The sequence below is a fragment of the Rhea pennata genome, chromosome 4 (genome assembly GCF_028389875.1).
Source record: "Rhea pennata isolate bPtePen1 chromosome 4, bPtePen1.pri, whole genome shotgun sequence".
NCBI classification, from domain to species: domain Eukaryota; kingdom Metazoa; phylum Chordata; class Aves; order Rheiformes; family Rheidae; genus Rhea; species Rhea pennata.
The window spans coordinates 6,413,451-6,474,398 of record NC_084666.1 but is presented as its reverse complement, the minus strand read 5'-3'; the positions used below and the strand labels follow the sequence as shown (position 1 = coordinate 6,474,398).

At 46.9% G+C, this 60,948-nt stretch overlaps 3 protein-coding genes across 5 annotated transcripts; 2 read left to right on the top strand and 1 right to left on the bottom strand.

Annotated features, from left to right (window-relative positions):
• Positions 1-231: 231 nt before the first annotated feature.
• SMYD1 (SET and MYND domain containing 1) lies at positions 232-24,406 on the top strand. Of its 2 annotated transcripts, XM_062575110.1 has the most exons (10): positions 233-560; positions 10,111-10,287; positions 10,562-10,775; positions 12,485-12,615; positions 14,509-14,547; positions 17,195-17,387; positions 20,569-20,661; positions 21,486-21,649; positions 23,168-23,336; positions 23,997-24,406. In XM_062575110.1, exons 1-10 carry the CDS (start codon positions 424-426, stop codon positions 24,153-24,155), a joined length of 1,476 nt encoding a protein of 491 aa, XP_062431094.1. In that variant the 5' UTR covers positions 233-423; the 3' UTR covers positions 24,156-24,406. The 2 variants fall into 2 exon arrangements, with proteins under 2 accessions (XP_062431096.1, XP_062431094.1); XM_062575112.1 differs by lacking the exon at positions 14,509-14,547 and having other exon boundaries at positions 232-560.
• A 2,867-nt stretch (positions 24,407-27,273) lies between these two features.
• On the bottom strand, positions 27,274-30,148 carry FABP1 (fatty acid binding protein 1). The gene is made up of 3 exons (XM_062575113.1): positions 29,853-30,148; positions 27,928-28,020; positions 27,274-27,406 (listed from the first exon to the last, which is right to left on the bottom strand). The coding sequence occupies exons 1-3, from the start codon at positions 29,988-29,990 to the stop codon at positions 27,356-27,358; spliced, it is 282 nt and encodes a 93-aa protein (XP_062431097.1). The 5' UTR covers positions 29,991-30,148; the 3' UTR covers positions 27,274-27,355.
• A 12,842-nt stretch (positions 30,149-42,990) lies between these two features.
• On the top strand, positions 42,991-56,483 carry THNSL2 (threonine synthase like 2). 2 transcript variants are annotated; one of them, XM_062575109.1, is made up of 9 exons: positions 42,991-43,308; positions 43,579-43,916; positions 44,878-45,072; positions 45,459-45,611; positions 46,041-46,271; positions 47,162-47,310; positions 49,871-49,996; positions 50,592-50,743; positions 50,844-56,483. In XM_062575109.1, exons 2-9 carry the CDS (start codon positions 43,694-43,696, stop codon positions 51,046-51,048), a joined length of 1,434 nt encoding a protein of 477 aa, XP_062431093.1. In that variant the 5' UTR covers positions 42,991-43,308; positions 43,579-43,693; the 3' UTR covers positions 51,049-56,483. The 2 variants fall into 2 exon arrangements, with proteins under 2 accessions (XP_062431093.1, XP_062431092.1); XM_062575108.1 differs by having other exon boundaries at positions 50,823-56,483.
• The last annotated feature ends 4,465 nt before the right edge of the window (positions 56,484-60,948 follow it).

The following is a 60,948-nucleotide window of genomic DNA, read 5'->3' as shown; positions in this document are numbered from 1 at the left end:
CCCACTGTCTCAGCTGTTGCTTCCTGAGAGACAGAAGCATGTGGTTGCTAAAAATACCCTGCAAAGAGAATACATTCCCTTTCCAATGGGAGAGCATAAATTAATCTCCGAGTCCTAACATATACAACCGCTTGGGGGTGGGAGAACAATTCCAAACGTGGTTTTCGGAGAGGGGTTTCCTAACGCAGCAGAAGTCCCAGCCCTTTGATTTCCCTGCGTCGGTCGGCACCGTTGCGCGGAAGAGCTTCGCCTCCTGCTCCCACCCCCTTGCCCTCCTATGGGAAACGGTGTCGCCAGGGGTGGGAGTAGGGGTAGGCCAGCCCGCTTATAAGTGTGGTCCTGTGGCAAGCTGAAGTTGACGGGAGTGACAGGAGGTTTGGCGTGCTCCGAGATACCCACCTCCCATGCCGTAGGGTCCCTGAGATGACCAAAGGGGGAATGGAGTCAGTTGAAGTGTTCGTGGCTGAAGGCAAAGGCCGTGGCTTGAAGGCGCAGAAGGAATTCCTGCCCGGGGATGTGATCTTCGCCGAGCCAGCCTACGCTGCTGTGGTTTTTGATAGGTAAGAGTAGAGCACTTGTAAAACAAAGATCAGAAGCTGTCTCTATGCAAAAGGAGACAGGGCTGGGCGGGTAAAAGTTTGAAAGCGTCTGGATAGCATCAGCAAAGGGTGTGAAGGGAGATCAGAAGCACTTCTATAAGGACACTTCTGCAGCTTACAGTCACTGTCCTCACAGTCAGATGAGGCTTCATATTTTAAATAAGACACGGATGATTTCCAGGATGTGAGCTTGCAAGGTGCTCGGTGCCCTCAGCTTTTACCAAATGCAGTGAAAGTTGAATGTGTTCAACATGTTCCCAGACTAGACCCATATTGCTCACCAGTGGGCTGCCAGGACTAAGTGTAATTCAGTTACAGCCATCTCTGACTTTGCTGAAGCCTCCACTGCACAGAGGGTGATGAAGAGGAGTTATATTGTGCTCTGCTCACAGGTATGACCTCCCAGCTGTGTATTCTTCAAGGGCATCGAGATGAGTCCCGAGACTGAATTTTGCCCCACATTGCCAGTGACTTTAGTGAATGTTCTGCATAGTTAGTAGTGTACTGAGTGATTCTGCCTGTTTGAGCTTTCTCTGAATGAATTAGCTCTGTTAACAAAGTCTAGGATTGAATCGGATGAAGTTGATTTGTGCTACTGTGTGATCTGGCAATAGCAGAGAATTAGGGATCAAATGAACAGAGCAGGTAACAAGTATTTTTGTGTTATTTGTTTCTTTCTTGCCTTTGTAATACCAATGGGAGAACATGTTCATGAATCTGTACAACAGCAATAATTATAATGTTTTTAATTTTCATTTTAATATATCATTGCAAGAACACACCATTAAAACTGATTTTTTTTTTTCAATTAAGAATGTTAAATTCTTGAATAATATCTGGAAGTGAACTGAGTTCAATTACAGTAGTGAATGGCAAAACCATCTCTCCGTGACATATCTTTTTAGGTCCTGCGCTTTAGTTTTCCTTGTGTCGCTAGTTGGGAGCTTGCTGTGATATTGTGTTTGCTTCAGAAGTTCCTATTGTCCGTGAATTCTACTATATGCTGTATTAAAAATAATAATAATCCTTTAAACCATTGAAAACGTTCTGCCTTTTGATTCCTGGATGACATTTTTTTTTCCTTCTAAGTGAAGCATTGCAAGCATCATATACGTAGTAGAGCAGCTCATCAGATCATGTTGAAGAGCTAAAGCTTCCATACATTTTCAAATGTCACTTGTGTAATGTGAGATAAGGGGAGAAACTGTTACCACACCAGCTCTTAGACTGCAGACTGTGTCTGAGGCTTAGGTTTCCAACTGAAAACCTCTGATGGGGAGAGATGCACTTCCCTCCCTATGCAGGCTCTGTTTATTTAGCTTCCAGGGGGCAGATGCAGACACTGAATAGCAAGGAGGTAAAGCAAACACATCACTTCTCTGTGACTACAGAGAATGGGGGTGGTTTCAGTCATTCTTATTTTTCTGCTTCTTCTTCATGCTGCTATGCAATAGTAACAGACTCTTACCCTCCTATGGCATATTTCATCCCAAAGCACTTTATATATGCCATTGATGAAATGCATTTCTGGCATCTCTGATGCAGATGGTGCCAACTCGATACTTGTTGCTTAGCACTCACCAGGGAACATCCTGCACCTAAGACCTAATGGAAACCTACATTTTTCCTGTGAAAAGTACTCTGTTTTTTTTTCATGCACATCCACGGCTTTCACTTTGAAGGTACCTTCTACCCCTGTCTCAGGGTATTGTGCCACGGTATTTTTTATGTGTTTTTCCATGCCCACAGACAAACATGCATTTGGAGACAGTTGTTACTGTCTCTGTATGGCTAGAAGAAGGCTCTAAACTTGGTGTTGAGCCTACAGCATTAAAAAGGTGCTCACCCTGCAATGAGACATCTAAGTCCAGAGTCTCTCACCCTAATTCTCCTCAGCATGTTAATCTCTCGCTGAAAGCAGTGTGTAAGTGTCCTATGGAAAGAGAATTTAAATAGGAGTAATTGGTGGGCCTAATTTTTGAAGTATTTGGATCATACCTTGTCACTTAAATAGGTGACCAGATCTTCCACAGAGCTTAGCTTTCTGCATATGTGAGGGCAACCATGGAAGCACAAGGATGAGAGTACTTTGAAAAATTGGCCCATACCTTGCAGCCCTTTTAGGAGCTCCGTTCTTTGGGAAGTCTGGATGCTGGATGCAGTGTGCATGCTAAGACCCTGAAAACCTGTCCCTGGCAGTGCTGTTGAAAACAGTCCTGTATGTGTTGTATATGGATCGCTGTAATGCTGTAATGGTCACACTTCAATCTTCTGTGCGACTGAACGTGATGTAACAAAGTACTGGATGAAGTGAAAGCACGCTTTTTGGATTAGTGGGAGCAGATCTGCTGAGATATGACATTGTTTTCTTGGTTTGGCTGTACTACAGGATGGAAAGCACCTACTCTTTGTGGCTGGGTATGCAACTGTGATAAGATGAGAGATGTTACTGCCCAGAAATGTGGAAGCTCCAGAAAAGCTGATGGTCATTTGACTTGGTGAAGAACATGGCTATGGAATGAGGAATTCACATTTTCTGCTGGAGGTGTTTAACTTCCAGTGTCTTAATTAGAAACCCTGGAAAATCCCAGAGAGAGCCAGACCCATCCAGAGGGCTGCTTCATGCAGAAACCAAACTTACACTCTCTGAAAGACCATAAGAGGAACGTATGTCTTTGCCCTTACTATATAGGGAGCTGGGGAACCTACGCAGTTCATCTTGGCACCCAATGTTAGGTGCTCATAGTGGAAAATGTAGATTAACGGCACTTCAAGCTTAAGTGATGCAGAGGCCCTATTCTGCAACACAGTGGGGAAAATCACTTGCTGTAAATTTTACTACATATTGCTGCAAGGAATTGTAGAAGCAATTTTGACCTGAGGCTGTCACCTGATTGCTTGAATTGGTATGAATGTCTTTTATAAGGAGACTGAGTTTGAGGAGTTGTTGAGGATTTATCTTGCCAGTAAAATAAGAAATGTTTTATTTGACAAAACTCTGCAATCAGCCATCCTTCTGTGAGGAAATGAGACCCATCGTCTACACCGGAACAGTATATAGGGTGATATGATGACTTACCCAGTTGAGACTCAGCTTGCAAATTAAGACATCCGCAATGGATCCACAAGGTCTATACATGCCCTCATAGAGCTAAGGGCAGGATTCAGTTGCCTACACAGTGTCATTTGAGATGCCCCGAGGTGTCTGAGATGTCCACATAGGGCTGACAGGTATAACACAGGATTTATGAGAATCACACAGCATCTCAGAGTAGGCGAGTGTCCCTGCAGAGCCTAAAATAACACTAGGATCCTATGTTTAGGCATGTGAATCCAGGCCTAAGTGCCTAGGTGCTCAGTGTAGTCAATGGAGCACTATTCTGTACAACCAGACATAGACACCTACCTTGGTGAGCTGAATCACTTTAAAAGCCCTGTTGAGTTTGTTGCTTGGATCACTGCTTAAATGCCTAGTGGACACCATATGGGTGACTTAATCTGGAAACTGCATCCTCACCCCTGCAAGTTCTGAAAGTTCATCTGGAACATCGTTAAAGGCTGGTCAGGCGACGTGGTGATGGCTCTCTGATACCAGGGAGCTTCTGATTCAAAAGTACAGAAATCTCAAAGTGAAGTTATAGTAGTCCACTATAAACATCAGCCTTCTCATAGCTTCTTAGATTTTAAGCCCAAGGTATGACTGCAAAAGCTGACCCTTTCCTTTATATACTGATTACCTGGTGACGTCTCCTGCATCAAGTCCATTCGATATCTCTGAACTAAAGCAAACAGCTTAGAGAAATGGCAAATACTGATTTAAAGGGGGTGCAAAACTCAGTGCAATCTCAGATATTTCACTGTTTGGATAGAGTGCAGACACACTCTCTGATCCTTGTTTGAATCTGCCTTGCATTGTTATCAGCTAAAGTAACACTTAAAAAACACCAGTCAGTGTCAGGCTTGCTTTGCCCTAAAATAGATGCAGAAGGTTGGAAACACATCCGCTTGAGGAATTCTTGGCCCTTGGTGGGGTCCTTTTTCAGTGTACAGATCCCCTGTGCATTCCCATTGGCCATTGCCTCTAGTTGAAGCTTGTTCTAGTCCTCTGCTTACCTGCTAGGTTTTAATCCTTCTCACCCTCCCTTTTCACTTTCTGTTTGAAGACACCAGGTCTCCTTTCCATCCATGGCCACCTTCAGGATGATGGTATGTGACCTTCTCTTCTGGCACGTCTGTTGGCTCTGAAGCATGTAAGAGTTTACATTTCCCACAGGCGTAGGGAGACCTGATATATCTCTGTCAACCTTCTCTTGATGGGTTTGCTCTTTAACCAGTGGGGTTTGAGAGACAGTAATCAAGGCAAACAATATCACGTGGTAGAAAGCAAGATCACCTGAAGAGCTGCTTGATGGGTGATCTCCAGATTGCAGAAAAAAAAGAAGAAAAAAGGAGAGCGTGCTATTTTTGTGCTTCTTTTTGATGTATGAAAGAAGGCCCACAAGCATTTCTCCAAGGGAAGTGTATGGAGCTATGTTATTGTAGCTGTGGTGACCTTGGGATATAAGGATATACCTGTAGTAATATAATTCTGAAAATATTATGAAAGCAATTCCTGTCATTTGCTATCAATAAAATCTGAGAACCAGTGTGATTGTATTCACACTGTTTCAGATTTTGATTTTGTTTAGTTATCTAGTTCATTCAAAAGCTTAAACAAAACTTAGGAGAAACCTCAGCTTTTTGAAAGGAAAACACACTCATACCTCTTTAAAAAGGCTGTGGAAGCTTGTAATAAAAGACTAAAAGTTTAAGTAGTCTAAAATAAATCTTTCACCCAAATCAGGCAAACTAGAATGTGTCATCTCTGATATTTCAAAGATAAAAGCACTAAGCTCCGACCTCCATTTTTAAGGAGCAAGATATTCTTGAGTTAATAATTCACCATTAAAGGTATCCTCAGTAGAGGCCTACTACTGAATACCTCCCTTTCCCTTTCACTGCTGAAAGAGTGGGTAGATCTCCTTAGGCCATTGTGTTTAGTGAAGTGTTGCAGCCTTTACTTTGAAAGCCAAGTGGACTTTGGTTATATCTTAGGCCATTCTTGAAGGACGCTGAGGAGAGAGATGCCTAGCTAGCCAATAATAAATATGAAGCAGATGGATTTAGATGTAAGTTAGATCATCTGTGTTTGTCCTGCCACATTGTGAGCCATCATGTCCATTTAGCTATTCAGTGAAATCCTGACCTATTTGTTCGCACTACAGCTGTCTCACCTTGCTTTTCCAGATCAATGAATGAGATGCTGCAGGGCCTTGATGGGAAATGGTGCACATGTCTCAGAGATGAAGTGAATGCTTGTTCTATGGCAGTGCTCACCCTTCTGTCTTGGCAAGTGCAGCAGGTCTGAACCCACTGTACTTCCAAGTGGCTAAAAGAGCTATCTGCTTCTTTTACTTCCATGAAGAGCCGTGCTTGAGGGAGCCATCCTCTAGCTGATAATGCTCTGTCATCTCTTGCATTCATTAGCTGGCATGTTGAATCACTGTTCTGCGATTGGAACTACATCCAGGACTGGCAGTAGTTGTGCATCTCATCCAAGCAATATCAGATTTTACAGATTAACAATAAATCTGCTCTTTTAGCTATTTCTGAGCACAGAGGATCCTACGAAGATTTGTAAGTGAAGTGGTCGTTCTCATACCTGGCAGCCTACTCAGATTACCTGTGAGTGACTGTACCTGCAGTTTCCGTACCATACGAGCTTTCACTTTCTCAGGAAGTCTCACGTGACTTTTTTTTGTGCATTTTGCCTCTTCTCAGAAATGGTGGCTTTCTAGAGCTGGCATTAAGTTTCACTGTTCGATTTCCTTTGGAAATGCTGGGCACCCTCCCTGTACAATAAATGATGAAATGTAAAGCAGTATTTTTCTCTCCTGAGGGACGAGAAGGGGAGACACAAGCCCTTATCTCATGACTCTGGTTCTGCTGCACCATTTCCTCCTTCAGCCTGTCATTCCTTGTACAGGGAAGCTTTCTAACTGCCTTTCCCCTCTCTGACTGCCATCAAAATGTGCGGGCAGCAGGAGGGAGTCCCATTCCCCAAGCAAGATACCTCCCCGTGCTTTCCGGCACAATGTAGCCATGTGGGTTTTATCAGCTCTCTGGCTCTTCTTTGCCTTACAAGGAGTGTAATCTCTCTTGCACCTCTCTGCCCCCCTGACTTGACAGCTGACAGAGCACAGCCTCACATTTTTCAACAGCACCCAGCTCTTTCATTTGACTTAATGAAGGTGGTTGCATCCTCCTTCCTGGACATGCGCTCCTGCCTGCCCCTTCTTGAGTGCCTACCTTGATGCAGGCTCCCCCTCACCAGCTGGCACTACTCACTGTCATTTTACAAGCTTCATTTTTGCACACTGCTTTGTCTGCTGCAAGTCATCCCACTTTAAATCAATGGCCCTCTTCATCCTGCAAAAGCCAGGGATCAGGGTGGTTTGTGTTAGCAGCTCATGTAACTGTGCTACAGGAATGTAAGCACATTCTCAGGGTATGGTGATACCTGTAAAGGCACATACATATGTGTGTGTATATATTTAGATGTACAGTGAAGAGGCAGGACAGCCTTGTGGCCGGGGACTCTGGGGTTCTGGGTCTGATTTCCAGCTGTGGCACAGCCTTCTCATGTGACCTTCAACAAATTTTTATTTCCTTGTGCTTCAGTTCCCCTTTGCAGACTGTGGATGGTGTTGATGTTCCCTTTGCCTCTGTGGTCGATGTGCTTTATGCAGCAAGGAGAACCTCTCTCCTTGGGCTGGCAGTGTCTAAGTGATGTGAATGTGAATTCTCCCATATCTTCAAACCTAGGAGGAGGTGGAGGTAAAGTGGGCAGTCACCTGAAGAAGCAGACTGCTGAGAGCAGCAAATCAGCCAGGCAAAAGCCTTTTCCAGGGTCAGACATCGACTTCTGCAGGCCTGCCCACTTCCTCTGCCACTGTGTCCCTTACCCTATGTCCTGTACTTGCAAGGTGGGATCCATTCCCACCATTCGATCCAGCTCCATTCAGGCCTCATCCTCGGGATAGTGAAACTCAGTGTTGCCTGTCATATTTAAAAGCCATGGGTCCTTAGGCTTATTAACAACCCTGCTGTGTCTAACTGGGTCCAGCAGCAAAGGAAAAGTCCTGAAGTTGTTTGGGCAGGAGAGAGAAGTTTCTCCCCTGCTTCCCGATGAAGTAAGTCTCAGCAGGAGGCAGCAGGAAGTGTGAAGTGGGGCATGTGGTTGGGGATTTCTCTTGGTCCTGTCCCTGGACACTCTCAAAGAGAGGTATGAGGTTAGACGGACCTGATACTTCTTCATCAGTACCCTCCTCCTTGATTAAAATTACATATATATAGTTATAGGATGCTTCATGGAAATCCCTGTTTTGAATCCCCAAGGAAGAAGCCTGCTGCTTGTGAAAGGAGTTTCCCAGATATACCATGAATGTCTAATTCACAGTAACCTCTCAGCTAGTTAAACTGCGGAGCCAGAAGCAGGAATACCTGGTGGGTGGCACCTATCTCTGCTGGCACCAGAGAAAGATACCTCCCATTTCACATGAGGTTTTGGGATTGATGGGTTGGAGGAGAAATCTATATCACTAGCCCATCTGTGTGAAAGCTATATGTGGCCTAAGGAGCACAGTGCTAAAGCTAACACTGGACTAAGTGGGGAGGGATTTTATGCCCTGGGAGCAGGTTACATCATTACATCAGGCATTGTGCTCATTGCCTTTAGTGTTTAAAAGTAGCCCCATGATGGCATATTCAAGGCCACTGACCAGCAAAAAATCATTGTTATTCTCCGCTCAGTGACATACTAGCCTTGTAAAGATTAAAGATCCCCTCAGATTTATTAATAAAATCTTACAGTGATCATAAATGCAAGTACTTCTCCTTCAACTTGGCAGCTCTTCTGCTTCCCTGCTGACAAAACTCTGCCGTGGGAGCTGCCCTGCAAACTCCCCCATGGCTTGTTTAGCATGAGAACTGCTAGTTAGCAACCCCCATCTTAGCATGCTTTAAGTTCATCCTTATATTTTCCACCCTAAAGACCATTCCAAATGAGTGAGATGAGCTTCCTTTCATGTTATGGAAAAACTAAGGCAGCACTGAACCAAGGCCCAGATTCCAGTGGGAGGGCACTCGGGGTGGGACTCAGCTCTGTGTTGAGCCACCTCTGTTTAGATAGGTCCATGCAGGTTTCCCTGTGTGAACTAAGTGTCTCAGCTCCCACTAGAGCACATGGAGATTAATATGGTCCATGGGGTATCATATGTGCTCCAGCTCACCACAGGGAGGGCTCAGCCCCTGTGCTCCCGGTAGATGCCCGCAGCAAAGGCTGCTGTGGCGTTACAAAGGTCAGTTGCTCTCTGCCTGAATGGAGCTTTCTCTGCATCCCCTGCACAAAACCTGATGAGAGCTGCAAGCCGTAGCACCCATACCAGCATGCAGCTTTGCAAAATGGCATCTAAAATCCACAGAATACGCAGAACACTTGCAACTGGTGCAATGCCACCAGTACAACTAAGACCTTGGCCCACAGACAAAATAAGTGAGAAGCAAAGCTGCTTTTTGATTCATGGAAACCTATTTTGGTTTCAAATAGTGCAGACATGTGGTTTCCCTATGCAGAGACAGAGCAGGTTGGCTGTGATCAGGACAAGCTCACAGTTTAAGAAAATGTTGACACATAAGAAAATGTTAGTAGGAGCCATCTCAGTCTATCAGTCTCCTTTATTATGATTCGTCTCTGATCTGCTCACTCTCAGAGCATTTCTGATGTGTATGTTTGTCCTCATGTGCCCATGTTTGGTCCCTCTAGCCTAGTAGTTTTTTAAGTCACTTAGGTATGGTAGTGGCTGCTGCTCCATTTTGTGCAATGGCCGATCTGAGGTGCAGGAAAACCTCAGTGCTCTAGATGGGTTTCAGTTTAGCCAAGCTCAGAGGCTTTGTGGGAGGATGAAGCACTCAGTCTGGCTCTTTGCCTTCACATTTTTCTTCGTGTTCAGCTAAGTGATAGACTCATTAAGCATCTGCTTTCTGCTCAGCAAATGGGTGGCTGATACTTCAACAAGGGCCAGACACAAAACAAAAACAGACTGAAAATCCTATTAACAATGGCAGTGCTGAGAAGAAGCAGATGAGCTGCAGACAAGAGGGCTGAGAGCTGAGGAATGTTTTATTACTTCCCCCCTTTAAACAGCATATCTGTCTCTTCTGCATAGCCAAAGAAAAAAGCAACAACACTAGACAAACACATGATTGTGCTGTTGCACAAGGTAGGGCATTGCCTGGCAGGTTTCCCCTTCCTCTCAGAAAGGCAGGAGGGGTCTGTCCTCACCATGTGTGAGGAGCTCAGGGGCTCCAAGCCAGCAGTACCTTTGCTTGATGGAGCTGGCAGCCCACTGGGATGCTAGGCTCTGCAGCCCTTCTCTGAGGTATAAGCCAACGGGTCCTTCTGTCCTTCCAGCCTGACTCACATCATCTGTCACACCTGCTTCAAACGGCAGGAGAGACTCCACCGCTGTGGCCAGTGCAAGTTTGCCTACTACTGTGACCGGACCTGCCAGAGAGCGGCCTGGCTGGACCACAAGAATGAGTGCTCTGCCATCAAGAGACATGGCAAGGTGCCCACTGAAAACATCAGGTGAGCAGCAATCCTGAGGTACTGTGCCATGAGCCTGGCTCTGTCTCATGACCTGGCCTGAAAGCAGTGGGAGGAGAGAGAGCTTCCCTCTGAAGGGTGGGAAATAGGAGCTGGGTGGCCTAGCTGGTAGAGGGGCACCTGGGCATGAGCTGGACTGGGGAAGGCCAGCGGCATTGCTGAGTGGGGATGAATTTTGATGGCCCTCCTGCTAGATTGAGGTGCATCTGGCTTGGTCAGAGTGTGACATTAACGTGTGGCGCTCTTCCCTGGCCAGGCTGGCAGCCCGTATCATGTGGAAGATGGAGAGGGAAGGCAGCGGGCTGGCAGAGGGCTGCCTGGTCTCCATTGATGACCTGCAGAACCATGTGGACAACTTCAATGAGGAGGAGAAGAAGGAGCTGCAAGCCGATGTGGAGAGTTTCCTTGAATTTTGGCCACCACAGAGTCAGCAGTTTGGCATACAGTTCATCTCCCACGTATTCGGAGTGGTAGGTCTGATGGGCAGGAGAGCAAAGTGACCGTTATTTTTAAAGCCGTGGGCAATGCTTACTTCAGAGGGAAGGTCTCAGACCAAGCCAACCCCAGATGTAAACCTAAGTTTCTCAGGCCAGGATGCCTGCGTTCCTCCTCTGCTTGCCTTTAAGATGCTCTAGCAGCCTGGACAGCCAGGTCAGAGTTTGAATACTGCCACGTTCCTCATCTGCCTCAGTCCTACATTTCCATGTGGGAAACCTAGGCACAGCAAGGTCAACGTCTGAAACATTTTTAGCTAAGTATGTGGACAAATGGCCTTGGTGCTGCATTCACATCACAAGTCCTGTTGGGCATCTCTCTGCGCCCGAAAGAATTAGGATGCATTTAAATGTATTTTCAGTAAATATACTTAAAATATAATACATCTATACATATACATATATATAATACATATATATATATAAAATATATTTAATACAATATTTTTGAATACATAATATTAAAATATGCATTAAGATGTTTATCACATGTTGTGTAATCTAGATTCTTACATCTGTATATGCTGATCATATATAGTTATATATGATTTTTACATATATATGCATAGATACATATATATGAAAACACAACAGATACAATATAGTAATGCTTTATAGTATCTATTTCTGATTTGAGTGTAAATTTATGTTCTCAGAGTAGCAAAAAGGAAACTCCTCTGATACTACTTATGGCTGAGTTTCTCTGTCTAGCTCTAGTGTTAAGTCAGTCTGTGTATCCAGGCATGCACTAACCCCTTGGCTAGCAACACTGCCCCGGGGACCAGTGTAGGCTGAGGCGAGGCCCTCGCCTCTCGTGGCTCTGCACCGGCCGGTGTGGCACAGAAGATGGCTTTGTTGGCCCGAGCACTGGCTATGCAGCTTTCTGCTGGGAGGATGCAGAGCATCCCTTCGTACGTGACCCTGCAGAGAAACTGCAGCCCAGTGGGTCAGGGAGACTGATGTGCTAGTGAACAGAGTAGCTTGCCCTTGCGTAAGTCAGGAAGTATGGGTGGAGCAGAGACTTAGTTAAGAACAGAAATAAAGCAATTAAAAATGATGAAACAATTAGCAGCTGAGTTATTTCATTTGCTATATCTTATCACATTTTCCCTTTTCAAATATTTCCTTTGTATATAATTGTGAGTAAAAACTATTCCCTGAATGATTTGCAACAATAATAATAACTCATAACAAACTGAAGTAGTTGGTTTTTGAGTTCTGTGAGCCACCCAGCAGACGTGCGTCCAGGCTGAGTGTAGCCCTCATGGTTAATCACTGACACCGATATCTGTTTTTACAAGAGTGAACTTTGCTTTCTGCAGCTACTCTGCTTAAATTGCTTCAAATTCATTTTTCTGTGACCTTTTCCTGAATTATTTGCTGAAAGCAAACATGAGAAATCCCATGCATGGTCAAATCAAATTTATCTTAAACATCTAGGATGGATTTTAGCAGCAAATATGCTGCAGTGTTCACTCAGCTCTCCTCTGAGCCAGTCTATCTGCTTGAGTCATTTCTACAGTTACCTGCTATGATAACGTCACAGACAACTCTCCCTAAGGTTTGGAAATGGGATGTACCTCTCCTAAAGAATCAGTGGGAGTGGAGAAATCTTGATGCCAAAATGTAGCTGAATTAATTTTTTTCTACTTCAATTCTTGCTCCTGCCTGTATTTTGGGACTAGATCAACTGCAATGGCTTTACCCTCAGTGACCAAAGAGGACTGCAGGCTGTTGGTGTGGGCATTTTCCCCAATCTCTGCCAGGTCAACCATGACTGCTGGCCCAACTGCACCGTGATCTTCAACAATGGCAAGTGAGTGGATTTCTTTCTTCTTCCTTTTTTAGCTTAGAAACAAAAAATCAAAAAATGATTTCTAAAGAGGAGCTCATTTCTCTCATAGTTATTGTTTTAAAAAAATATGTTCTGATGTACAAAACAAATACACAGAACTTATCAGTAGGGTTTGGCCCAAGGTCCAGTGAACTGGCAAAGAGTTTTTCCTTTACTTCTGTGAGTTTTGAAATTCAGTCTCCAAATACACAGATAAATTGGTAATTAGCTAATTAGAATCACACTCTTACACTGAGGCTTAGTTTATGAGTTATAAAGGAATGATTACAGTTAATGAGTTATTAGAGATTGTTCTGGGAGTCCGTAGTTCAAGAGTTTCTCTTTACTGAAGCCTGCAATCAGCTATGTATCACTCTCTGCTGATGTGTTTGTAACTATCCCTCACACAAATCCTCAGTTTTGTGAGAGTGTACAATCTCTTTTAATCATTGATTAACTCTTTAGCAATGGGATCTTAATGACTTGTGACTAATGACATCAGTTGTGACTGATGTCTGCAGAACAGTCACGTACAAATGCAGGATACCCCTGGCCATGGTGCATTGCCCATCCTCACCTGAGCCCTGCAAGAAAACTTATGTGGGACAACTGTGACACAGCTGTGAGAGGCCCAGTGGGAAATGTAGGGACATTTCCACAGAGCTGGGAGTGGAGGCTGCCCATCTCTGTGCATTTGCTCAGGGCAGCCCGGCTGGAGGATTTTTGCTCTTCACAGCCTTCTTCCAGGCCAGACAAGATGTAAACTACTGCTCAACCAGCAAGTTGTGTCATGTGCAAAACTCCAGCCGAGAGAAATTGCTTGCCTAAAGTCGGCACAGCCATGTATTTCATCAAAATTTCCCACTTAGTCTGGAGATTTCATATAGTCCTGTGTTTACCAAACCTTAATGTTGAGCTTAAGATAACCCCAGGGCCTCCCTTTCTTTAACTAACACATTGCTTGTGCACTTGAGTTCTCATAGCCAGTTTTACCTGATAAATGAAGTGTTTATCATGCAGCTGGGGAGCAAGCAAAGAGAGAACAGCATTGCATTAGGATGGTTACCTTTGTGGGACACAGGGCATGATCCAAAGTCAATTGGAGTCTGATATCCAATTGCCCTGGATCAAATCCATACTGGGAGGCCTGGGAGAGCCTCTCAAGCAAGCTTAGGAAGTGAAGGAGGTAATTAACAGCGAGAGCAACCCTGAATCTGAGTTTCTGGGTGGTAAGCAGAGGAATTACATTTTGTTTGCCTGGCAGCCTTTTGAAGCTCCCATGTGCATCCTGACTTTAAACCTTGACCAACTGGTAATATTGTGTAATTGGCCAGTTAAAGGGTGAAAGTTTCTTATCTTTTTGAGAAAACCTGGTGGAAAACCCTAGCTGCTCTTGCCAGGAGGACTGTCTCTATTCCCTTCAGTGGGAATGGGGCCTCTCTGGGCTCAAGGCAGAGCACTGGCCTTGAGGACCCACTAAACTCATCACATAGAGCATGGTTGCTAATAGCCTAGACTAACTTCTGTTTCAAGCTATGTTTTAGTGAGCATGGTTCTACAGATGTCAGTGGAGACATCTCTGGTCCATGCAGGAGAATTAGCCCCATTGGCACCTGTGAAATGCGGGAAGAGGGTTTTGCTTGTCTGCTGGCCAAAAGCACTCCCCAAAGCACCGTGCCAGGATGGCTTTCACCGAAATGTGCCACGGCCAGGCACTGAGCATCTCGCTTATGGCAGCTGGATAGCGAAAGCGGGAGCTCCTTACACCATCAGGCTGCAGCTGCATCCCGGTGCCCAACGCCGGGCACCCAGACCTCAGCTTCTTGTGTTGTACTTGTGCCTGTGTAAACTGCAGATGTTTGTTTTGTCTTTCAGTCATGAGGCTGTAAGATCAATGTTCCACACACAGATGAGGTGGGTCGGTCTTGTAAGCATCCTCCTTCCCCTTGGCCTCTACCCCTCACGCCCCGTGTTAATAAAAAAAGCCGCAGGCAGCATCGAGGGGCTCTGAAAGAGCCCGCTGTTTGTGGAGAGTTTCACTTTCCCCTTTTTCTGAACTTCTATTCATCCTCCGTGTAAACTAAACCCAAACCTCACTTAACTCTGCATTTTCTAGTGCATTATAAACGTGATGGTGATACTCACTATGAGCAGCTCCCCCACTGCCAGCTCCCTCCCTGCCTTTCTACCCTTGCTTCCTGCCTTCTGAGATTTCCCTTCTCCACTTCTCATTTCTCCTCCCCTGATTACGGCAAGGGCATGAAAGTCAGAACAAGGTCTTGCTAATCTTGTATAGCCCAAAATAAAACCTTGCCTATTACGAGATGAGAAATGATTGCATTACTGACATACTAAGTATTCCATGTTTCTTCTGTAACTGGCAGTGCCCTTTGAATGCACTGACGACAACGGCAATGCCACGAGATGCAGATTTCATCCATTTTTATCACAATAGCTATTTAATGGTTTGCCTTTTAATGATGCCACTGTTATCTGTTCCAAACATTTGTCTCTTGTTAAAGAATTCACTGAAATGTGTGTAAAAAAAAGAAAAGCTCTTTGGTTAGCTCACTGCACTTGGTACATATAATCAATCCAGTTAAAGGGACACTGTGTCTTAGAACTCCAATTTCAAACAAACAGTCTCACTCAAGTAAGAGGTGAAATGCTTCTAAAGTGATTTTTGCCACCATTGCTATTTGCTCTGTGCATTACAGAGAGGACCATAAAAATGTGCAAGTGAGTGTTATTTCTGACTGCAGTTACTGTGTCTGGGTAATTTTGGTTTTGAGCTATCAGGCCCTCACTGTGCCTCTGCCTGGATCTTACAAGGCTGCTGGTACTTGGTGCACGCAGTGGGGAAAGGGAGCAAGGGACAAGGGTGGTGGGGGTGTTTTATAAACCCCTGCTCCAGCCACTCTCAGCTGACAGTGTCCCTTTAGCTGCAGTGTTTTAAACATGCCATGTGCTTCCACGCTTGTCCAAAACCCTATTGATCTCCTTGATGTGAGAGACGGCTGCTTAAAATACACCCAGCTTGCTTAGGCTATCAGGGGCATCATAAAAGTCAAAAGCTTGATTCTGCTTCTCTGCATGACTTACTTTAACGAAGATCCCATTAAGTGTGAAAAGGAATGTTTGAATATGAGAACCTTTACCTTGGAAATTGCCTTTTTTTTTTTTTTTTTTTAATGAACTTTTTCTCCTTGGAGTAGCTAGCAGCACCTCTCTCTGACTGGCTGATATTTTCTCATGGGCATGACATAACTAATAGCTGCCTTTGTTGGGGATGGCATGTTTAGTGATGAATTTAGTAGGAAATATGCTGTTGATGTGACCTAATGCCAAGAGAAGGTCCAGACCAGCCTCGAAGGGTCGCTTACCCAGCCGCCCCGGCGTGGCTGAAAGATTCAGCGTTACGTCCTTGGAGTTCAAAGTTTCTGATGTGAGTTACAGAAATACTATCATGCAGAAATAATCCCCCCCCCTCCTGCCCCACAACTGGCATATTTTTAATGCATCTGGCTCTGTCTTTGGTGAGGCCTTTGGTCTCTTGTCTCGGACATACTGAATTATTTCTAACAACAGATAGAGCTACTGGTGGAGGGGTGGATTGTAGCAGGATGAGAAAAGCATCACCTTGCTATTGCTGTTTTATGGGGCTTTATTCCACTTGGGCTAAACTCTTCAGCCAGTTACGCCCCCTTGATTGCCAGATGACCCTGAGTAACCAAGAGAGAGATTTAGTCTGCTAAAGTGAAATAGCAAGGGACTTATTTTGAGTGTCCACATTATTTAAGACCTTTTTCAGGAAAAGACATGAGAGTGAGGCAGGTACAGGGATCGGACTTTCTAAAGGCCTGTCCTCTTTTCAGGTGTTTGCCGTGAATTTTGGTACGGTTGTGGAGACCAGCAATTTCCTTATGTTTGATATTAACAACAGCCATCAGCTCAAACGGGCTATGGCCAGTGTAGACCTTTCTCATAGGATTGTTTCTATGTCTTCATGTAGATGTGTGAAAAGGCATCTCCTAGCCGGCAGCCCAGAGGGAAGGTCTCCAAACTTTTCAGAGCAAAAATGATACCGAAAGCGGCATGGGCTTGGGATCTGGGAGTTTTACCAGGGCTGCACGAATAGTGTGCAAGCAGTACTTTAAAAAGATCCAAAGTCTAAACTCAGCGTTTTGTAATGCTGCTTGTGCATTTCTCATCACAGGGTTTTCTTCGGGCGAATCCCCTGCGACATGACAGAAGTTCATGTCTAGGTTGAGCCCCCACCCAGATAAATTAATCTGGCTGTAGTACGTTATAGTTCAGGCCCCTTCCTCTTTGCAGTGTATCTGTGCTAGGACTGGCAGAGGGGCAGGAGAAACATTGTGAGCCTTTTAGTATGCATTTAGTTAGGTGAAGGGCTACACATCTGTACATTGGCCTCCCCGGAGGGATAAAGCAGTACAGTAGTGCAAGGGCTGGGGCAGTTAGCAGCACCAGTCCCGATGGCTTTGCAGCTAGGGCCCTGCACCTTTGCTTTTCTAAGCCCACCTGTCTTCTTTGCACCCAGGATTGAGCTGAGGGCACTGAGCAAGATTTCTCCCGGGGACGAGCTGACCGTTTCCTATGTGGATTTCCTCAATGTGAGCGAGGAGCGGAGGAAGCAGCTGAAGAAGCAGTATTACTTCGATTGCACGTGTGAGCACTGCAAGAAGCAGATCAAGGATGACCTGATGCTGGCTGTGAAAGAAGGGGAGAGCAAGGTATGGTCCTGCCACAGCAGCTGTGCCCAAACCCACAGGCAGCCGTGACATGCCAGCCAAAGCTAGCTCTCGGTTTAGTTAGTGGAAAATACAGTAGGAGACAACAAAGTCATGTCCCCGCAAGAGAGCACAGCTGTAGTTCCTCAGCCCAGTGATGCTCTCAGTAGCAATAAAGCTAGATTTTAGCAGAAGCACAACTAAATAGTGCCAATGTAAAAAAAAAAAAAAAAAAAGGAGACCAGAACTAAAACTTAATTGAACACTATACCAATTTGAGCACCATGTAAGGTCAGTTTAATCCCTGTTATGTCACATTTTACATCCAGTAACTGCACATTTTTTCATTTTAAAAGCCCCCCAAAGTTGCCTCTAACTCTCTTGTGTTAAAACTAACCAAATGTGTTTCCCCAAGTTTATAAAACTTCCCAGCAGACCTAGCAGTCCCTCCATAGGCAGAATGCTGAAATATTAGAAAATAAGTTTAGAGGGCAGAAAAATACTGGCATTTAAATTGAGCTTTTTGTGAGGAACTGAATGGGAAACAAAGTCCTGAGCAGTAGAACTGAAAATATATTAGGGATAATTTTTAGAAACAGAGTGATCCCGCACTGCTGAAGCTGTACAATTTGTAAAACGTGACGCTGGTTCTGCGAAGCCGAGGAGCTCAAACTTCCAGTCCATCTTTGCAAAGGCCTGTCATAATGAATTTTTATTATCACAGACATTTCTCTGTGCCGGCTGCTTTGGGCAGACTTACGTGTTGGACCATTCGTTTTTTAGTGATTTGTGTTTCTCTGGAAGTCTCACAAGCCGTTGACTGGGAGAGTGTAAGGATGTGTCTAGTCACATCCTGCTGACTTTAGGATGTGTTTCTTGGCCAGCAGCTCCAGTTTATGAACGTGTTGGTAACTCTTAAGAATTTCTTTTTCATTGCTCTGCCCAAGGATTTAACTGCTCTGTTTTTTCCCTTCTGTGACAGTGTTAGCTTATGGGGGGAGTTCACTCTTGTAGACTTTATGACCTACAAGAGAAGGGAAGGGAAGTCAGAGCAAGACAAGACGATTTTAATATATTAGCAAGTCAGTACAGCTCAGGGTGGTTTGTGGGGCAGGAGCAAACCACAAGGGTGGGATGTGAGACCTCTTAGATCAGCACTACTGGCAGCAGTGGTGGAACAAGCTGTGGCCTCCTAGGAGCTAGGACAAGATCCGCAGCCTCCAGATCAGCGCAGCTTCAAGAAAGCCAAGCTCAGCCCTATGTTCACAGGTGGCTTTCAGGAAAAACTGGATCTTACCTTGTCAGCTCTGTGCTTGTCTGTTGCCAAAAGCAAAAATCTCTCCCTGACCAAAGGTTTGGAAAAACAGACTCTTAACTGTCAGGGAGCTCCTGTCTGCAGTAGGACAGAGGGCTGGAAGAGACTCTGGCTTGCTGGCTCTGGCTTCCCTGCTATTGCAGAAGACCCTGTTCTATAATTCCATTACTATATTTATAAAGTTCCCTCTTAAAAATAATCCTGACTATTAAAATGCCTCACTTTCATTGCAAAGCTGCCTCGGACTTCAGTCCTCTGATATAAAAGCATTTTCATCTGACTTTCTGTGTAAGTATTTTTGAACACCTCTTGCAGTGGACTGTATAAATCCTCTAGAAATCTCAGCTCTCATTCAACACTGGCTACCAAGCCTTGACTGGGTGGTGAGCTGCACCATCCCCTCTCCAGGAACATGCAGTAGAAGGGCTCTGCAGTGCACAGCAGGAGTGCGTGCGCTGTAAGGGTAAGGGTAAGCACCACCAATCTTGAGTGTTCACACAGAAAAAGCCTCCTTGCAACTATGCAAGGTGCATGATTTCAGCTATTAAAAATACTCTCCGTCCCCAGACAATAAGCATCCAGAGTGACCTCACCCCCAGAGCACGTCTGCTTGCCGCCTGCTGTATCACATTCTCCAAATTCAAGCTCCATTGCCTGACAGTGGCAGCACTCACAGCTGTGTGGAAAAAGTGCTATGAATATATATATGCCGGAGTGACAGCTTACATCCTCAACAGCCGCTCCAGCCTCTTGCTCCTTCCAAATAGTAGCAAAGCTCCCGTTGTTTATAACGGCAACCGGATTAGGGGCTTCACGAAAGCAAGAGAGGATTTTTATTTGACAAAGCTGCTATGAAAGTGGTGTTCAGCGTTCCTATTCTGGGAGTCTTTACTCAGACAACATAACAATGTAATTTGCACTGACATGAGCATTGCCTTTGAATGTGCTCTGCATGCTGGGACATCATGAATACTGCTCAGATTGCTGCTAAAATCTGATTACCTAAATAGTTTCAGCTTAATCGTATGTAATAATAAAATATACCACAAACACAACACATACATACATATCCATAAATAGATGGATAAGCTGTTGTTGTTCTTTCTGACTTAACCTTTCAAGAGCCTTTCCCAACTAGCTAAATTTCACAGATTCCCCAAAAATCTCATTGACCAGATGTGAGAAAAAGACAACGGGGTAGTCCTGCAGTCCTGAATCCAAATTTGTGTGTCCTTCATTGCAATGGAGGGTACCTGCCTTAGATCCGTACCCTGAGGTCCTGTCTGATTACTGGGCACATGCCTCGGAAATGACTCTCTCATGTCCCCCGGCCTAGACTTTTATTGTGAACTCCCACTCCTGGAGTAAGGTGATTGTGGGCTGATTTCAGATTTCCCATTTATAGATTTTGCGTTTATAGAGGTCTTGAAAACTAAAGTACTTCCCCAATGTGAATTTTAAAGGCTCAGAAAAACAGAAGATATATGATGATGATGGATATGATAGTTTTATATTTCAGCATTAAATGGAGGGAGTGGAGGCAGCTAATCAGGAGCTGGTTGGTGTTTTGTCAGGCATGCTTGAATCATATCTTCTCAAATATACAACGAAACCCTTGTTGAAAGGAGTGGGAGTTTCACCTCTGGGTTTGGTAGCAGGACCATTTCAACCCAAACTTAGTGCGAGGGTTGGAGTGGCTGAGAAACACTGGGATATACTTCCAGTGGGACTAAGGTACTGATGGATAAACATCACGCTGAGCTGGTTTGGGTTCCCAGACTGATGGCCAGGGTATCCCTTTAAGTAGGGCATTTCGGCATGCCTTCGGTAGTGCATTTTCCTCACCAGTTTTCCTAATGTTGTCCCCAGCCCTCTGCAGAGATGGTGAAGGAGGTTATCCAGTTCTCGAAGGACACACTGGAGAAGATTAACAAGGCCCGCCTGGAGGGAGTTTACCATGAAGTGAGTCTCTGGGCTTTTGCTTTCGCCCTCCGCACACATGCTGCCTGGGAGTGAAGCTGGGCTGTCTACCTGCTTTGACAGCTGTGCCCCTGGACTGCCTGCAGCATGGCCATGCATTTTTAACATGATCATGAAATCAATGGCCTCCCAAGTGAAAAAGATGAGTTTCATGAGGCAAGCTTAAAAATCAGACTTGCCAGATCTGCCTGTTCTCATCTCTTTTGCTGAAACTGCTTCACTCTGTGTAAACAGTATCAACATTGGCTGTTCCAGGACCAGCTCTCTGCTCTAATGTCCTATAGCCTATAGCAGGCTATGGAGTTGTTTTTTCCTTTCTTCATCCTTTTCTGACCCACAGAATATTTAATTGTTTTGTTCAGAGTGTATTAGCTTCAGGAAAACACTCCAGGCTGACCAACAGCCTAAAGGTTTGAAATTACTTTGAGAAATGGCTGAAGCCTTCCAGTGTGGAGGAAGAGAAGGTTGGGTGGGTGGTACTGGAGTGTAAGTGCTCCTTTAGCACTCAATCCTTGATAAACCCAAGCTGCTGGCATCTTTTTTTTATCCTAGGTCCTAAACACTGAAATAAAGGTCTCACTTCTTCCTTGCCAGTTTTATGAATGTAATCCTGAGAAAGGATGAATTTGAGCCCCGGTCATTTTTGTAGACTGATGTTTTGTGACAAATAAAAACAATTCCTAACTTCCTCACCCTTTGCAGGGACTGGCTTGGCCTCTAGGACTGATATCGACTGTGCAGCCCCCAGGGCTTTGGTGTGGCAGCTTCTGACCTTCTCTTCCTCTTCCCACTTTCTCCGGACCTAGGCTGTGAGGCTGTGCCGTGAGTGCCTGAAGAAACAGGAGCCTGTGCTGGCGGAAACGAACATCTACCTCCTGAGGATCCTCAGCATTGCCTCAGAGGTGCTCTCCTACCTCCAGATGTTTGAGGAGGCAGCTGACTACGCCAAGAGGATGGTGGATGGCTACCTGTATGGCTGTGTCTTGTTTTTGGCGATTCTTCGTGGTCATGTGGTGTTAGACAGTGTGTTATACAAAGAATTTAGGGCCAACTTTGCTCTTACTTTACAGAAATTAGTATTTTCCCATAGGGCAGCTGTGCTGGCATTCAAACTGGATTATATCACCAGACAGGAAGAGCCTCACTTCCTAAATGAAGAGTTCTCAAACAGATGATTTACTAAGTTATAACTGGCAAGAAGTTTGGTTACATCTTTCATTAGCCTCTTTGTTTTGTCTCGGAAACATCTCAGGGTTGCCCTGACAGCAAAACATAGAGCCTGGGTACAGGAAAGAGAGGCCATCACTGCAGAACATGGACTGTTCCCCTGTGAACTGCAGGAGGGAGACATTGCAGTGATAAGAGAAACTCTCAGGTGGCTGCACTCAAGATACTCCTTCACTCTTGAGTAATATTCGGGTTTTTGTCTTGGCTAATTAACATGCTTAAGTCCTGTGCTAAATGCCCACTGAAAACAAAGAACTTTAAGCTTGGTCCACATAGGTCGAGGACTGACCATATAGTAAAAATGACATATTTAATTATTTTTGAGGTTTTGCCCCAGGGCTGATGAGTATTAATTAGCAAGGGATTAAAAAATCAGCAATGAAAACCACAGAGAATGGAAGGGAGGAAAACTCGTTTCATTATCCCATTCATCCTCCAGCTGAAAGTGACTCATTCCCATTACATGTCCTTTTGGTCCATTCTACCTCAAAAAGCTTGTGATATTTTTTCTTTCCAGGGGGGTTATAGTGTCTAGTAGGGACTTGCTTGGCCTGTGGTCTGACAACCTGTTTGAGTCCCAGCTTTAATACTTATCTATTGAATGATGTGGAGGAAATTGCTTCCCTTTTCCCTAGTTCCTTGGTTTCTCAGTCTAAAATGGGGACCATGGTAATTCCCTTCTTTACTTTGTGACATGCCTGTGCAAAATGCTAAATAAGCCCTTAAGGGCAGATGTGGAGGTAAGTATGGAAGTTAGGAGAGTGATCTTACGGTCCCTGCAGGGAGGGATGCATTGCCAGGGAATGACATGAACATTTCTGGAGTTTCTGGAACTGCTTGTTTCTTTCCACACATTGGATGAGAAGCTGATGATTGTTGCATTCTCAGTTTAAGCACTCCAGTTCAGAGCCTGAAGTTAAGTAGGTGAAGTCTGGGCCATAGGGTTAGATCTGGGTTTAGTGTGTGCTAAAATAATGTGGAATTGCAGAGCCTGGATTCCTCTGACCCAAGTGTACGGCTTTCACCTTTGGCAGGTTGTTCATCCTCAGGCCCTGTCACATCAACTCGTGTCCTTCTGTAATTCATGTCCTTGTGTAACTCATACTTGCCTTGTTAAGCAGATTGCAGATTTCAGTGGTATGAATGCAACAGAATTCTCACTTCAGCAAACAGTCTACTCTTCAGCAAACATGTCATGTCATTGACAAACATTTGGGAACTCAGAACTTCCCTAAACTAAATTTACACAATGTTTTTCCAGGAAAATATACCATCCCAACAATGCGCAGCTGGGGATGGCTCTGATGCGCGCAGGAGTGACCCACTGGCATGCTGGTCTCATTGAAGCTGGGCATGGCATGATCTGTAAAGCTTATGCCATTCTCCTGGTCACCCATGGACCTTCCCACCCAATTACCAAAGACCTGGAGGTAGGTGTCAGGATCTCCTGTGCTGTCTGCTGTCTATTTGGGTGAGCTGTCTATAAAGGAGTTACGTTCAAGCAGTAGAAACAACCCATTCCTAAGAACTGAGAGATAGGTTAACTAATGATTACGTCTTACTAGTGCTGTGGTTTTCTCTAGGTTGTATTTCAGTTTGCTGGGAGGTGCATGTTCCTTCTTATGTTCCTTCATCTCTGAAAAAATAGTTTTTAACCTGCATCAGGGCATATTATTAAAAATGGCCAGTGAGCCCCTGAATCTTTTTACTGTGCCCAAAGATAAAACCTTCCATTCTTCAGACAGCTTGATTTCTCTGCTCTGAGATGAGATCTGGTGATATGAAATTACAAGTGGTGGGTCTGTTCCCGGCTTACCAAGTGATTTTCATTATCTTATATTGGTGACCATTTTGCTTCCTTGCTTACCACTCCTGAGTCCTTCTGTCACTAGCAGGCTTTATTAGTAATGAGTTGCAATGCATCTGTGTCCAGTTTGATTCTGCTAGTGTGAGACCTAGAACAAGGTGCATTACAGTCATTATGTGGTCTAGGACATCACTGATGGATGGTTTCTGTGTGTAGGAAGTAAGTTATTCACTTCCTTTGAGATCCCCTATATCACAGGTCTTTAACCTGTTTTGTCCCTCAGGTCATGCGTGTCCAGACGGAGATGGAGCTGCGCATGTTCCAGCAGAATGAGTTCATGTATTACAAGATGAGAGAAGCTGCTCTCAAAAACCAAAAGATTCAAGTCATGCCTGAACCCACCAATGAGACCTCCCCCAGTCTTTTCCACAAGAAGGAGTAAAACTTGAGCTTAACACAAATTCATGCCTGTGGGATAGCATCACCTGTGGCAACTCCAAACATAGGGAATGTGATATATGAATATGATATATCCAAAAAGATTTTTTGCAGTGGCACCAGTCTGAGAACATGGACATGCTGGGGGATAGTCCTGAAAAATCTTTGAGGGGCTTAGAGCACAGGACCTCTTTGCAGAAACATCTTTTTCTACTGCTAGCAAAATCAAAGTAAAGAAAATCTGTTATAAAATGATTTAAATTCTTGCTCAAACTTTGTTTCTCTCCAAGGCAAGTCCTGATCCTGAAGTCCTTGGTTAAATTTTTAATTGATTCTTTCCTATCTTTTCTTCTATCCTTTTCTTCTATCACTTCCTTGTGATGATATCGTTTCTTCTAGTGACATGTGTTTTACTAAGGGACAGCAGAAGTGCTAAGCTGGGTCCAAAAAAAGTCATGTATGCTTGTGAGCATCAGGGGAAAAGTGAGAAAGCCCTGCAGAATTTCATCCACAGATGGTATTTTGTGTGCAGTTTTTTTTTTCTGATGAAAAAATGAAAAAGGATTCCTCAGCTGACAGTGATACAATATCAAACTGTGGGCACTTTGCAAGTGACACAGGCTAAGCGAAGATTCAACTTCAGGATAAATTAATTAGGATAAATTATTTGCCTTATCTAAAATTAGGAAATGTCTACAGTGCTAGCAGCCGATGGACATGAGATGGGTCTGTGGCAGAACTGGTTGCCTGAATGTGGGTCACTGGCTAAGTGGATTGCTCTAACTGAATGAGCACTTTCTAGGTAGGAACTGATCTACCTTTACTCACCTTGAGCGTGGGCTGATTCAACTCATGACATTTGGCACGTGTCTGCTTAGATATGCCCAACTTTGCACTGAGTAAAAAGGGATAATAAATGGGTTGTTTGCCAGTGACGAGCCATCTAAGCTTAGGAAAAGTCTGTAGGCAGTGACTGAAACCCTAGGGAGAGAGAAGAGGGTCAGAGCAGGCTAGGACACAATCCAATTTCATGCTCTACAAGAGACCAGCCAGAGAAATGGAAGAGTGCCAACTTAAACTAACTAGAGGGCAGGAGAAGCTGAGTCTTTGCTTATCAGGTTTCTTTGGGGAGTACTTGTGCTGTCAGTAGAGTGCAAAGACCACTGCACACTGCTGAACCTCACCACAGCTCTTGCTCCTCACCCAGCTCCACTGTTGTTATTCTGATAGGGTTGGACCCCCTTTATGCCAGTCAACCAGACTGTTTTCAACTGGATCTTGCTTTGCTAGCTCTGTGTTTAAGCCTTGTACATACACAACTGTTGAAGACGAGTTCTGGGATGGGTCCTGCAACAGGCATGATGGCGTAGTCTGACAGGCAGCCTACAGGCCAAGGAGTTGCAGGAGCAGAGTGATGAGGGGCAGGTGGGCTGTGGATATGGGGGCAGCTAATGGTTCTACCATATGTTTTTCACCAAATGGAAGAATGGGGATGTGCCATAAGCTGAAGGCTCTGAATTTACCTGGGCTCCTATGAGCAACAGTATGTTTTTTATCCTTACTGTAACATATGAGACATTGCAGGTATAACCATAAAACCATCCTCCTCTACAGACAGTGAGCACTCCCACCAGGGTCATGTTCTGATTTCATTTGGGGACTGGTGTGTCTGCTCATCCATGTCAAAGTCCAACAGGTTTGCTCCAGACTTTCAGTGACAGCCAAGAGATGAAAAGTGATCATTTGTTCAAGAATCCTCTACCTATTCCTCAGCAGAAAAGCAAGAAAATAAAGTGAGGGCTTTTCTCACTGTCCTTTCCCAGTGATTTCACTGATGCTGCTCCAGATCTAAAATGGGTTCACAGGAGTCCAAGATCTCCTCTTTAGACACTGTTTGTTCATGAATGCCTATCTGACATCCAGTCTATCAAACTCCAGTGATTCAGTTCCCAATATGAGGATCACCTCTCCTTGCAGCATGAAAATCTTCTCTGAGGAGAGAGGGATGATGGGAGAGATGCACAAATTGGTCCTTCAGTAGGACGTGTTGGGGTTGCAGAATGAGGTGAGGAGGTGCTTGTGTTGTTTTACTAACATCCTGTTCAACTTTTAGAAGATTGAGAACATTGTCCCAACCAGAGCATCATCACATCAACCATAAACTCATTTCCCAGTGAAGATTCACAAGTAGCCTCCAAGTGAACAGTTTGGAAGTGAATGCTACCAGCGAAGAATTTCCTCTCCCCTGCACGTCAGAAAATCCCATCTTCATCTAGCCTACCAGAGAGCAATGCCCTGGGAGGTGCTAGGGAGAGCATCAGAGATGACTGAGAGGCTCCTGTGAGCGACCAGCATCATTCTTCTGCCAGGAGAGAAAATCTTCACCCCAGAAGAAGGAGTTCAGTTCCAGTAACCCAGTTTATCATGCACACCTTGGGGCAAAACACACAATTAACAACTGAGGATGGTCCAGAGCCCTCTGATCAGTGGGAAGTGATGGGGTAGAGGTGACAATGGGTTGCCTGGAGTCAGCAGGGCTGAGTCCTGTTCCCGTTCAGGCAGAGGTGTGAGGATGGAGACAACTGCTGGGATGCCCCAAATCCCCTTATGCTCATCCCTACCTTGAGGCATCCAGTGCCCAGCCAGCCTGACTTTCCAGACAGGGACAAAACAGCCACAGGGTTGCTATCATGTTGCTGTCTCCAGCCATCCAACACCCTTAGCTGCCCTGTACCTTGGCTCCATCAGTCGCCTTGCAGCCATGTCAGGCCATGTCTTTAATAAGATGGGCCAGAGCCCTTTCCCTAGCCTGGTGGGTGCTCTTCCCTCCATCCCAGTAGGGCAGCTGGGATGCACCAGCTCTCAGGATGGCTCCTCAATGGGTGCAGGTGCCTGGGGCGGGCTGGCAGGATGAGCGCCAACCCAGAGCACATCCGTGCTGCCAGATGAATGACACAGATGTGTCACCCTGGAGACTGAGCCTGTGCTCAGGGCATAGATATAGACATAGATATTTGGGGCATAGATATACGTGAAGAACAGGTGCTATGGTCCAGGCAGCTCTTTCAACACCTCCCTGAAAATTACAACCTTTCCCTGTAGCCACAATGAAGGACTGATGATAGTAATGAAAATGTCTTTAATATAAATTTGACTTTAATGGACACACTTTACACAGTAAAATGATAAACATGCACAGGATTTCTAGATTCTCTTGCTGATTCTCTTGCAGCTGAGATCTCCCATGGTCAGGGTCTACAAAGCAAATGCAAAGCATTAGCTTTTCATTGTGCATGGCTGAAAACTCTGCATAGAAAGGATCTGATCCTGCACATCAGAAGACAGGACTGGTCCCCAGTCTATCTCCTACAAAGGGAGTTATTAAGGCTTTGGTTATATTAATGAATACACCAAAGTAACTAGGGATAATGTGGCATCCATTTTTTGAGATCAGTCTGCCATACTTCTCTTATGTGGAAGTATCATGTCCAGCCACAGATCTACATCTCAGCATGAGAACATGATCTGATTATGTTAATGCCTACTGGGGACTCAGAGAGTACCTTGTCCCTCGGACTACACAAAAACTGCCTTCAGTGCCTGTCTGCCTGGTCAGCTTGGGCTTCGGACTCACAATGCTAGCACATGCTAGTCTTTAAGACTTCATTGAGTTCCTCAGCATTACTCTGGGCTGGTAGTTGTTGCCTCCATCAGGACCCCTGGAGGCTGCTGTATACACCACTGTTCATGCCAGTGCCCCTTTCTTCTGTACGTACGTGAGTGATAATATCTCCATTGAGTTCAGTGACGGATTTCAGCCCTTTCATACTTGCCACCAGCTTGTTGTTACCTTCCATCTGCACAAGAGTCTGGTAGAGGAGGGAGGAGACAGACACATTAACGTTACTACCGAAGACTGTTTCAGCTCCTGCCTTTTGTCCCTCCCTGTAATCACTGAGCTGCCACCATGCTCTGTGCAGGCTGCTTGCAGGATGCTGCTTCCCTGTGATTTTGGCTTTCCCAGGAGGATGAAGAGAGAGGATTATGCTATTGGTGACTGCAACACAGCAAGGGTATGGGTGTTTACTTTGGCCTTCTAGGACAGTGGTGCAATTTTGCTGCTGTTTCAACCTCTGTCCCCTCTGGACTGGGACCCACTCACAGCTCCTGCACCATAAGATGCTGGAACAGCCAGGCTTGGCATCATGCTGTTCAGGGGAGGAGAAGGAAGGTTCCTCACACTCAACAATGCTGGTGTCTCAGTGCAGCCCTGGGGCTCCTTAGGTCAGTGTTTCCCTTTCTACCCGAGGCTCATTCAGCACCCAGGCCAAGAAAGCCCGCACACTGCAAAGTGAAGAGCTGTGGAGCCACCTGAGCTGGGCTCGGGGCTCACAGGTGCCGCATCATCTTCTATCCATGGCCTGTCTATAGCATGCTGCTGCAGCACTCTCCTTTGGGAGTGTGATGGGAAGTTGCACAGCAACGTGAGGCTGGAGCTAGTCTAAATCAAGCTGAGGGAAAGATAATAAGCATAAAGAAATACAGCCACGTCTGGAAAGCTCTCAGGAGGGTGGACACCTCCAGTGAGTCTGCCCGACAAAAGCTGCAGGTCTACAAAGACTCCAGCCAGCACCAACACCCTCAGGGCAGCTATCACTCATTATTAAAATTACTCAGTTTAAAAAAAATAAAACAAACAAATCCATTTCTGTCTGTTTGCCAATGCAGCTGTGAGATATATTCACCTGTCTTCTAATTGCCCGTTTTTGGAAGGTAAAACTCTTACAATAGCTGTTCTCCCCTAGCTCATGTGTTAGGGATTTCAGTGATGCTGAAAATCATGATATGGCATATGAGGCTCTCTGGGCCTGATTCACTAAGCCGTTTTCTTACTTTCAAAAGCCTCTGCAATATCATCTTCTCCTGAGGCAGAAGTAAGAGGCAATATTTGCCAGTGGCACTGTCTTGGCATTTTATAACCACTTTAAACAATTGTCTAGGAACTGGAGCTGACCCAATTTCCAGGATGATAAATCCTCACCTTGCCAAATCATCTCACTCAGTGTAAATAGGAGCAGTGGAAAAGGCTACCAGACAAGATAGGAGCCTCTTGGACTTAAAAGAACAGATTTATTTTTTTAAGATTCATTGGCTCTCTCTATTACACTGCCTTTAAGTCAACAAAATGAAGCTGAGAAGGAAGTTTCATGTTGCAATGTGATTGAAAATCAAGTCTTTCACACCTCAAATCTTTGAATACTTTTTGCAGTCACAGCCAGTGTTTTCCAAAGTGGCTAATAAAATAGCTTTAGAAATGCAAGGCCACATCTGCAGAGATGCTGAGTGAGGAGTTTGTACAACGTTTTGTAAAAGTTAATGGGGCAGGTAGAAATCTCAAAGTCTCAGGTTCCAAGTTTCTCAAAAAGATTGCTCTGAAATGGACCTACTGTGTCTGAAAATGTGCACCTAGAAGAGCACCGAGTGTCACATCCACAGACTTGGTTTCAGGGTTCAGCCTTCCTTCCGCTATATCAGCTCACGCATGCAAACAGCAAGGGACAAAACTAGGCTGCCCACTGTCAGCTTCAATACCTGTGAGCTGGTCATTCAGGGTTTTCCTTTGGCCCAAGTGCAGGGGGAATGGCTGGAAAGGAAATTTAACATACCTGAGCACTCACAGCATGGGCAGACGATCACTCACCTTGACCTTCTCTCCTGTAAACAACTCCATCTCGCACTCCTCCCCGATGGTGAACTCATTAGTCAGCACTTTGCTGCCGGTGGCCAAAGTGACCTTGAACTTTTTCCCGTCCTGCACAATTTCTGAGATGGTCTTCATGTCCTTGCCCTTCTGGATCTGATCGTCAGGAATTCCTGGCCAGAAACAAGGGCCGTTTGATGCACATTAGAGCCATCAGTGGGCAGATTGCTGCTACTAGAGCGGGAAACCAAAGGAAAACAGGAGGATTTGAGGGCCTGTGGGACCCCTAGTCAAAGGGTTTCTATGCTAGTGTGGAAAAACCTTGTCAGGGTGACAGGTCCTTGGCAGCCACACAGCCCTGAGTCTGCTGGTGTGGAAGCATAACAAATAACCTCATCCAGGACTCTGTGTGAAGGAGCTGGCTGGGAGCAGAACAACTATTTCCCTTGGCCAATCATCAAAGGGAAAGCAGAGAAACAAGCAGAGAAAACAGAATAAATCAAGGCAGAAGGAGGGAACCAGGTATTTTTGTGATGAGTTTCAGGGTCCCTCTGAACTAGGTGACTCAAATCCTCTCACGGGTCCTGAAGCTGATCTGACACATAGAGCCTCTGCAGCAGAAGTAGTGCAAACCCCTCCTGACTACCTGCAGGAACATGTTGCCTGGCAATCTAGGTAGCCATGTCCATCCTTAAGCATCTAAACAGGTAGACTATTTTTCTGATGAACGGTGGAGTCTGGAGACTTGCCCCATCGCAGAGTGGCAGCACACTGGACTGAGAGGCAGGCTGCTCACTCTCACATTTCACCGCCTGCAGGGACAGATCTGTGACTGCCTGAAGCCAGATGCATCCTACTGGCTTGGCACGTGTTCGCAGCTGTCTGCTGCAGTCGCCGTGGCCCTTGGCTGCAGAGTCTCCTGGGACCGTTTTCACGTGAGCTGAAGAATTTCACCCAGAGTCCTCCAACTATCAGTGAGAGAGGTACTTTCTCTTCTGTGTTTTGAGATGATCTCTCCAGGTATATGCATTAAAAAAATATTCCTTAGCATCGTAAGGTGACAGACAGAAGTAAGAAATGAGAAGCATTTTCAACCTATAGCATCAACACATACATACAATTAGATTATTCCAAATACCTGTGGAAGCTGCACAGGCACAAGTAGCGTATGACATGCATAGTCAAACGAATCAGACACTTACCAAGGGCTTTCATAAAAGGTTCAAAGTTTTCCTGAGACTGAAGTTCATACTTTCCAGTGAAGCTCATGGTGGAAAGGCTCTTTGTGCTCCCAACACAAGAGAAGATACCTTGCTGGCAAGCAGAGCTTGGTTTTATAAGGAGCTTTTGTCCTAAAAGATGGTCAGAGGTGAGATGACTTAATTCTTTTATGACTATGTTCAAACATTAACATACAACTGGGCAATGGTCAGCCATAAATTGCTCCATATTTTATGGATCTTGATTTACGACATGGGGGCAGGGAATGTCCCATAAACCTGTTTTATGGATGTAGCAATGTGGCATCCATAAAGAAATGGGGGAAAAAAACTGTACAGAGAGACTGGTTATCAGAGAAATGAGACAAATCATCTAACTTTGTAGTCTGGAAATGCACATCTGGAAGAGCAGAAAGTGGTGAAAAATGGTGACCACTGGAGCTCACTGGAGGTGACCATTGGTGTCTCTATTTGCTGATGTGCACATGCTAAGTCTTTAGCACTGGCACAAAAATAACTGGCTGCACACTAGCAGAGTGCAGAGACTGGCACTCCTGCAGATGTCTGACAGTCCTCTGTGGCTGTGGGTTTGGCATAATCCAGGGATATGTAGCACTAGTCACACAGTCATCATGGTCCCCTAATGAAAAAAAAGAACTCAAAATCAAATCCTGTGTTTGACCTATCCCAACTTGAAGAACACATTCGGAGTTCAGGCTCCATCCCTCTACCCTTGCATCCATGAAGGGGTTTGGCATGGACAAATGCACTGACGAAGCATCTCTTCCCTCATAGCTACATTTCTTGCAAGTACTGCATCAGAAGGCTGTGCCTGTTTCATCCATCCAAGGCAAGGCTTGGGTCTGGGCTCCTTTCCCAATGTGCCCTCACGGCCAAGCATCCCAGGTTGCTGCGCCACCTCTGAGAGTCCACCCTGTGGGCCAGGACCCACTGGGCTTGTCTTCTTGCTTTCACCTCTCCCTTGTCCTCTGATGAATTCCTCCTCTCTCCCAAAGCCACCAGCTGAGGTTTCCTTTTCCCTTCTCACCCACATGCCTTTTCCTTTTTGTAATTCTTCCATTCTCCTTCTGCACAGCATCTTTCTTCTTTTTTTTTTTTTTTTTTTTTTTTTTTTTTTTATTGAAATCCCAGGTTTCATGGCTGGCTCCCTCCAATCTGGAGATGCTACTCTGTCAGAAAACAGAACAAAAAGAAACAAAAACTGTTTCCTTCTTCTCTCCCCAGACAACTGCCAGAGGGTTTTGCAGGGAAAAGCCACTGCCCAGCTCTACCACTAGCACTTCCCCCTCTCCCAGCATGCTCTCCCTCTGCTCCCTGCACTTTGTGGTGGTGTGCAAGAGACACTGCCCTGTCGAGGTTCAGCCTCGATTTCTAATTAATTAGTATGGCTGGTGGCTGCTTGAAGAGCAAGGCACTCTTCCTTTGCATATATAAACGTGAAAAGCTACCTGAATATTTTTGTCTCTGACCTAATGTGCTGTGGTACATTCACCAAGGGAATAAATTTACACTGCCATTATAGCAACCTGCAGTTCCAGTTTCATTCACTGCTCAATGAAACATGCTCTTGGGCCAACCACACCTGACCATGTCCCACTGCCCGCGCAGATACCCAATTCTCACCCATTCCCATGTGCAGGTTAGAGAGAAGAGGTGGCATCTAAACCAGTAGAGAGGGACTTTTCTCATCAAATCTCAGCCATGTGCAGCATAAGCACTACCTCTGAACTCCCGTCTAGATGAGCCAAAGGAGAGACACGTTATAAGCAGTGTCCCAGGGCTCCCTGTCTCCTTCCAGCCTCTACAAAAGGAGCCTACATGACTGGGTCATTTGCAAACAATTAATATTAGGCAAAATTAATCCAATCTTAGGTGCCTCAAGCTGCACCTGGAGTTTTCCCCAACCTGATATCCCAGCCACTGGAGACAACCCGGGCACGGTCTTCCCCTGCCAGATGCATGCCCATCTTGAAAGGAGGTGCAGGTACCAAGCCTCACACTGCCGATGGGACTTTGGCTGAGAAAAGGCTTTGCAACCCCTCCAGTTTTTGGCCTTCACACTTTGAAATGGTTGACGAAACAAAAAAACAGTTTAAATACAAGTCTGGAAAAGCAGCGGGGCTTTCTCCATCATTCCATACTTAGGTATTTCTAAACATCATTCCATTCCAGCATTTACATCCAAGCTGGAAATTTCTTCCCCTAGAGTCAAAATGGAGAAGATGACTTAAGTTAACCAGACATGATTTTTTTTTTTTACTGATCTTACTACTTACCAGTCAGTGCAAGACATTAGTGCTTCTTGCACTAAGATAGCTAGGAGCTGAACTGCGAAAATGAAGCTAGCAATTGAGTTTGCTGGCTGAGACAGTGAAATTTTGGAAAAGGCCTTGATTTAAGTGCAATGATTGTAATCAAACACTTCAGTCTATTTGATGCTTAATGTAGTTAAGCCGAACCACATAGAAAACAATTGGGAATGGGGTGAGAACTTTCCCTGGGTAGGCCAGTCTCGTAAGGTCTAGGTGCCTCCCACCAGTGTTAAATAATTGTCCAGTGATATTCCTGGTTGACAGCAGAAATGGGCAATTCATGATATAACCGACCCCACTTTAGACCAAAGTTGTTTTCTGCAGGTATCCTCCTCTTCTCATTTGCTGTGCAGAGATATATGATAACTATGCTTCTAACTTCAGTGTGTTGGGAAAGTATGGGCAATGGAGGTAGGAGAAGTAGAAGCAGACAGTGAGTACACTTAGACAAGCAGGATTCTGGAGAAATATTACCTGCTCTTGGTGTCTGCTGCAGTAGGAGTCATTCTCCTTTGGACGTCTCTGAGTTGTTTATCATAATTACTGCTGGTAAGTTTGGAAATGCAACCGATACTTGTTATAATTTACTTACAATTATCAATCATCAGAAATAAAACCTCTCTGTTTTGTCACCAACTGCTCAGTGGGTTCACCTTCTTTTATTTCTCCTAGTAGAGATATGCCGAAGCACTTATGAAAAAGGAGAAGAAACCCTCACTGAATGAAATTTGGCCAGGGTAACTATTATCTATCTAGGCTTGCTGAGCAAATGGTAGGTGAGATAAACTTAATCTCAATAGCAAAGTTCAGAATACTTGTACATCTCCACATTAGAATACAGGATCTTTTAAAACATGGGGTCATTTTAACTTTCCAGGTCAAGAAACTGCAGCCTATTTGAATTATCACAAGCCTGAGTCAGCTGACAATTTGATTAAAACTTGATCCACAGCCTAAAATCTGTGTCTGGTTTGTAAAAAGGGAAAAAGCTCAGATCATCTTCAAAAATTATTGATGAGGCTCTGTCTTGCAGAAAGCCAACAAGCTCTTTGGCGTTTAAGCCACTTTGAAAATAAAGCTTAGGATCTTAGAAGTTTGCTGCATGAAAGGATCTGAGTGTGCCCTTTCTGCTTTTTGCACATGAATCAATTATATAGACTCGCAAAACTTCTTAGCTCCATCCTAGTCATGGAGTTACCAAATTCTCTGTGTCCCAAGGCTCTGAATCACAGAAATGCTGGTTGGGAGGGACCTCTGGAGGTCAGTCTCTTGCTCCAAGCATGACTGTTGCTGATATGAGATTTTCTCAGCTGTGGCTTTGGCTAGTAGGATGCCCTCCTACTTTGCCTCTTGGGGAACCTGTTCCAGGGCTGCACCACTCATCTGTTGAAGGACATATCCTCCTAGACTTCAGGGCTACTGTGGAAAAAACTCTTTTTCTGCTCCGTCCAGTTTGAACCAAAGCTCTGATTTCTGGAGCTCTGAACTCCAGAAAGGACTTTACAGCTGGGAGTGCTGCGTGGAGAGAGACTCTTTGCTGTAGCCAAGGACTGGGTGCCTGACTGCCTTGGAGAGCCTTTGCACACCTCTGCATCTCTTCTCTCGTCTCTTATCTATCCTACCAGTGACTCCCTGGACTTCATGAAGCCTTTTCTTTCACTTCAGTGCTTTGGGAAGCTGAGCCTGGGTACTGCACTGGGATTTACTTAGCCAAAAAATGAAGGGCTACAAGGCAGGGCTTTTGCTGATTCAGTCATGGATTCCTTTAGTACAGACCCACTTTGGTATCCCCAAATCCATAACTGTTTTTCAAGAGCTTGGTCATCAGCTTGTCAATCACAGATCCACTGTTTGAACTCCCCTGTGTCTCAAGCCCTATTTTTGCTTGGGTCTTCATACTCTGTTCTGGTTGTATCTGGGAACTTGCTCTCCTGCCTAGTTTTCATGTCTTCGGTCCAGTTATTAGTAACTTCAGGGAACAAAGGTTTCTTTAGAAGGCCACATTGCTGCATTGCTTTGAAAGGTTGGATGTGATGAGGATAGATGTTGCTGCTCCTTTCAATCCTCTGCCCATCTTGGCTTCCACTAGTTTCAGTGGGTTTCATTATCCAGATAGCACTGACATGAAATAAGGCACAATTCACAGCCTGCTTTCTCTTTTTCTTTGTAAAATGGCCTTGATGGTCTCCCAGAATCAGCATCAGGCTGGCTGACTCCAAGCTGTAACTTTCAGAATGTAGACGTGCAAGCACCAGTTTACATGGTCTAAGATTAGATACACCATTATCAGGACCTTGATAAGCCTGCCGAAAATGGCAGCTTCTACAGAGCACTACCGCTTGATAATACCTTTGGTTAATGCCAAAATCCAGCGAACGGCAGCCCTCGGCTCCTGTCATCTTATTACCCAAAGGGAGCAAAGGCCCTGTTCTGCCAGGGCAAGGCAGCACGAGATTTTTTGGGGTTTTTTTTTTTGCTGCCTTAGCTTTGCTTGCCAGTGATTACTTGGAGAGCAGAGCTTAAAGAAGAGCGGGCCATCACTTCTAAGGTCTTGCCTTAAAGCAGTAATGCAACAGCTAATCAGAGCTGTCTTGCTTGTGGCTATAAGCAAAGGAGGAAGCAATCCTGTCTTCTAGAGATTAACTGGGCTGGTCTGAAGCCCACTGGACACTGGAGATGCTGTTACTGCCTAAGGACATTAAGAGCTGCGAAGACCACAGCATGAGCTGACTACCGTAGTGAGAAACCTGGGCTACAGCAACAGGCTGTGCTACTCACCTGGCCCCAGCCTCCTGCTCTCTTGCCAAACCTCATATGTTTGGGGCGTGGTGCCATGGCTTGTGACACCTGCCTAGCTCTCCATGTGAAGGAGACCCCTTAAAAGTGATATTTTCCCCTTGTAGCTTGACACTGATCTCTTTTATGTGACTAGATTGTCCTCCGTCACACCATCCAGCTTATGGAGTCCAGAGACAAGGACTGAGAGCAATGTTCATTGCTTATGGAGCTAGTTTGTCCCAAGGCAGGGGAAAAAAATGTTAGGAAAGAAACAGAGCCATTAGCACTTATAATCTTGAGTGAGAAAGGTCTGAAAGAGCCTCCCAAAATGGAGTAGCATAACATTTGAGTGGCATAAATGTAATTATCTCATTCTGCTTCACGCCTGCAGTGCAGATGTCTCCATCTGAGCTGGATACCCTAGGAGCCCCAGTGGCGTAGTGGGGATAGGCAAGTCTTTCATCTGATCCAATGGAGACTTGTACCTTAGGATGCAAAGAATGATACCCTCAAAGTACCTACAAGCAGTCAGATGAACTCCATCCTGGAGTGGCACCTGGCTGTCACTCTGGGCATGTGCTCACCTCCTCAGCTGGCCAGCCCTCTCCTTGATCCTGATTTTATCAACCGTGGAGGCTCACTTAATGACTACTCACAGTGGATGACAGCTAGTTAGTCAAGAATAGTTACTCAGGCTCATACAGGCATGAGGAGAAGTGTGTGTCTATGTGCCCTGCTGCTTGCACGTGGGTCCTGATGTACAACTCATCACAAACATGCACTGCATGAATGTCTCATTCCTTAATCTGGCTTTTAATAAATGTTATAGAGTCGACTTGGTGCCCCACACCCATGATACCTAAAGGAGCCTCACACATCAAGGCGATAATCAGCTTGATATCTTCACTCCTTTGGCACAAGGGAACACCCTCCAAAACCGGCAAAACCCTTCATTGCCAGAGAAAAATCTTCCTTGAGATCCTGGTCAAGATAGAGAGACAAAGGATAAGAATCAAGGGACATGCCAGTGTCAGCCTCTTCTGCTCCAAAGTGAACATGCAGATGCTCTGTGCTGAAGACCAGCATATTTGTTTCTTTCTAAGCTAAGCGTACAACCCTAATGTGCATTTAAAACAAATGTAAGGTCTGAAGAAAGTCCCCCTTGACCTTCCTTAGCAGATGGTACTCCCTGACTGGGAAAAACACAAGAGCGATGCACAGGTAGTGCACTTAGTGCTCAAGTATGACACTGCAGTGAAGAGAGCAATATAAGAGATTGCATGGGCACCTGAGAGTATCAGAGTTTTCACTAGAAACCACCTCTCCAGGGCTTGCTGCTAGTGAGATGTTCCCCAGGAAATGACCACAAGGCAAATAAGAGCAAAGTTGACAAAGTGTTGGCTGTGTTGACAAAGTCCAGGGTTGTCACAGTCCATGTCCTGCCTGATGCTGTTGCCTACGGGCCACACCTGTATTCAAAACAGCTCTGTGAGTGCAGTATCCCCACTATATGCATGAGGGTCAAGTGAACACAAAGACTGTATGACTTGCCCAAAGTCATCTGGGAGAGCTCTTGAAGCAGATATGCTGTGGCTACTTAGCCATAAAAACGTCCTCCTTGTCAAGTCTCTGGTGGTTGGCAACAGGGCCTGTATTCCTGTGTGATTGCAGATTTTGAGATAAAATTTGGCCCTAGGGTTTAATATGATCTTTGACATAGTAGGATCAGATTGTGCAACCTTCTCTGGGCAAGAGTGTCTTCGATGTCCCATCATTGGAATAAGCATTGCACAATCTTATCCTCACATTCCTTTTCTGCTCTGCCTTTGCAAGCAGGTCTTGCACTTTGGTCTACAAGAACTAACCACCACAGAGATGTCCTTGGAGCCTACTGTGAAACGCCTCGTGGCAGGAACTGGTGTCACACCCAGCATGGTGAAAGTGCTGACACGCCTGCTGCGGTGTTTCAGCTGTTTGTGCTCCTTGCCCTGCCAGATCACTAGAGGTGATGGTGGAAGTTCATGTCTGTTGTATTCGCATATGAGGAGAGAGAGGTGTCATCCCACATGGAAGTCAAATCTCAGAGATCATGTCATCTGAGTTACCTAGAATTTACACTGAATCTAGAAAGAGAGAAGAGTCACATTCACCACCACACAAGAGCTTCTTGCACTTTGTTTCATTTGCAATTGTATACTTCTGCCTTATATTTCCCTGATATAAGGCACTAACATATGATTCCGGACGCATGCTTATGTGTACAGCTGCAGATCCACTCTGCAAACTTCTACAGATCTCTACACTGCTATGGATCCTGAACCTCACCAGGACCATGTGGTCCTGATGATCTCTGAGAAAGGCAGAATCGAAGTGTTTTGGTTTCCAGCCAAAACATGACAGTTTTTACCGGGAACTTCCTTGTTTTCTCTGTGAAAGTTCATACTTCCATGCAGGAGAGGATAGAGGACAAAGGGCTTCTTCAACTAGTGACAGGTTTATGTATATTTTCTCAGACAATGTAACATGCTTCCCACTGGGAGTGTACTCTATATAATGTAGTAAAGGGCACTGCAAAATGGCAAACATCCTTATCATCTGCTTACTGGATCTGCCTAGAATTTGTTCAGTTATTTATAGATCTGGAAGCCTTTGTTTGTCTACAGTTTGCAAACATCTAGCAGCTCATGTTGAGGTACAGTAGCAGGAGAGAGGGACAGGCTTGGGAGACAAGGGGGACATTTTTATGTCATTCAGGCTTATGTGATGAATCTTCATGAAACTGCTATGTTCTATCCCTGGTTGCAACTAAGTTTTTGATCTTCAAAAGAGCTATCTCCTGAGCAAGGCAGTTACACCACAGAGGATGGCAAGGTGAGAGATACTCATGTGGTCAAAGTTGGCTCTGTCCATCTGTTTGGCCATGCCTATGTCAATCTCTCCATGTTGATGTGCAGAGTTTAAATCTGGTGGGGTCTAATGAGAGTCATTGTCCCCAGAGGTGGTGATGCAGGCACCAGCATCTGGCAGCCTTGTGCCTATACTGAGCTGCTGAGCCCTTCCCAGTGATGGAAGTGATGGCTTTGTCTGAGGCTCACACCTTTTCAGTGGTCAACTGGATATTTTCACGTGCCATTTCCAAGTTTCCTTCTTGGGTGTAGGCCCCCAGAAACGCACTTAGGCCTGTCCTGTGCAGTCCTTCCCACTCCCAAATATCTGAGCACCATTTGCATCTCAGTAGTGACCCTCTTGCACATGAAACAGCTCAGACCTTTCAGCATGAGCTTCACAGCATGATGCCTGGCCCATTAGCAGCCACCACTTGGGCAGCTGCTGTAGAAGAGTTGGTAAGTGATAACTCCTTCTCTGCTGCCTTTTACTGATTTGGGATTTGTGGGTCTCTTCCTTGTCTGTAAAACAAAGGTGAGACTCAGAATAGGAGTCTTCATGGATGAAGCACCATGCAGCAGCAGGCCTGGTTCCTCGTTTCCCTGAGATGAGACAGTCTGTAGCTCTCACATCTTTTCTGCTCTTTCCATGGCAATAACCGGGCTTCAGTGGGAAATGAAGATGCAGGGAGCAGAAGGCAGGAGAAGAGAGACTGTACTGTAAGGAGGATGATAAAACCTCAGGACCAATTTGAGGAATAAGGTGGAGTGAGCCAGAAGAACATGCTTCCCCACCTCAAACAACCTTTGCCTTGTCTGCTTCTTCTGGGGAGCTCCAGCCTGGCTGGAAATGTCTCTGCACAATAAGTCACAGGAGGTGCCGCAGGCTAATGCTACAACCCTAGGTGACTTGCTTGGCCACCATGGCTCTTGTCTAGGTCTTCCTGTGGGATATCTCAGTGCCTCCTCTTCCTCAGCTCTAAATGCGGCTTTGCAGAGAGATTAATGAGTCCTGGAAGAGCTGGGCCTGCCTGGAGCTGAACAGTAGTGGAGATGACTTGTGCAGGGCAAGACATAGAGGATATGGGCATATGGGAAGAGCCAGGGGAAGAAAGGCAAGACCAGTCTCTTGTTTCCTTCCAGGCCCAGAAAAATTGGGCGAATGGTCAGGAATCAGGGATCCCTGGAGGCGGCAGCTCACCCTTCACCGCCTTGGCACTGATGCAGGGCATTGCTGCCATCTAGTGATATGGGGATTAATTCAGGGCTCTTGCAGAGTGATGTGGCCAAGCCTGCGGTCCTCTGGGCCCCGGAGAAGCTTTGCAGGAAGTATGGGACAGAGACGGAAACCCAGCTCTGTAAATACAACTGATTTCTGATCGGCAAGTCCAAAGAGCAGCTGCTAAGGAATAAACAAGGGCCAAGATGGAATTGCAAATCCAAGCAAGAATACAGAGACATCAGGCAAGATCACGTTAATTAAAAACTGTTAAATTTTCCAGCTAGTGATCTGCTGCTGAGGTTGATAAGCCCCAGCGGTTTTGCAGCTGGCACACAGCAGCGCAGGCACTCTCTTCCCTGCTCCCCTCTGTTCCTCTTAAATTCAAAGTCAATTAAAGAAATAATGGCCCAGAAAAGAGCGTATCAGACTAGCAGTGCTGAAAATCCTTCCTTGTAAATGGCAATGTTTTGTGGATTATGTGGTATTGGTTTAACCTGAACATGAGTGCACGCTTCCCAACCGGATGCTGACGTTTGAACTTAGATTAGCAGCCTGGGCTAAAGTGTATGTGAGGGCCTGAATTTGAACTTGCAACTCCAGTTAAAAACAAGGATTTCTGTCTTCATTGAAATCAAAAGGGCTGTTCCCCATGTTCTGCCATAATCTAGCATTCAGCTGGCGTGAGCCAAACCACCAAAATGATCTTGTAACACTTTCTTTTCATAGATTAACTCTACATCCCTGAGTGGGAGCCAGAGTGGTTTTGATAGTCTTGTTGACCATCTTTGCTGGCGTCTTTTTCCACGCCAGAAGTCCGACGTACAAAAGGAAATGCCGGCGGTGGTGAGGAGCAGAGCAACCCGCAGGCGGTGGGGCGAGTGGGGCACATGTGCGAGTGCGCTCCAATAACGCTGCCGGCTACTTCGGTTTCTGGTAAACACGGGATTAATAGCTAACTAATGCACTAGAGTGCATTAAATGCGCATTCGCCCTCCAAAAATACCCAGGGAATGGGAAACGCGCGGCGTTGAAAGCAGCTCCCGCGCACGCCGTTTCGCCCGCGCTGCTGCAGGACTTGCCGGGGAGGTGGGGACCAGCAGAGGTGAGCGGCCGAGGCCCCCGAAACGAGTGCCTTAGGTGACCCCAGGGGCTGGCGTTGATTCAGGTGCCCCTGGGACGCGCTGGGGCTGACCCCGGGGAGGTTTTGCCATCGGTTTCAGCCCACGGGAGTGCAAGCTGCCCCCCAAAAGCCGGATGCTGCCCGGTCGCCCTCTCCTGCGGCTGGTTTGCTCTTGCTGTGGATGAGTCAGCTCTGCTCAGATGCTGAAATTTAGGCATCTATCTCCACTGCAATAAAGCCCTTTTGGACCTTCAGATCTAGGAAAGCCCTTTTCACGTTGGTGCTCAGGGAAAACTCCCGGGTGACCCACAGCAGCTCATCCCCGAGGGACGATGTGTGCCTGGCCCGAACTTCAGCGCTTTGGCAGGTCCCGCGTCCCTTATTGCAGACGTGATGTTTTCCCCTCGGCAGGGGCATTACCAGCAATGCTTTGCCCCTTTGCACCTAGTCTTCTTGGGTTGAAGCCGCCGTGGGTGTTAGAGCAGGTTGCTGTAAAGCACCCCTAGTCCGCATGGGCAGTGCGCGTGTGCTGAGCCCTCTCGGCGAGCAAAATCCTGATCGGAAATGAGGATTGCGCCGCTGGCAGCCGCCTCCCCCAGAACCTGCCCCTGGGTGCCCTTACAGGCATTTAACGCTGCCTCTACCGTGCACGTTTCTGCAGCGCTGTGCACCCTCTCGTCTGTGCCCCAGCCGCGCGCTGGCACGCAAAAACGTGCAAACACCTCTCTGGCCTCTTGCAAAATATCTTGGCGGTGCAAAGGTGACTCCGCAGTGCAGGAGCGCGAGTCCTGCACTAACCTTACCTTCAGCAAACACTTACTGTGGAAGGGGAGGCAGGAAAACAAAGCAGAGGTAAAGAAAGGGCTGCCCAGCCCATCCCAGCAGGGGGAAGCCTGCTGGTGCTGAGCCCTGCGCCAGTCGCCTGCTTGTCCCGTGCCTCAGTTTCCCCATCTGTGGGATGGGGGTGTTCCCGCAGCCCTGCCCCGTGGGCGGCTTCATGTCGCTCAGTTATGGACTGATTTCTTTCAGGAGAGATCTCTGGAGGTCACTGGACCAAACCCTGCTTTAACCAAGTCCAATCTCAGAGTTAAATCCAGCCCGAGAGTTATCTCAGGCTGCTCAGGGCTCGTCCGGCCACGTTTTGAGCTCTTCCAAGGAGAGAGCGGAGCAAGAAGCTCTCCCTGCCGCCCGCTGCCTGATCACCCGAGCTGCGAAAAGACATTTCCTAACGCCTGCAGGGCTTTTCCCTCGCTGCGGCCCGGGCGGCGAGCGCGGAGCCTTCCTCCTGGGGGACTCGCATATCCCTCGGCCGGTTGCAACGGGGAAAGGTTTCCGCGAGCACAAGCGCCAGGCTGGAGCGCGGGCGGCCGCCGCGGCGCAGCGCGCTTGCCCCCGCCACCTGCCCCGCTGCTGAAAAGCAGAAAAAAACCCACCCAAAACCAGAAAAAAAAAAAAAAAAAAAGCAAACCCCAGCTGGCTCGGGAGGAGCGGAGCAGCCGCAGGCGAGCGCCGGGGAGCCGCGGTGCCGGCGGCGGCAGGAGCGCGGAGCGGCTGGGCCGAGCGGGCTCGGTCGCGCCGCGGCCTTCGTCTGCACCGCGCCGCGCGGCGGGTTTCGGTCTTTTTTTTTAATTTGACCCTGGGGATTTTTGCAGAGTGTGCAGCCAGCTCTCGTTTAGTTTTACCCGAGAGCTGATGCCTAGAGACCGCGCCAGACGTTTGCGAGAGACGCTCGTGAGCGGATCCTCCCGTTTTGCTCGCCGCTGCCCAGGCGCGATTTTGTGCATCGTGCAGACGCTGGGAGCAGCACGGCTCGGGCGGAGGAGGGGTCAGGCTTCGGGAAACGGCGTTTAGGAGAGGTTATATTTGATGGTCTCTGGTTAGCCTCAGAGGCATTAGAGGTGAAGCTTTCAGCTTTATTCTGTAATTCTTGATAGCTTGAAAAAAAAAATTGTACTTGAGAACTGGAGGAATTCACGTGGCTCCAGCAGCTGGAGCTTCACGGAAACACAGAGAGCCGGAGAAAGAGCCAGCAGCGTGCAGGAGTTAGCAGGATATAAACTTCGTGGAAGAAATGTTTTATTCTATTTAAAATTATGCCTATTTTTGTCTTTTGGTCATTTTGAACTCTGTGGGTTCTTTTTGATTCCCCTTTCTTCCCTTTTTTTCAGTCCCCTGCATCCTCCAAGAAGGCAGCACGCAAAGAGACAAATACAGCCGTAACGGGGACGCGCGCAGAAAGGTTTCTGAATTTTAAAATCCAGCACTTCAAAATTCAGGGTACTCATGGAGTACGTCAGCACGCGGGGAGGCCCGGGCACCGTGGACTTCGAAGGAGCCCTCTTTTCCGGCTACGCGCCCGACGGGGGCCTCTTCATGCCGCGCGCCGTGCCCCGGCTGGACGCGCCTGCGCTGCGGCGCTGGAGCGCCTTCTCCTACCCGCAGCTGGTGAAGGAGCTGTGCTCCCTCTTCGTCGCCGCCGAGCTCGTCCCCAGGAGCGTGCTGGACGGTAAACCTCGCCGCGGGGCCGTTTGAGGAGTGTCGAACCCGCTGCTGTTCTCCTCGCCTGCATCCTCCTCATCCTCGCTGCGCTCTGCAGCCCGGCGTGCAATCGCCCCGCTCCTTTCTCTGCTCTTTTTCCAAGCTGTCAGCTTGCTGGGGCTTGGTTGTCCTCTCGGAAATGCAGCCCCCAGCTGCAAACACTGACTCTGGGGATTGCAGGAGTGATTCTGGGGTTGCAGTAGCGATGCTAATGCTGCATCCCTGCTTACTGCTGGGGTAAAACCGCACAGCCAGAGCTGTTCAGCACGGCTGGTCGGCAGTGGCTGCAGTGCACATGGGTTTCTCTGCTCTTTTGGGGCATTTGTCTGCACAAAAAGTGCATGAAAAGGGACATTTGCTGCATGGGACATCATGCATGGAAAAATATTTTGCCCACTTTGGGCCCTCCAGCACAGAAGTGCCCCAGAGTCGTGCGCGGCGGCAGCAGACGCACAGCGAGAAATGCCCGTGTGCCGCTGCGGGAGGGGGACTGGGTCACCTATGGGGAAAGAGCCCCATGCCCACCACCTGGGGCTTTTGGCTGCTTGATCCTCTTTCTGTGGTCTGATTTTTAATGTTTTTGGCATTTAGCAGCTATTCCTTCCACCAGAGGGCAGCTGTAACCTCCATGCTCATCAGTGCGTTAGGGTAAAATTTATTTTTCAGTTTTAATGTAGTTGCTTTAATTGTGACAGATTTCCCCTGGGGTTACTCAAAGAAGAGCTGTTGCAGGCACAGGCTGATTTACACCAAGATCAGACTGCTAAATAACTAAGAATAACATATCAGCTACCTGCTCCACACCTCTCTAGCAGCAGAGTCTTGGCTTTTGCAGTACGGCTCCTGGGAGGAGTATGGGTGATAGAAACCGCGATCAGAAATGTCTTTCTTGATCTGTTCTAACCATCCTCTACCCACTCTCCCTCCAGACCTGATTGACAGGGCCTTCAGCAGGTTCAGACACAAGGACGTGGTCCATCTGTCCAGACTGAAAGATGGGTTGAACATTTTGGAGCTCTGGCATGGGGTGACCTATGCTTTTAAGGACCTGTCTCTGTCCTGCACGGGGCAGTTTTTACAATATTTCTTGGAGAAAAAGCAGAAGCATATCACTATCCTGGTGGGTGAGTATCCCTCTGGGGGCAAGTAGAAATTCTGGGGTCTGTCTAGACTGGGAATGGTTTGGGGACAGCACAGGGACCATCTGCTGCCAGCCTGGTGCTGGCATGTCATCGAGTGTCCCTGTCCGGGGCAGCCTTGGGGATGCATAAATGCATTAAGCACAGGGGTATCTTGGGCTTGCTGGGAGAGCTGTTGACCTGCAGATGCCAAGGGTGATGCGATGGTGCCATCATCTCCTAGGTGGCTGGTGGGACAACTCCAGGCTGGATGTCACTGGTGACAAAAACATCCCAGCGAGCATCTCTGCACCCTTTTTTCCAGAGAGGATGGTGGTGGAGGTTGACATAGTGATGTTTGTTTTTATTTGTTTTGCTTTGCTTTGAAATAGGAACATCAGGGGACACGGGGAGCTCAGCAATTGAGAGTGTGAGAGGGCAGAAGAACATGGACATCTTCGTTCTGTTGCCGCATGGACTCTGCAGTCAGATACAGGAGCTTCAGATGACCACTGTCATTGAAGAAAATGTCCACATCTTTGCTGGTTGGCATTGCTGTCTGCTTTAGGGCTCTGTTGTGTTGAAAGCATGGCCTAAAGGTCTCATGGACATAGTGGCACAAACTGTTCCTTTTGTGGTTGGGTCATTGTTGTTGGTCACGTTACAGTTGACTGGATGCCTGGTAAAAGGTGCTGCGGCAGAAGTTAGTCTGGCCTCAGTTGGGATTTTTTGAGCCTAAAATATCTATAGGTGGTAGAGACTGAAAATGTGCCAAAAGCAGAAACTACCCCAGGATCCATGCTATGCTCCTCAACCTCTAGCTTGCACAGCCCTGAAGCCAGATCTGCAATTTGGAGTGCCCCTTGCTGCAGTAAATCCTCAGCCTTGTTTCTAGACCTGTTTCTGAACAGAAATATTTTGTGTCCAGTTCGCTGAGGTCAGCAAATCTAATCTCTCCTTTCTCCTTTTGACAGCTCATGGGAACAGCGATGAAATCGATGAGCCGATCAAGGAATTATTTGCTGATGTTGATTTTGCCAGAAAATACAACCTGATGAGCTTGAATTCAGTCAACTGGTCACGGATTATGGTGCAGATTGCTCACCACTTCTACGCTTACTTTCAGTGCGCACCATCCTTAGACACCACCCCACTGCCCGTGGTGGAAATTGTTGTGCCAACAGGAGGAGGAGGAAATATCACAGGTGAAATAAAAAAATGAGGTTAGATAAGGAAGAGATAGAGTGTATTGTGACCTGTGGACTAAACATACTTTGCAAAAGCTAGGCATTGCTATTTATTAAAATTAAAACACCCATTCTCCATTAGAATGTCTTCAAAGTCACTTATATTTTATTACTCTTTTATGTTTATTACTCATCTAAGTGTCAATGATGATTTGCACGAAGCAGAAAATCTGAAACCATGCTCTGGTGATGACAGTAGGTCTCCTGAGGATGGGCACACTAGAAGTGGGCAGAATGTGCTTGATCCTGAAGAGAGAGAAAATACTGCATCTCTGTTTTCTTAAGCAAGACCTTAACAGGTCTGTGGAGTCCTGCTCGGTACCACCTGGTTTGCATGGCAGTGTACAGTCAGGAGAACCACTCAATCCTGATTGCATAGCTCCAACCCTTTAAAAGTGAGTCCTTGATTGCCTTAATCTCGAAATAGGTGTATAATTGTATTATTAAAGCCATAAATGATTTTATTCTCACAAGTGCATTCACTATATTTTCAGGCCACCCAACTGAGGCAGCATTACTAAGCTGCAGGAGCCCAAAAGCTTCACCTCTCTTGCCTGAATGCTGGTGCCTGACCTCTTGGTCCACTGCCATCCATCTTCAAATGTGGAAAGGCCCAAGGGCCAGGGTTCAGTGGCCTGGCTTGGCAGGAGGAGCCTTGCGGCCCAAGATTTTTAATCTCAGGCTCTACTAAAGTGTTAAAGATAGGTTATAAGAGCTGTAGTAGAGAATGTCACTTTTGGCTGCTCCTGAAAAAAGTGCTCAATCAATTTGTGCAGTGACTTCTTTGCTAAATCTCCTTTGAGTGCTTCTTCCTAAAGCATGCTTAGAATCTTTTGCTTGTTTTCTAGCTGGCTGTATTGCCCAGAAGATGGGTCTTCCCATCCGACTTGTTGCCGTGGTTAACAGCAATGACATCATTCACAGGGCTGTTGAACATGGAGATTTCTCACTGTCGGGGGAAGTGAAGGCTACATTAGCATCAGCCATGGATATTCAGGTATTTAATTAATTGGTCAAAATGAGAAGAGATTGAATATTACATATTCTTATTTTTTTTTTCTTGCATTGTGTACTGCCTGGTTTATGAGAGCAGAATTCTGTCACTGTTTCTCATCAATGCATTCAGAGGTGTGACTCATATCAGCATTTATGCTGCAGTCTGCTGAATTAAGATCAAACATCTTCTTCCTAGCTTTTCAGGGATTGACTTTGTAATTGTCATTGTTAATGGTGAGTTTCTGGGGGTTTGTTAGATGTGTGCTTAGAAAGAGATGTATTTTTCTCAAGGCACTATGTGACACTTAGAAAAATATAAATTCTGTCATGTCTCAGAGGCTCTGTCAATGCTTCTGAAAGTCTCCACTGAGAGAGGAGACCAGAGGAAGGTGGGGTAGCCTCAAAGAAATGCCTCATCAATGGCCATCTGCAGTTTGCTCAGAATAAAACATGTCCCAGCAGGCAGGCAAAGGCTTTAGAAATGAAAAGTCATGGAGTCATGAAGGGATGGACAGCAAATGCCTGGAAGCAAACGCCTCCATTTCATACCTACCTTGTGATCCATGGACATTGGATATGCTTCCGGAAAAATGACCCAAGTGTGAAACACTCGGTGTCATATCACTAAAGGCCCTAAGCTACTTGGATTTTCCAAATGTTGTTCAAACGTGAATTCCTAGGGCTCCTTGTGGACCTCAAGGGGTGGCTGGGTTCCACTCCTGGCACATGTCCCTTCAGCAGTCCTGTTGTGGTGAGGCCATCCTTCCCATGGCTATATGGAATGTCATGGTTCAGCCCAAGTGTGAAGTGCCTATGCAAACTCTTCAGTTGCTCAGCAGTTCATCTTGGAATGGATGTAAGGAAGTCTCTAGTCAAACCTCCTGCTCAAAGTAGGGTCAGCTGTGAGGTCAGTGCAGGTTGTTTAGGAATTGATTCAGTCAGGTCTTCAAAAGCTTCAAGGATGGAGACTGTGCAACCTCTTTAGGTTGTCTCTTTTGCACACTAAATTAAAGCAGAGAAAGCTTCCTGTTTAGTCACTAGCGCTATAAGTAAAGCAAAAACTATTTCCACAGTGGATTAGCCTTTTAAGGAGAAATTCCAGCAAAGTGCAACCAAGACGTGCTGTGTATTTGCAGCAAATGAAGCCAACCAGGGACTGTTGTCTGGCCCTGAGGTCAGGCAGCACCACAAAGCTCATTCTCACATGCCTGAATTTTCCTTGGAAACAGTCTCCAGACTGAACTATTCTCCAGACAGGGTCCAGGCAGCCTCCTGGGCAGTCTCAGCTGGCATGGGAAAAAGGCAGAGCAGAGAGCTGTCTAGCAAGCAAACAGCAAGGCCAGCGGTCACATCAGTTTCCTGGCCCTGTTTGATTTACTAGTGTAGATGCAGCAATCCGTAAGGGAAACCTTAAGGTTGGTATGAATGGAGGGTGAACAGGAAAGTCTGGATGTGGGAGTAGCAGGAGGAAGGGCAGGAGAAGGGTATCAGGACAGGTGCTGGAGGCATCCACAGTGGCAGGTCACCAACTTCCAAGAATCCTGGCAGGTAGCTTCTCAGGACACCCAGACTGGGTGGACAGCCTATAACAAGGGACAGCCCAGACCAAAGGGCTGACTACACTTCGGGTAGAATGAAGATTACAGACTGGAGACCTTAGAAGGTGATGGTGGGAAGATGAAGAACAGGACTGGAGCCATTAAGACATCCAGATAAGGACATGAAAAGCTGAGTAATTCTTAATGACTCATTGAGTTTGCACAGGATGGAGAGACAAAAGGTCACTGTCATTGTCAGCTCTTAAACGCAGTAAAGACCACATCTGAAACCAGCACATGGTTGCAATGCAGGAACAACTGAGGAGACGTGATGAGGACTTGATAGCTGGTGTCCCTTGTCCTCTCTGTGCCTACAATCTGTCCTGGCCAGACCACTGGGACACGTATTTCTTGGTGTTTTGAGTATGTGGGAATGCTACCGTGAGGTGTGAAATTGGTTTTGCCTTAAAATAGAATCATTCTCCCTCTTACATAGTCTTGTGTCGAGTTTTGCTACAGTGTCGCAACACTCATTACTACATACCATACAGACCAGTCAGGTCCTGTATGTGCCTTACATGTTCGTAAAGATTATCAGTTAACCCTGTGGGGAGCTGAGTGTCTTATTAAGCCACACAGGAGCACAGTGACTCACAACAGCATCTGCAATACCACGTAAACAGCTGGATATCTCCAGTTTGCAAGTATGTCGTGTGTTATTAGTCTGCTTTCCTCAGGGTAATTATACAGATGTAGTCACACTGCTTATTTGTCAGTTGTCCCCTCATTAAGTTTTTCAACCTGGTGGTTGATCAGAGAGGTCGGAGGTCTAAGAGACATCAGGCGTCTGCAGGGCTTGAGGATACCCATGTCCAGGCAGGAGACAAATCCTACCACAACTTCCACTGATCAAATAGCTGCAATAGCTCAGCCCTAACTAGACATCAGAGAACTCACACAGGTGCTCTCCACTGAGACAGAAATTCACCATTCTGCTGCTCACGTGCTGCCCTGTTATCCTAGGAGCCTTACAACATGGAGAGGATCCTCTGGCTGCTTTCCGACGGCGACAGCAGCCTCATCAAAACTCTGATGGAACAGTTCAGTGTGTCCAAAAGCCTCAAGATCCCCGAGGATTTGCACAGAAAGGTAAGTTCCTTTACACACACGTGCGTGTATAAGGAGATTACTGCCGCCAGTTGTTTCCAACTTGTGTCCAAAATAAAAAATTCAGCTTGCAGTGGATCATTTTGGAGGGTTTCCAACCTAAAATGTAAGTGTGCATGAGAAGACAGGCTGGAAGAGAGGTTTTGCATCAGTGTGTAATTTTTATTAAAAAAAATGTACAATTTTTTTTAAAAGAAACTGCTTTCTTTTTACAAAACAAATTTTAAGAAGCCTTACAATTATTTAGGTAGGATATGAAACTACCCCTTCCTTAGAAATACCAGGCAGGTAGAAGCTGCATTGACAGTGCATCAAGCACCCTGCCTGAGGCTGCTCCCAAAGGGCCCTTTCCTCCCCTTGCTGCTGTGGCCGCCTCTCTTTCCTCAGGCAGCGGGAAGATTGCTCTGCACCTTCCAGCTGCCCGATTTCTAACTCTTTTTTGCCATCTGCCCGCACTGCAAAGCCTCGCTGGAAGCCCTGCTGAGCGTTGCACGCGGCTGGGCTCCGTGCCGAAGCGCGCTGCCGGTGGTTCATCCCCGCTGGGCGTCTCACTGCGTTCCTGCTCGGCTCTCCCCAGCTCACGCAGGTGCTGGGCTCGTGCACGGCCTCCGACGAGGACATCGTGCGAGCGATGAGGCGCTGCTGGGAGGAAAACCGCTATCTGCTGTGTCCCCACTCTGCCGTGGCTGCTCACTACCACTACGCGCAGCCGGGCTGCGGGAGCCGCAGGTGAGCGCCCACTCCTGCGGAGCGCCTTGCGTCGGTGGGTGCAGCTGCCCCGCCGGCTCTGGGCACGTTTCCCTCCAAGGGTGCCTTGCTTTTTTTGCAGCATGCCTCGGTGTTGCTTAGCCCCAGCCTCAGCAGCCAAGTTTCAGGACGCTGTGCTCAGAGCCGGCCTGGTTCCCGAAGTCCCTCCAGAAATCAGTGCCCTGACAACGCTGGAGACCAGGTCAACCTCCATGAAGAGGGGGGAAGATTGGGCAAAAATACTCCGGGAGCAGATAGAAGATGTGGCCCAGCGGAGGAAGATGTAGGTGGGGTCATGGGACACCACAGCACAAGCACTTGCACAGATGTGGCCTGGATTTGTGCTATAAAGGCAAATGCATCCTAAGGTTCATTTTCCATTTGGGGAGTGATGTTTCTGTATGAGACAAGTCTAGGCTCTCCACACAATCAGCTAGAGAATTATCTGTAGGCACATACTTCAAACTTTTCTTTTAATTAGATAGAACATTTTGCAAAATGTTCAAGAAAGAGCTTTCTAACTCTGTTGTCTTTTTCCTGTAACTCCGTTAAAGCCTGCTGAAGCTTTTAAGAAACACGTTTGTCCCGCGGTGGCTAGCCTCATGGAGAACTCCTTTAAAACGATCCACGATTGCTAGCTTCCTGAGTGTTACTCAGTAAGTCTGATCCTGTATGTCTTGTTTCCTAGGAAAACCTACCTAAAAGCCTATTTCTGCATTATGGTACAGAGCTGTAATGGCTTTCCACTGAACAGCCACTTGGTAGAAAAAACAAATATGAATTATAGCAGTAAAAAGCGGAGCTGAGCTGCAGTTATTAGATCATATTTCCACGGCATTTTTATGAGTGACAGCTATCGGTTGTTCTTCCTTCTCCAGCAAGCGCCTCGACTCAGACATCTCTGTTGTTTTCGGGAGATCGTAAAACGCAGGACCAGTGTGGTTCGAATAATTTGGCTGAGAGGACAGCTTGCATGTGGGCAACTCACTTTCAAACATGGCTTTGCCAAGGTAGCAAAAAACCCACCGCCACCGCCACCAAGAAACGGGGAGCAAAGGGTAGCAAGGGACCTGGAGCTAGAGATCTTTGCAAGCATCCCTGGAAGTTTGGGCTGAGCATTGGGACGCGTGGAAAAGCAGTAGGGATTGGGGTGGCATGCCCCAGGAAGGGGCATTTTGGCAGCTTCTGGTGTTGACCTGGGTTGAAAATCATGCTGAGAAACTGGAATCACTAAGGAAAAAATGGAGATCACTGAGCTGAATGGCAAATCTTTGCAAGCAATGCAACAGTTGGGTCAGCTCTTGTGTAATAGCCCAGCAGAGTTTACACTGGGCAATGTGTCTCTGTGCAACACCTTCTAATACAGCTTTAAAAGCTTTGAAAAAGCTTTAAAAATTATCCATGTTTTAGCATCAGTGCAATATTGCCTTCTATGATACATTGGCTCAGTTGCTTGGGCTGGGGTAGAAAGGTGCTGACCAAAATTCAGCACAGCTTAAATTTGCAATAAAACTAAATAGGATGAGCACATGGAAAAGTGGTGATATGCCACGGGGACTGTGGAGATGTAGCCGTAATGGCCACGCTGGGGAAAGGCTTTATTCGGTAGCTGATACTGAGCCAGCCTGAAGCCGAGCGCTCCACAGGGCTGGTGGTGCCGGCATGGGCATCCACAACCATAGCTGCTTCCTGGCCTCACACCTTCCTCCTGCAGGCCAAAGCCTTTGTGGGCAACTTCCACTGAAACGAATAGGAAATGGGAAATTCCCCTTATCTGAAGACCGAAACTTCAAGTCTTTCAATGCCATGTTCTCATCATGTACATATAAATATATAAATACCTCGTGGGGGAGCTGCCTCCACAAGTCATGCAGCTGGCAGGAGTATCTGGTACCTAAAAAGGAAAAAAAAAGAGAGAATAATTACAGCGAGGGGGGGAAAAATCCCCATTTTGCCATCAAAAAAAAAAAAAAAAAAAAAAAAAAAATCCCCTTTGACATCAAAGGAAGTCCCATAATGGGAGCATTAATTTAAAGAGTTAATGACATTTAGCAGGGTAAAAGTAAATTCTGCAGGGTGAATCAGCACGGGATTTTTCAGACTGTGTGGAAAGAAGGGGGAAACTTTGCCCGGGTTAAAAGCTTTCTTCCTAGCACCTTGGCAGGCTCTTACACAGCTCTTGGCAGAGAGCAGCACAGGCTGCCTCCTAGCTCGTGAAAGCCCTCTGGGAAAGGAGTTATCCTGCAGGGACACAGCTGTGCTCCCCATGGCTGCAGGGCTGGAGGGCCCGTGTCCCACCTCCCGAGCCTGAAACATATCACTTATTTAAGCTACGCCGCAGCCTTGTCCTCACGATTAACATTATTCCTCTCCTAGAAAATGGTTTTGCACTCGGGGCTACATAGCAAACTGCAGTTAATGCTGCCAGCGAGCAGCCCCCCACCCATGATGGATCTCCGCAGCTGCATCCTCCTCCTGCTTGCACGCACGTTGTACGGGTTGGACTCCACTGGTGCTAATAGCTGCCTGCGCACATCTTGTGGTTCTCCGACAGGGATGGTTGCCCGGGTGTAATTTAGCTCTTGAATCATCGCCTAAGACACCCTGCGAAGGGGGAGAGGCCTGAAAGGGTGCCCGGCCCTGTGGACGGGAGGGACAGGAGGACTGGAGAGATAGCTTGGAGGGTTGCAGAGAGGTTTCATTCCTGCAGAGGGCAATCCTCGGTCACATTTGAGCCTGTGCCGGCAAGGCGCTGCCTGGGGTTTGGTCCTAACCTCACTTTAGTCCTTCTCCTGGCATTTCTGGAGAGGCTCTGGCAAATCCCCCAGCCTCCTCCAACTCCAGGAGCGGCTGCCAAAGCTGGACACAGCAGCCCATCACGAGAGGATTTTGCTTCCACTTTAGCAGCCCCCATCAGAGCAACCTGAGCTTCAGTTTGATGAAGAAGTGCAAAATACATGGAGAAAACTTGTTCAGAAAGACCGTATGCTCAGAGATGCCAGATTTCTTCCTTGGCCACCTTTGGGGTAGATTGTGGAGGGCTCTGGCAGCTAGAAGTGCTGCTGGGTTTAACAAAATATCACTTCTGGGCTGTTCACAAGCTCAGGCCAGACTTGTCCAGTAATTTTGTCCAGACAGAAAAGAAGTGGGAGGGAGTTAGTGCTCACTCCACAGCTGGAGGGCGAAACTACGTCAGCGCTTCTCCGTCTCATACCTTGATGGCTCGTGTTTTTTCCCAGCAAAGGGAAAGGATCTGGGTTCATCCTAAATGGATTTGAGCCACGTGCCCCAGGTGACGGTGATGCCCCAGAGCCTGTGATCTGACAGGCACCTCGTGTCTCGTCACCTTTGCTCGTGCAGGGGACGGTTGAGGGAGAGGTGGGGTGTGCTGGCCGGACAGCTGCTAACATGTCCTTTCTTCTTGGTTCATTGCCAGCGTGGTGAGAGTAGGTACTCCGTGGGAAAGTGCACTGCGTGGATAGAGGAATGGGGTTCAGCACGGGTTCCTACCCAATAAGGTGATTAAGGCCACTGTAACTGAAATGTCTTGGCATCCCATGGCTGTTGGTTGGCTTGTCCAACTTGGGAGTCAGGATGGGGACACTTATTGCAATGCCTGTTGGGACCCTTCCGACTAAGCCTGGGTTTAGTGGGCTGAGGCTGCAGGACCCTCAGGGACTGCTCGTGGTGGCACGTCCTTCCTGACTCCAGCATTGCTTCTGGAGGCCGGAAAGGAGGAGTCCGCAGCGCAGGGAGTTACAAGCCCATTCCTTAAAACAGTGTTCTGAAAGTTTGGGAGTTGTTATTTAAAATTCCCTGGGGATGCTGTATAATTTATGGACAGGTATGAAGACAAGTAGGCGCTCAGACATGGGGATGAGCCCAGTGTAAATGCCAAGATAGAAAGATAGATAGATAGATAGATGAAGATTAGCCAGAAGATTTGGAGATGGAAGGGCCTACTCCTATAGATCTTTGCTGTCCTAAGATGATACCTACTATCCCAGTACTCCCACTCCATAAAAAGTCATCTCAAATCTAGTGCAAATGGTTTGTTTACTCTTTTTTAAATTAATTTATCCCAAGTGTGAAAAAAAAAAGAAAAAAAAAGGAGTTGCTTTGTTGTTGCAATTTGCTGCTAGGCATTCATATGTGTGCTAATGATAAGTATTAATTAAATAGCTTGCTGTTGTCTTCTAAATGCAGTTCTTTAAGGCTGTAATTAAACACAGACACCCAGCCCTTTCTGTCTGCATAGAGAGAGGCAGGCAGGCCTCTGGAGCTCTAGACTTCCTCCCTTTCAGCGGGAGAGAAGTGGAAAATGAGGCAAAACCAGTTTCCACTGAAAACTCACCACACTGTGCTTGTCCTTCATGGGGAAAGCAACCAGGTAAAGGAAATTAAAGGAATACAACTTCCAGGATTCCAGCCCTGCGTTCAAAGGAAGTTTGTATGCCCTTAAGATTTTGCAGCTTCACACATTTTAAAGGTAGAAGAAGTCACTTTGTTTGATCTCCCATACCATGCAGGCTATTGAATCTCTCTTCCATGTTCATCAAGTCCAGCAGCCTGTTGGCTTATGAACGTCTTGGTCAGATGAGATCCAGGCGCAAAGTCCTAGAGATCTTAAGATATGAGCCTGAATTCTTAAAATACGAACTTAGCTTGAAAGTGCTCTAGAAATGTGGATGAAAATACTGATGCTCCCATGATAGAGGGCAAATTCCCTGATACAATTTGCTATATGTCCATAATGTTGAACCATCTCCACACCTTGCCCTCAAAAGCAACCAGGCTTAATTTATCTAAAGGGCTGCTGCTGATGGATAAATATATACACTTATATTGGGTACTTGCTAGTAGTATTAGATGAGAAGAGCGCCAGGTGGCTTTCAAGTGAAGACATTGCTGCACTGGTGGACCCACTGGTTGGTGCTAGGCTGTGATGGCATGATGGAAGAAACATTTCTGTCTTCCAGCTGCTGCAGGGAAATGTGTGGACACATGGACAGCCAGAGGGAGCAAAGAAAGCTCCAAGAGACGTGAGTTAACACCTGCCGGTCACCCAAAATCCATGTGAGCAACCTGTCATTGTACCTGTTCCTCACATGGGCAACCACATAGACAGTGACAGCGAGGAGCTTCGCTGTGGAGGAGATACTTGGACTGTGTTCTACAGCTATAAAACATATTTTTTGAATAGAAACATTAAATATTGTATTCATGTGAATTCTAAACCAAGATCTGTAGAATATATATATAACAAAAATCATAAAATAGGTGAGGTTGGATGTGTTGCCTGCTGATGAGGGGATCCTGGCCTTTGGAGCATTCCAGTTCTCGGGGGCCTCAAGTGATGCCTCTCAGCCTTTTGCTGCTCTGCTTTCACTCTCCAGCCCAAGGAAAGGAGCCAAAGCTGGGGTGGACATGAGTCTGGATGAGGCCAGACAAGGCACCCATAGGGTGTGGGCAAAGTGGGGATGGGTCTGAGGAGGCTTTTCCTCCCACCTCCCTGGAGCATCTGTTGCGCCTGTGAAGCTGCTGGTGGTAGGACTGGAATTTTTCTTTCTGAAGTGGATTTTTGCAGTTTTGAAATAAAGCAGTAGAGAAGAAAAACTAGCTTCTTTTCAGAAACAGAATGTGTGATTTAAAAAGAAGTTGGATTTGCATGGGACTATTTTGAGCAAAATACTTTGTTCTGCAAGAAATTCGTTACTTTTGAGCAGCAACTTTTAAAAAAAGATTTGTTAAAAAAATAGAAAGGATATTCTGAAACAATAGAAATACTGTGAGCTCTGTCACTCTCGCAGTAAATAAGTTTTTCCTTATATTCAAGTGGAATTTCCTTTTGTTTCAGTTTGTGCCCGTTGCCTCGTGTCCTTTCACTGGGCACCACTGGAAAGAGTCTAGCCCCATCTTCTTGATATCCCCCTTAAGGTATTTATAGACATAGACAAGATCCCCTCTCAGTCTTCTCTTCCCCAGGATAAATAGGGCCAGCTCTCACAACTGTTCCTCATAGGAGAGATGCTTTGTAGCCCTACGCTGGACTCTCTCCAGCAGCTCCATGTCTCTCTCGTCCTGGGGAGCCCACAGCTGGACACAGTACTCGAGATGAGGCCTCCCCAGGGCTGAGGAGAGGGGCAGGATCACCTCCCTCGACCTGCTGGCAACACTCTTCCCAATGCACCCCAGGAGACCATTGGCCTTCTTGGCCACAAGGGCACATTCCTGGCTCATAGTCAAACTTGTCGTCCACCAGCACTCCCAGGTCCTTCTCTGCAGAGCTGCTTTCCAGCAGGTCCACCTCCAGCATGTACTGGCGCAACTCGTTGAAGGTGTTGCTGCTCATCTGCCATTCATTTTCACCCCACTGGTGGAGGGTGTGGCCCCATGGCCCCATGGCAGCAATAGAGCCCCAAGCCACAGCTTGGAGGGGGCTCAGTTCGGCTTCGCATGGATGTGGGTGAGGAGCACTCCCTGCCAGTGACACCAAACTGTGCCGCTTTCTGAGGTGCTGCCAAGGCTCCAATGTTTCCTGCCCCAATGAGGAAATACCCCAGTATTCCTAGAGAGCTTCTCCAGGCTGGTGTGTCAGGCCAGCAGGAAGTCCAGCTGGCACGAAAGGTGGCAGCGTGGGAAAAATTGAGGTTGTCCGATGTCAAAAGGTGCTTGTGCTCATAAGGGTGCAGCCACCAGGTCTGGCAGCTGATTCGTAGCAGACTCTTTACCACCAGAGCATTTCCCTAAAGCCCGCTACTCCTCTTCTGCCTTAAGTCTTAACCTGGAGATAAACCCATCAGGAAAAAAAGGGAAGCAGGTCAAATATTAAAGTGCAATAAGGGTGAGGCGGTTCATGGGTGCTGGTGGAGGGGAAGTTTGGACAGGGATGCGTCACTCAGCGCCGTGGTCCTCCCTGCGGGGCTCAGCGCTGCATCACCCGGACGCTTCCCCTGCCCCATCCCTCCTCCTTTAGTATGACGCATCGGCAGAGAACTAAAATAATCAGCTATTGCTTTATTACTTTCCACCCGCACTCCCCTCACGGGCATCTGTATTTCTGCAAATGTTTTTAATATTTGCTAATAAAAGCGAGCTCCAGTAACGACATGCTCGCTCCTGAAGACAAAATTGCCGGGGCCGGCGTTATCTAACAGGCTCATTTTGGCACCGGCCCGTCCCCGTGTGAGCCATTTCTGCCCATTCGCAGGATTATCAGCCATCTCTGCAGCCAGCCACGGCCCTCGCCTCTCATTCCTAGTTAATTGGTGTGAAATTGGAGCAAGTTCTCAGGTGATAATGTGTTTGCATTTGCTGCTTCACTGAACCACCCTCGCCATTCCATCCCAGCTTCATTAAATCCGCAATCTCAGCTTTTGCTCCTAGCTGTGAGCTTCAAACCCTATTTCCTGCGCGGCAGACAGGCCGCCTAGCCCGCGTCGGGGAGACGGCGGGATCGTGGCTGCCGGGAACAAGCAGGGCTACTGCCCGGGCAGCGCTCAAGGAAAATCACGTAGCCTTGGAGAGAGGCTTGAAGTCCCTGCGCTGGCCGCCTGCAACGCTTCGCCTCCCGTTGCTGGCTTCCCACACTTGAAAAGACATATTTTGTGCCCTTTAATTATCTTTGATTAATGAATTAATTTTTTCTCCTGCAGCACTTTGAAGATAAAAAGTGCTCCTACGAATTCTGTGATTAGTATTTAAAGACCCAAATGAAGTATTTGGAGGCAGAAAAAACCCAGCCGAGGAATGCCTGTGTTCAGGCATTCAATAGAGCCTATTCCCCGAATCGGATTCCACGGGTGTTATTAGTAATAAAGTTATCTTTCGCATGATCTTTCTATGCGCAGCCTGCTAGTGGGCTCTACCCTCTGGTTTTGCTCCGGCCTGGGGGCAGAATGCACAAATCAGAGCCCGTTCAAGCCTCGCCACTGTTTTTCGCGACACCGGAGTTTGCATCTGGCGAGGTCTGACGTGGGTAGCTTGAGGAACATCTAGCAAGGTTTCAGGTGCTGCTGTGATTCGGGGCCAGCAAGGCTTGGCCGGCTGCGTGTCCTCCCGCGCCTGCAGCCGTGCCTCTGCCGTGGGAATTACTGACGCGGGTCCTTGCGCAGAGCAGCGATTTCCCTCCCGGTGCGCGTGTCCGTGGCCGCGTGGGCCACCCTTCAAACCAGCAACGCTGCAGAAAGGGATGGTCCAAGGCATGGGGCTGGCCTCACCCCAAGGGATGGATGGAGCCTTCTGCAGTGCGTGAGAAAGACCCAGGCGCGGAGCAGCGCCCGGCGAGTGCCGGCTCTGCAAGGCTCCCGGCGTGGGAGATTTGACAGGCTTGGACACAAGTCCGGGTCCGGACACGTCCGGACACAGCTCGGGCTAGCAAAGCCCTGCTGCGGGCACCATCACACGTACTGCTCTCCTGCCATGCCCCTTTTGGGGAGGAAAGAGCCTCCCTGCGGGGGCCAAGGGGTCCTGCTCCAGTGGGGAAAGCATGCAGGATCCGTGGGTTTCGAGCTCCCTGGGGCTTTCTGGCTTGCGATCTGCCCCAGATTGCCTGATCTGGGCATGAAAGCGGAGCGCGCAGCTGCTGCCTCGCTCTTAACTTGATGTGCTCCTAGCTTTCAGTGCGCTGCTGAAAGCTACAGGTGGGAGTTGGGGGTTTTGTTGGTGTGTGTGTGTACGTGTTTTTTTATTTTATTTTATTTTTTGATGGATGATGGGTGTGATTTTTTTCGAACGCTCCCCACTCCAGCAACAGCCCCCGGTCACCTCCGCCGGGGCCGAGAGGCGTCTTCCTTTGCAACCCACCCCAAATAAACACCACCGGCCCCAGGGACCCGGGCTTGGACGCGGGCGCACGACGTCTCCCGCGGCTCTCGCCCCTCCGCCGGCCCCCGAATGTGGCTGCTGAGATTGCGGCCGGGTCCTTCGCCTGGCCATCGCCGCGAAATCTCTCCCCAAAATCTGCCTGAGCCTCCGGCACTGCCTCCAATTTGCACGAGCCTCCAATAAAAAAAAACAAGTGCATAAAAAGATGGCCAGAGTGACTTTGAAACAGAGGCCCTGTAGCCTCGTTTTTAGAGAAAGCCTTTTGTAGATGGTTTTTCTCTGTGACTAAATGCAGTTATTAGGCCCTGAGTGCATCATTAAGCCTGTTATTAAAAGGGAACATGTTAAACACAAGGTGCTGGTGTGCAGCTAGCTCACCCAGGGCACCAGACCCTCTGGAAAAGCCATTATCATTTGTATTTAAAGTGAACATCGTTAACAACATATTGGACTAATTCAGGGCCTTAGAGCTATTAAAACGACTGCCATTAAAAATAAATATATTAGGCAGAATATGTGGCATAATCAGAATTATTACTGTGCTTATTCGGATTGCCTTCTATGCTAACCTCTCATTTAAGAAGTCATTTGTATGTATATGTGTGTGTGTGTGTGTGTGTGTGTGCGCGCATATATACATGTACACGCACACTGAAGCCCTGGTGGGATGAAGCCTTGGCTAAAATCATAGGGGGCAACAAAATCTTGGTTCTAGGTATGTTTTGTGGCCTCAGTCCAGTGTCCGTGGAGTTTGTCAGGAACCTTTCTTGGACTTGGCGGCGCTGGGTCATCCCTCGGCAATGCACCTCCCACTTTAATGGTTTTGCTGTTGGTAGGTCAGCTCAGAAAATCAGAAAATCAGGAGCTTTGTTTCTCCTCGGCAGTGGGAGGCCCTGGATCTGCTGTCCTCCTTGAGCACCCAGGGAAAGGCTGGCACCTTAGCCAGTGTGCGCTTAGGTAACCTAGCGAGCTCTCACTAATGAACTTTATGGGGAAAGGAAATCGTTGCTAAAGACCAAGTTAGAGTAAAACCTTTTCAGAGCCCACCCTGGCAGAAGAGCAACCATCTAGTCCAATATATACGCACAGAAAAAGCTCTATTTTTCTAGATGAGTGTTCGGCCCTTCGCTTTCTAGGAATAGGGTTATTCGTGTCAGTAGGTGGCACTGTTTCTTCTGTGATAGACACACGTAGCTCCCACCGCTGTTCTGCACCAGGGATGGGGAAGTGCCTGGCTGAGGGCAACCTGCTGCCCAGGCAAGGTGCACGCTGTCAGCATGGACCTGCTACCCCATCCCCAAGAAGCTGGAGATAGAGACTAGGAGCCAAGGGTGGCTGATGCACAGAGACAGCAAAAGGGC

Bases quoted from the DNA above. Each gene is read 5' to 3' on its own strand.
- SMYD1 (XM_062575110.1), top strand. From the start codon at position 424: ATGACCAAAGGGGGAATGGAGTCAGTTGAAGTGTTCGTGGCTGAAGGC. The intron at 10,288-10,561 runs GTGAGCAGCAAT...TTCCCTGGCCAG, and splicing joins GTGCCCACTGAAAACATCAG to GCTGGCAGCCCGTATCATGT. The intron at 12,616-14,508 runs GTGAGTGGATTT...TTTGTCTTTCAG, and splicing joins GTGATCTTCAACAATGGCAA to TCATGAGGCTGTAAGATCAA.
- FABP1 (XM_062575113.1), bottom strand. From the start codon at position 29,990: ATGAAGACCATCTCAGAAATTGTGCAGGACGGGAAAAAGTTCAAGGTC. The intron at 28,021-29,852 runs GTGAGTGATCGT...CTCCTCTACCAG, and splicing joins TTACAGGAGAGAAGGTCAAG to ACTCTTGTGCAGATGGAAGG. The intron at 27,407-27,927 runs GTACGTACAGAA...TTTGCTTTGTAG, and splicing joins ATGGAGATATTATCACTCAC to ACCCTGACCATGGGAGATCT.
- THNSL2 (XM_062575108.1), top strand. From the start codon at position 43,694: ATGGAGTACGTCAGCACGCGGGGAGGCCCGGGCACCGTGGACTTCGAA. The intron at 45,612-46,040 runs GTTGGCATTGCT...TCCTTTTGACAG, and splicing joins AAATGTCCACATCTTTGCTG to CTCATGGGAACAGCGATGAA. The intron at 49,997-50,591 runs GTAAGTTCCTTT...GGCTCTCCCCAG, and splicing joins CCGAGGATTTGCACAGAAAG to CTCACGCAGGTGCTGGGCTC.